Source organism: Hylobates moloch, unplaced genomic scaffold (genome assembly GCF_009828535.3).
Source record: "Hylobates moloch isolate HMO894 unplaced genomic scaffold, HMol_V3 SCAFFOLD_16, whole genome shotgun sequence".
Classification (NCBI taxonomy): Eukaryota; Metazoa; Chordata; class Mammalia; order Primates; family Hylobatidae; genus Hylobates; species Hylobates moloch.
In genome coordinates, this window is record NW_026652291.1 from 44,173,402 (window position 1) to 44,245,490 (window position 72,089).

At 42.0% G+C, this 72,089-nt stretch overlaps 1 protein-coding gene across 2 annotated transcripts; it reads left to right on the plus strand.

Annotated features, from left to right (window-relative positions):
* The first annotated feature begins 7,035 nt into the window (after positions 1–7,035).
* TMEM30B (transmembrane protein 30B) lies at positions 7,036–34,743 on the plus strand. Of its 2 annotated transcripts, XR_009210418.1 has the most exons (3): positions 7,036–7,367; positions 32,917–33,066; positions 33,901–34,743. XR_009210418.1 is itself a non-coding variant. In XM_058429894.1 (2 exons), exon 2 carries the CDS (start codon positions 7,686–7,688, stop codon positions 8,739–8,741), a length of 1,056 nt encoding a protein of 351 aa, XP_058285877.1. In that variant the 5' UTR covers positions 7,036–7,367; positions 7,672–7,685; the 3' UTR covers positions 8,742–8,845. The 2 variants fall into 2 exon arrangements, 1 of the variants encoding a protein (XP_058285877.1); XM_058429894.1 differs by lacking the exons at positions 32,917–33,066; positions 33,901–34,743 and adding an exon at positions 7,672–8,845.
* The last annotated feature ends 37,346 nt before the right edge of the window (positions 34,744–72,089 follow it).

Below are 72,089 nucleotides of genomic sequence, written 5' to 3' on the forward strand. Positions count from 1 at the left end.
TCAATTCTTCCTTCTGTGACATCCCTCATCTCTGAACAATAACAACCTTTTTATTAAAGCTGACTTGAATAAGTTTCTGTTCCTTGCATCCCAGAAATTTCCAACTAAGTCAAAGAGAATTGCTAGATGAAATATCAAGCTGAAGTAGGTGAGCGGCTCTCAGAGCTCCTATTATCATATCAGAGCCTGCTCTGAGTGAACTTCCTGGTATCATCTACAGTCTTGGTTCCATTAAGATTCCCAAACTTTGGCTTAGAAGTTGACACAATGCAGCCATCCTCACAGAACTTTTCCTACAGAAAGAAAACTAAAAATTTAAATACAGCCACTACAAATTCAGAGCTACTATTCAGAGAAAAAGTCAGGGGCCCCTGCAACCCTCCATGGGTATACAATCTCCAGATTGAATATTAACAAGTCAGTATTGATCAGCGCACATGACATAGGTTCCTAGGGTGGTGGGCCAAGGTATTTTTGCATCTGAATCAGTGACCTAGGTAATGGAATTGAAAGTATGTTTATTGAGGCTGGGCACCGCAGCTCATGCCTGTAATCCCAGCACTTTGGGAGGCTGAGGCAGGAGGATCGCTTGAGCTCAGGAGTTCAAGACCAGTCTGGGCAACAGAGCTAGACTCTCTTTCTGCAAAAAAAATAAAATTTAATTTTTATTTAGTTTTTTTTCCTGGTGGTTCTGGGGGAAAAAATGAAAAAAAAAAACAAAACAGAGTATGCATATTTGGCTTATTGATGATATCACACAGGGAAGGACATCTAAGCATGTCTTTGTTGGGCACCTGAGTTTTCCTAGAGGATGTCACCCCTCCCTCCCTAGTTTATGACTGTTAGAATATATGGCTTTGCTCTGATGTAGCAACAGATATTTATTCAATTTTAAAATCTGATAACTTTCTGAAATTTTTGAAATGTTTAATTATTTACCTGATACATAAGAAATTCCTAAAGTTTCAAATAGATATATCACTATGCAGAGGGTAAAGCCAGTCTGAGGTTGCTGAGGTGAAGACTTCCCCCAAACCAGTGAGTTTCACTACACTGGGGACAGAGGATGGCAGAGGAGGTGGCTTCTAGCCTCGAAAGATTGGCTGGCTCCACAGACACTGTCATGGTGTCGCCCTCCCTCTTCCAGTCCTCATCTTGGGTATAAAGCCCCCTCACTGGCCACACTGGGCAGTCTAATTCAGTTTCTTTTTCTTTTTTTCCTTGAGATGGAATCTCACTCTGTCACCCAGGCTGGAGTGCAGTGGCACGATCTCGACTCACTGAAACCTCCACCTCCCAGGTTAAAGCAATTCTCATGCCTCGGCTTCCCAAGAGGCTGGGATTACAGGTGTGCACCACCATGCCTGGGTAATTTTGTATTTTTAGTAGAGATGGAGTCTCGCTATGTTGGCCAGGCTGGTCTCAAACTCCTGGCCTCAAGTGATCTGCCTGCCTTGGCCTCTCAAAGTGCTAGGATTACAGGCGTGAGCTACCGGGCGCAGCCCTAATTCACTTTTGAGTCAACCCCTGCTCTTCTTTCCAGTACAGAGCTCTTCCTTCCCCTCTGTCTCAATTCTGTCACCTAACTTGTCCTTTGCCTATTCTGGTGTTGCTCTCCTGCCAACTCACCAAGCACAACCCCTACAGCCCTACAGCCAAACTCTACCCATACAATTCAAGTCCAACCCTATCCTTGCTGGTTTATCTTTTTTTTTTTTTTTTAGACGGAGTCTCGCACTGTTGCTCAGGCTGAAGTACAGTGGTGTGATCTCAGCTCACTGCAACCTCTGCTTCCCGGGTTCAAGCGATTCTCCTGCCTCAACTTCCAAGTAGCTGGGATCACAGGTGCATGCCACTACACCTGGCTAATTTTTGTATTTTTAGTAGAGACAGGGTTTCGCCATATTGGCCAGGCTGGTCTCTAACTCCTGACCTCAGGTGATCCACCCGCCTTGGCCTCCCAAAGTGCTGGGATTACAGGTGTGACCCACTGAACCCTGCCAACTGTCTTTTAATCTGGCTATCCCATATCTAATGCCTCTGCTGTTTAAGACCTTCTGTTATCCATCTCAGTCCCATTTTTCACTTTATACTGTCCCCTGCAACTCAACCCACCCAACTGTGCTCACAGTTCACCCTCTTTTTTTTTTTTTTTTTTGAGATGGAGTTTCACTCTTGTCGCCCAGGTTGGAGTGCAATGACGTGATCTCGGCTCACCACAACCTCCACCTCCCAGGTTCAAGTGATTCTCCTGCCTCAGCCTCCCGAGTAGCTGGGATTACAGGCAAGCGCCATTATACCCGGCTAATTTTGTATTTTTAGTAGAGACGGAGTTTCTCCATGTTGGTCAGACTGGTCTCGAACTCCCGACCTCAGGTGATCCTCCCGCCTCGGCCTCCCAAAATGCTGGGATTACAGGTGTGAGTTCACCCTCTCTTTGGCCACTGTTTTGCAGTAAGTTAGTGACAAAGAACCAACACACCGTGGCAGGGAGTGGAGAGAATTCACTTCTGTCTTTTGTGCCTCTGGTGCTTAGAGTGCTAGTTAACTAAAGTTTCTCTGCATCTTCCACTAGGGGGTACCACTCCATAATTTTTGAAACAGGAAGTCTGCTGAATGCAGTTCTTAATAAAAAATGAAGTCCAGGCACACAGAATTTTTAAAAAACTTTTCTGAGCACATGCTGTAATTTTATGAAGCAATTTAATTTGATTCTTTTTAAATAAAAGCTGCCCCATGGGCAGAGTAATAGGCAACAATCTTGAGCAGTATAAACCTATATAAGGGAATGCCAATTAAAAACCCAGGTTCTGTTACAGTAAGATAAATAGTCATGAATTAAATGAACTAAATGCAAAAACTGAGAACAGCCAGACAAGTGAAGTTATTTTTATTTTAGTAAGAGAAATGAGCATGCTAAACAAAAGTTGGCTTTAAAACAAAAGCTTTTGTAAAAACAAAAATACAAGCAACTCAGCTGTTCCTGGGACTCTGTGTAAATGGAACAGAATTTGCCTATCTTTGGGGTGTTAAGAGTAGATCTGCAACAATAAACAATGGTTCAAGGTTAACGTTTTTGGAGTTTTTTGAGGAGGAAATATGCCAAGGCCTTACAGTGTAGCATGGTTGAAGATGCAGGACGCTGGAATTAAGCTGACTTTTGAAGCCCTCATCTCCCCATTACAACTATGAGAACTCAGGCAGCCTCCATTGCACTGGCTTGAATCTTAGTTTTGCATCAGTTCTTTGAGTATAATTGGACCGAATGCCCCCCATTTGTGTACAAATTAGATGGGACAATGTATATAATGTGCTTATACAGTGACTGTAAGTACTGGCTCACAGAAGGTACTCAATAAATGTTAGCTATTATTCAATGAGTCATTGTAAGGAAGACCAGGAACAGAAATATTTGCTTAAAAAAGACACACCAACAATCATTTTGGTAAACACGTTCGTACAGATAAGCAATCATGAGAACAGAGAAGTTAAGCAATTTGACCAAGGTCACATAGTTATATCCTGAGGAACTTTCCGGGTAGAATCTGAACTTCCTTAAGGTCAGGCCAGCATTCTTTCCCCTATCCTATACTATTCTCCTAGTATCTGAGAGTTTATTGGCATAGACTAAATATATTCTGTAGTTAGCTCTTGGTTTTGTTGGCAAATTTTTGGTGAAAGTATCAAAATATATACATTGGTGTGGCAGTGTAAATATGACTCTAGCAGTATGTATTTTTAAAGAGCTTCACCTTTAAGTCCCTTTCCTACTTTTAGAATTTTATCCTGAGGAAAAAAATCTGAAAGAAAACGTCAGGGGGAAAGGGAGACACAAAGTTTTTTTAAAAAAGGGTTATATGCAAAAAAGATGGTCACTATCATATTCTTTGGAATACTGAAAAACTGGATATAACCTACATGTCCAACAATAGTTAAATATGATAGACCTATGAATTATGGCACCATTAAGGAACACAGAAAATATTTATTTCAATCTTCATCTCATTCCAAAATGAGGTAATTTGACAACTAGAATAATTGTGTGTATATCTTAATTACAACCTATTAAAAATTAAGTATTTACATGGATAAAGTCTGGGAGATAAAATGAAAAAATGAAGTGATTTTAGCAGTATTTGGACCAGAAATGCCTTTTTTCTTTTCCTTTGAGTTCTTAATAACACTGATAAAAAAATATTTGTTTAGAGTGAACTTGTTTCTTATTTTACTGGTACTGAAGAGTTACATGATCCAAGCATCCTTTAATACATCACAACATGTGTAATAAAATTAGAGAAATGAGATCTGAACCTTCCTTACATAGTGAACTCTGAGGAACACGACAATGTATATCTATATCAGTCTTCCACCTCTCGGAACTTACGAGCTGGTAGGGGAAATGGACCTTGGTACAGCTTCACCTCCAAGATCTTTAACACCCCATCTCATACCAGCACTTTTTCCTCCCAGCTTTCATGGCACCTGCCAATTAACATTATTAGGACTGCCAATCTACCAGTATCTTCTTTTTCTTTTGATCCACAGGGTTGGTTTCATTTTCTTCACCTTTCAGATTAACTACTAAGGCACATCACTTTAGCCACTCCTCCACAAGGACTGCAATACCTTGAATTTTTTATCTTTCAAATTCATCTGCCCTGAAAACCACCATATGCTGGTCACACTCAGTCATTTCTTTCTCCCAGCCTGAGGTGCGGGAGCCCAATGCCCAGTTGCATTCTGCAGAGGGCATTTTTATCACCCTGCCCTCTCGTTTCAGAGGTGAGATAACTCTGCACCTGTTCTCTGAAACCAGTGGCTTTGGCTGGTGGATCAGCGTCTCCAGCCTGCTCCTGCCTTTGCACCATCAGTAAGCTTGCCACTCCTCTTTTCAACCTCATCTGCACTATTATCTTTTTCCCTCAGAATACACGCTTCTCTGACATCTATAAAAGAAGCCTTCCTTTAGGATACATGCTCTTCTAGACAGTTATCACTTGCCATTCTCCTTCCCTTTCCACACATTTCTAAAAACAGGCTTTCTCCTTTAGAACCCCATTCTCTCTCTATTTTATTTTTATTTTTTGAGACAGGGTCTTGTTTTGTTGTCCAGGCTGGAGTACAGTGGTGCAATCATAACTCCCTGGTTAAAGCTATCCTCCCACTTCAGCCTCTTGAGTAGCTGGGACCTCAGGCACATGCCACCACACCCAGATAATTTATTTTTATTTTTTGTAGAAACAAGGTCTCATTACATTGCCCAGGCTAGTCTCAAGCTGCTGGGCTCAAGTGATCCTCCTGCCTTGGCCTCCCGAAGCGCTGGAATTATAGGCATGAGCCACCACGCCCAGCAAGACCTCATCTACAAAAAAAAAAAAAAAAAAAAGTGTCTTCCTATCTTGCTACCTACTTCTCCTTCCCTGCACCTGATGGTAACCTGATTCCTGCCACACAAACCACCCAAAGTGTTCCCACAAAAGTCAAACCCCATAATTCCTTTTCATTTATCTCACTTGAACCCTCAGCCTGTGTTTAACTCTGTTGACCATTCCTTGTCTTGAAATATTCCCTTTTGACTTTGAAAATCTGTCACTTTAATTAGTGGAATGAATAAACTAGTACCTTTAGGCCATCCAGGAATAGGAGAAAAGGAGGAAAGGCTCTCAGCTCAAGAATGGGGCTTGCCCTTTTAGGGGTGTGGTGGTGATCTACTAGATAAAGACTTAAGATTCACCAGATAGGCTTGGTGTGATGGCTCACACCTACAATCCCAACAATTTGGGAGGCTGAGGCAGAAGGATCTCTTGGGCTCAAGAGTTTGAGACCAGCCTGGACAACTGAGGGAGACACCTCTCTCTCAAAAAAAAAAAAAAATCTACTAAAGTTGTGAAAACTGAATTTCTTCCTAGAGACTAGTTTTGTGGACTAGTGATTCAATGAAACGGAGGTGGGTGGAACTCAACCATAATGATACAAAGAACTATTTATTCTTTTATTGAAAAAAAGGGTGACTGGAGACTGGATCACACTATGGGAACTTGTTGAGAATTTTGGAACTTCCTCTCTTGGGGTATGATAAGAAGTGAGGGAATTGAAGTTCAAGTCACTTGAATTTCCCTCAGTCTTCTCTAATACCTGGTTTCCAACTTGCATTCATTTAACAAACTGCAATCAATGTTCTATTATTAAAACAATATTACTTTTTAATTTTAGTATGACTTGTAGAGCACAATTTGATACTTGATTACACCCTATGATTAATAGCTATTATTGGCTATTTTGATTGTTTCTTACTCCTAATATGTCCCCTATCAAACTGCAAATGCCTTGGGGTCAAAGGTCCTTTTTTGTCTAATTAGCATAGGACTGAACACTTGGAAGACGCTAACAAAATTCCTCTGTTAAATTTAATAAGGATTTTAACTTTCCAAGTTCAATGGGTTTTGAATGACTCCTGTGTAGTGTAATAGAAAAAATTTGTTTATTGTTTTACAAGTGAGAGAACAAGAACACAATACCTAGGAATTTATAAAAATCAGATGTCCAATACCCTTGTATATGTTATACCAACCTAGATTAAAAAAAAAAAAAAAAAAAAAAAAGCCAGAATCCCAGGCAACGTAGGGAGCTAATTTGAGTTCCTTTTATAATAAATCCTATAAATCCTTGTATTCACCCTTACCAGACATCCAGCTGTTTTTTGGGATACACTAGTCTCCTGGGACCTTAGATTGGCCTTTTTCTGGCAAAATTTGAAAAAAAATAAACACATGTAGTCCAGACATCCACCAGCTAGAGAGTTATTTAAAGGCTCTGAACCTCTCCAGCCTTTGATTCTTTTTAAGGATCATTTTATTTTTAGAGAACTTTCCACATTTCCTAGTTATACAGCCAGACTGGGTGATCTGGCCAGAAAATCATTTTCCCTTAAAAAAAAAAAAAAAAAACAACTTAGAATTTGAACGCAGGCGTTGAATTCGAAACAGATTTGTCATAACGTAATTTCCTGGACACTCCCAACTTGAGACTGAAAGCTGGGCGAAAGGGGTTTCTGAAGCTAACCTAAAAGACAAAATGGTCTAGAGTCACCTTTTCCCCGCAAATAACAGAGGATTAAGAATCTGAAATCTTGAAGCCTCCAGGACCACGGTGGAAGCCCTCAGCAGAAATTTCTGCTGGAGGCCGGAGCGCCTTTTGATTTCGGGAGACTGGCCCAGGAACTCTAGTCACTTGGAAGGCGGAAGAGAAGGTGGTACCTGAGCCAGGTAGGAGCCACTCAGAGGCAGCCCGGGGCCGCCACTCACCTCGGAGAGGAGGTGGAGTCCGATGACCCGGACTGAGAGGAAACGCGAGACTGAGTCTACCAGGTGAGGTAAAAAACACCCACCTGCTCACCTCGGAAGGGGCGGGCGAGGTGCGGCTCCCGGTGACCCGCGGGGGTGGAGCGCACCTGGGCGGAGGCGGAACTGGGGGGTGTGGGCACTGCTCGTAGGGCCTGGAACTAAACTCACCTGTGAGGGAGGCAGAGGTGGGGCCTGGGCAAAAACCCACCTGAGCCGGCGGGAAACCCGACCCGAGAGCAGTCCCCGGGCTCGCGCGGCGCGGAGGGGGAGGCGTCCCGCGGCGGGGCCCCCCTCGGTGAGCCCGCGCGTCGGTCCCCCCCTCGGTCAGCCCGCGCGGCCGCCATGACCTGGAGCGCCACGGCCCGGGGCGCCCACCAGCCCGACAACACCGCCTTCACGCAGCAGCGCCTCCCCGCCTGGCAGCCGCTGCTGTCGGCCAGCATCGCGCTGCCGCTCTTCTTCTGCGCGGGCCTGGCCTTCATCGGCCTGGGCCTGGGCCTCTACTACTCCTCCAACGGCATCAAGGAGCTGGAGTACGACTACACAGGCGACCCGGGTACCGGCAACTGCTCGGTGTGCGCCGCGGCCGGCCAGGGCCGGGCGCCGCCGCCCCCCTGCTCGTGCGCCTGGTACTTCTCGCTGCCCGAGCTCTTCCAGGGCCCAGTGTACCTCTACTACGAGCTGACAAACTTCTACCAGAACAACCGGCGCTACGGCGTGTCCCGCGACGACGCGCAGCTGAGCGGACTGCCCAGCGCGCTGCGCCACCCGGTCAACGAGTGCGCCCCCTACCAGCGCAGCGCGGCCGGCCTGCCCATCGCGCCCTGCGGCGCCATCGCCAACAGCCTCTTCAACGACTCCTTCTCGCTTTGGCACCAGCGCCAGCCCGGCGGGCCCTACGTCGAGGTGCCGCTCGACCGCTCCGGCATCGCCTGGTGGACCGACTACCACGTCAAGTTCCGCAACCCGCCGCTGGTCAACGGCAGCCTGGCGTTGGCCTTCCAGGGCACGGCGCCCCCGCCCAACTGGCGCCGGCCGGTCTACGAGCTCAGCCCCGACCCCAACAACACCGGCTTCATCAATCAGGACTTTGTGGTGTGGATGCGCACGGCGGCGCTGCCCACGTTCCGCAAGCTGTACGCGCGCATCCGCCAGGGCAACTACTCGGCCGGGCTGCCGCGGGGCGCCTACCGCGTCAACATCACCTACAACTACCCGGTGCGCGCGTTCGGCGGCCACAAGCTCCTCATCTTCAGCAGCATCTCGTGGATGGGTGGCAAGAACCCCTTCCTGGGCATCGCCTACCTGGTCGTCGGCTCCCTCTGCATCCTCACCGGCTTTGTCATGCTGGTCGTCTACATTCGCTACCAGGACCAGGACGACGACGACGAGGAGTGATTCCGGCTTTCCAGGGACCCCTCCTGCTTCTTGCCAAAACTCTTGCGAGGTGCTTTTGGCATCTCCTCCTCGCCCCTCGCCCAGTTCCAACCTCGCCTCGCTTTTCCTCCCTTTGTGAATGAGGGGACCAGAGAAGGGAATTACCCGCCTTGCTCTTGGGGGGCTGCTACTGTCTTGCCCGGGGGGAGGGATGTTGACTGCAGAGTGAAACATCCTTGCAAACTCTTCTCACCTCCTTCACGACACCGAGTTGCCATGTGAGGTTCTTCAAGTCTGAGAGTGGAAGGGATCCCTGTGGAGACTCCTGTTCAACCCCTATAAGAGGAAGAGATTGAGAGACCTAGCAATGTGAAGTAACAAAGATCAGGCAGCTGCAAGTGACTCCTGACTCTTGAGTCCAGAGCTTTTGCCACTACGGTACAGTGGTTTTCTTTTCTTTGGTGGGGGGAGTGGGCTGGGATGGAGAGTGAGGCCCGCAAATTACCTGCAGAGACGTGGAGGCGTGAGGGAGAACATGCTTGTTAAATATGCAGGTAGATTAGGAGACACCAAACGGAGATGCAGACACAGTAAGGCTGGGATGAGATCCTCGAAGCTGTGTTTTAACAAACTCCTCTGGAGAGTCCCATATTCCCTCCAATTTGGGAATCACGACCCTGAACCAGGTTGGGCCTGAAGCAGTCAACTGAGTTCACTTTTTCGGATAGTAATTTGTTCCCAGGGGCAGTGACAACCATGATGTTCCAGGTTTGGTCTGGTGCTCTGCCTTGAACGTAGGAAGCTCTTGATGACTTGTGGAATGAATTTTTTAAAAATCACTATCGGGAAAACTAGTTGGCATACAGAGTTATAGGACAGGGTTTATGTTATTCTTTTGATATTTTAGTATTTTGGTATAAAAGCCAACAGGCAAACTTTGCCAGGTACTGTGTAGAAACTCGAAAATGTGAGGCCAGTTTGTACAGTTCAGAGGAAATGCTTTAAACTAGAATCAGATAGCTGGAAGATATCTTTGAGGGAAAGTAAGTTCCCTAAAGTCACATCTATGCCTCCTAGCTCAGTCTTCTTTGTCATTGTGTGTGTGTGTCTGTGTGTGTGTGTGTGTGTGTGTGTGATTAGAAAGGGCTTCATTCATACCTTTTCCCTTGGACCTGGAAAAAAAATTTTTTTTATCTTTTCAAATGAAATCTGTTGATTTCTAGTAATCATATTTGAATCAATGCTAAGGCATATATAGTCTTATATGTAAACTAGATTAAGATTATTTGAACCTTTGAGATGACGTTAACACTCAACTAAAATCATTCAATTGATTTTATTGATTAACATCAATCAGTATGTTTAAAGTTATTTTAAGAAGCAGTAGTTTTATTTTTAAAAACCTTGTATGGAAAAATAAAACCCTTTGTGATATCATCTTCCCAGTTTATTTGGTAAAAGCAAACAGTTATTTGGTATTTGTCAGAATTCTTTGGTGCCTGCTATTACAGCTATTTTCCAATTACTAATTTGATTATACTCACTCACTTAAGGCAGTGAAAGATCTTGAAGTATTTTTTAGCAGTTAAGTAATATTCAATTGTATTGAATAGTTTACATAGTTTATTCTAGTCTTTGAAAATTACTGAACAATGGACAATGTGCATGTCATTGATATCTGCCTTAGAACTTCTGGGACAATCCTGATTCAAGAGATTCTATCCCATTATTTACATCTACCAAAAATACTTTGTTAATTCAATGTGTTGGCTTCCCAACTCCTGAACACGACACAAATTTTATTATTAGATTTTGTATGGTGATTTTAGGCTATGAAAACATGATCATTATATGTACATAGAGAAATTTTTATTTGTTACAAATGTTTGAGCAGCTCACTAGCCCACCCCTCCTCTATTTTGGGTAAGAGAATTTACTACATTTTTTTACTATGTAGTTGACAGCAACATGTATTTTGTTATTTTTAGAATGATCAGTATATCGCTATAAAATTTTAAATGAGACTATGAAAGTTAAAGTATTCTGATTCTGATTAAATTAACGAATATGGTTCCAGGCCCTGTTCTCTGGGTTTTTGAGAGAGAATAAAGGTTATGTTTGTCTTACCTTTGTTACCGAGTTTGCTTAATTCTTTTGAACTATGATCTTAAAGGCACAAACAGCCCTAGCCGCTTTGCTAATTTCTTAATAGCAGATTTACATTGCAGCAAGAAAATCATCTTTTATAATAACATTCAGTTAAAATGAACTCAATTCGTTGTTAACTTCCTAAAACAGAATTTGAACTTTATCAACCTCAACATGTATATAAACTAGATAGTCCTCAAATACTGTTTGAATTTAATAAATGTCAATTAAAAAATTTTTGTAGTATTAAAAGTTATTAAAGAATGTGATCATAGTAGTCTTCTGCATTTTACTTCAATTATAAATTGCAATTATTTATTGGATATTTTGGATTTCAAAGCAGCAGAAACTTTAAAACTGAAATGGGAAACATTTTCCTGCAATGATCCCTGTGCTGTATGTAGCATTTTGTCTGGTGTCTCAGGCTTCCAGGTTCTTGTTGGCCTGAATTCCCTTGTTGCCCAGTAAATGTTCCCTAGCTAGAGGTATCTTCGGGAAGTGAGATAGAGAAGAGTGAACCTCAACAATTGGACTGGAAATGAGCTTTGACCTAACTTTGTAAAATAAAAGCATAAAAGAGAAAGTAAAGTAGTTGGTGAGAGCTCCTAAAACAATATGTCACTGTATTTCCTCAGATGGTTAAAAAAAATTAAAACAATAATATGACAAGAAAGATTTTCCAGGTATCTCCACAATCAAATCAACTAACCAATTTGCTCACTATAAAATTATTGTTATTATTATTTTTTTGAGACAGAGTCTCACTGTGTTGCCCAGGCCGGAGTGCCGTGATGTGACCTTGGCTCACTGCAACCCCCGCTTCCTGGGTTCAAGAGATTCTCATGTCTCGGCCTCCCAAGTGGCTGAGATTACAGGTGCACACCACCACGCCCAGATAATTTTTTTGTACTTTTAGTAGAGATGGGGTTTCACCAGTTGGTCAGGCTGGTCTTGAACTTCTGACCTCAAATGATCTGCCTGCCTTGGCCTCCCAAAGTGCTGGGATTACAGGTGTGAGCCACCAAACCCAGCCTATGTGTAATTATCAAAATTCAGAGACGGACTAATAGTCTGGAATTTCCTTTAGAGCAAATATTACTTCATAATATATAATCAAAACCCTTTCTACCTTACTTTAAGTCTGTTGCCGTCTTCCTGTCATAGGAGATCTCAACAATCTTGAGTGACTCTCAAAGTTGCTGGTAGAGCTGCAAGGTCATCAACTAGTTCCCTATATGCCCTTGGATCTAAGAAGTCCAAGGGCATACACATAATCAAAAAGCAAATTCCCGGCCAGGCGCGGTGGCTCATGCCTGTAATCCCAGCACTTTGGGAGGCCGAGGTGGATGGATCATTTGAGGTCAGGAGTTCGAGACCAGCCTGGCCAACATGGTGAAACCCCGCCTCTACTAAAAATACAAAAATCAGCCAGGTGTGGTGGTGGGCACCTATAGTGACAGCTACTCAGGAGAGTGAGGCAGGAAAATCGCTTGAACCTGGGAGGTGGAGGTTGCAGTAAGCCGAGATCATGCCACTGCACTTCAGCCTGGGTGACAGAGTGAGACTCTGTCTTAAAAGAAAAAGAAAAAGTAAATTCCCTCTTCTGTTATTTTTATTGGACATTTCTTTGTGTTCCAGATTTTTTCTCTCTACCTAAAACAGAGCTGGCTGATTTTAGATGGCATTTTTTTTTTAAATTAACTTTAATTTTTTTCCCCAAGAAAATGTCCCTTAAGTCTCTTCCAACCAAAACAGAGTAGTTTCAAAAGAGTCGTTAAGAATGTCTTCATGAACCTGAAGTACATTAAGGTCCCAAAGAGATTCTTACATAAGAGCAGCAGTCCGTCAGGAATTTGCCAATTTTTCTAATAGTGTTGATGCTATGTACACAGGCATCCTCCATTATTTACTTGATTGTTAGTAATACAACAAACACTGAATACACTGACAACGCGTATTCAGGAAAAAATGCGTCCCCACTGCTTTGCCACCTTGCATTAAGATTGCCGTCATTAGCGGTACTCATGTCAATTAGGTTACTGGAGCAAACCAGCATTCCTTTATTTAATGTACTTTGCCGTCCAAGTTCACGTAGGACAGAGAAAAATCCTGTGGCAATGAAACCCAAGAAACTTTGGGGGTTGTAAGGAGACAGGAGAGGAGAATAAAGGGAAAGATGAGGTCTGAAGCATGAGGCATTTTTCTGGAGGAGCAGGATACCTAGAAGACAAGGGATTGGCAGCAAAGGAAACCCATGATGAGGGCAGGGCTCACCACCAGGACTCATTGATGACAAGGCCTTTGAGAAATTTAGTAAGCAAATGGTGGCTCACCTCTTTCTGAACCCCTTGGCTTGTCTTTTTGATCAATTTGAGTGTGATTTATCTTTTTCCTTAGGAGCAAAAGGTATTACCGTCAAGAACCTTAGCTAATAGCCTTGCCCTCTACATTGAGCTCTTAACTAAGTTCCCATTATAGTGGCTGAAACCTTACATTACGATGAAAACTGTAAATGATGTGTCATTAATAATGATACTTTGTTCTTCTAAAAGACCTTTGTTCTGAAAGTCCAAGGTGCTTAACTCTATGTGGTTGCATTAATCTTATCCATCAAAATGCATGAAGTGTTAGAAAGTCATCAAGACCAATGAGGTAGAAATATATTCCTTTACATTTTGCTCAGTTTTGTACAGAACTCTATAAAAGCAAGTGATGTTCTGAAAGAAAAGAAAGCATAACTTCTGGATGAGGCAATGACAATCATTGGAATGGACCATGAGTATTTTCAAAGGAAGACTTGATTAATTCTTGTTATGATTTTAATAAGTAAAAGACATTTCCAATTTTTGTTAAAGAATCCAAAATGGGAAAGGAAACATTTCCTATTCATGCTAAGTGACAGCATGTAAAACAGCTTCTATTCTTTTCATTTTTTCCTACAGGTCTTGAAGGATGAAGACTTATCTGTTACTTCAATGTAGTTTGCAAACAACTGAATTGTGGTCTTAAGTTTTACTTAGATGAGCCAATTAGCTCATAGGAAGGGGTGGGTTGCCCCTCCACACCTGTGGGTGTTTCTCGTTAGGTGGAACAAGAGACTTGGAAAAGAAAAAGACACAAAGTATAGGGAAAGAAATAAGGGGGCCCAGGGGACCAGCGTTCAGCATGTGGAGGATTCCGTCAGCCTCTGAGTTCCCTTAGTATTTATTGATCATTCTTGGATGTTTCTCGGAGAGGGGGATGTGTCAGGGTCATAGGATAATAGTGGAGAGAAGGTCAGCAGATAAACACGCGAACAAAGGTCTCTGCATCATAGACAAGGTAGAGAATCAAGTGCTGTGCTTTACATATGCGTACACATAAACATCTCAATGCCTTACAGAGCAGTATTGCTGCCCACATGTCCCACCTCCAGCCCTAAGGCGGTTTTCCCCTATCTCAGTAGATGGAACATACAATCGAGTTTTATACCGATACATTCTATTGCCCAGGGACGGGCAGGAGACAGATGCCTTCCTCTCGTCTCAACTGCAAAGAGGCATTTCTTCCTCTTATACTAATCCTCCTCAGCACAGACCCTTTATGGGTGTTGGGCTAGGGGACGGTCGGTCAGGTCTTTCCTTTCCCACGAGGCCATATTTCAGACTATCACATGGAGAGAAACCTTGGACAATACTTGGCTTTCCTAGGCAGAGGTCCCTGTGGCCTTCCGCAGTGTTTGTGTCCCTGGGTACTTGAGATTAGGGAGTGATGATGACTTTTAATGAGCATGCTGCCTTCAAGCATCTGTTTAACAAAGCACATCTTGCACAGCCCTTAATCCATTTAACCCTGAATTTGACACAGCACATGTTTCAGAGAGCACGGGGTTGGGGGTAAGGTTATAGATTAACAGCATCTCAAGGCAGAAGAATTTTTCTTAGTACAGAAGAAAACGGAGTCTCCTATGTCTACTTCTTTCTACATAGACATAGTAACAATCTGATCTCTCTTTCTTTTCCCCACACTCATATATTCACTTTCATGTATCTTTAAAAACATTATTGAACATCATACGTATAAGTGGCATAATCCGTGTCTCCAACCCTAACTTCTCTCCAAACTCACATTTCCAAAAACCTCTTGAACACATCTAAATACCCTCCCCATAGGTACCATAACTTCTGTGTGGGCCATACTAACTTTATTGGCCACTTCTCCAAACCCATCCTTCCAAGAATAGCATCAGATGCTGAAAATGACTCCTCTATCCCTTCAAGGACCCCTGAATTGCCTCCCTGATTTCTCCCTTTCTGTTTCCTCTTAGAATCAACCTAGTTATCAGATCCTGTTGCTTCTATATCCCAAATGCACTTTCAGTCAATTCTGTCTTTACCAATGCCCTGGCCCAGGGCTTTGCTATTTCTCATCTGAAAGTTGGAGAAGCCTCCTAATTGGGCTCCAGTTTATTCTCCACATCACAGCCACAATGAGCTACATAAAACACAAGTCTCATCATGTTGCCCCTCAATGCAAAATCACTCCTGTCTACCCACAGCCTACAGGAGAAAATAAACTCCTCAGCAGGACATACACACCTTCATGGTTGGCCTCGTTCTAAATCTTCATCCACTTTTCCTCCAACACCCCACCAAATTCCAGCCATATTGAATGATTTAAAGAGGCCCTAACCTCTGTGTCTTTGCTCATGCTGGTCTTGCTCCTCCACCTGACCACCAGAATCTACTCATTCATTCTTCCTTAAGACTTGACTCTGTGTTTTCATCCTCTGTGAAGTTCTTTGCAAGTCTTCTTTGCCTCTCCCATGCCCTGTCCTTATCCTAGTCCTCTCTTAGTACTTATTCCATTTCTTTCTCAGAGCATTTGCCATGTGCCTAGAAGCTGATTATTCATTTATCTATCACCATATTCAGGCTGCTAGTCCTACAAGAGCTGAGAATTTTTTTCTCATTCATCTTTATTGCCAGTGCCAAGTACCATAACCAGCACATGATGGGTCCTCAAACATTTGTTGAATGACAACTGGGAAACCAATGACTCCATTACTTTCTTACCACTGAACATTTTATTTCCTACAATATAGTTGAATGCATAGGAAATAATTCAGGAAATTATTGGATGCAGAGATGTATCTAATAATGTAAGATGCAGAGATGGCACTCTAAACGTTGAAAATCTTAAAGACAGCTGAAAATGCACATATATTCTTAACAGCATGGAAATGCTCAGCGTATCCCATCTGGATAACTTAAACGTACAATCAGGTTTTCCTCCATAAACTAATTTGCAGAAATGAATAGCAGATGGGTTACATTAGTTCATTGATAGGATAGTTACTTTATGCTCAAAAGTAATCAATATATTTCCTATTAAACTCCAGTATGTTAATGAATGTTCACATTTTTGTGGTGCTTCTTTATGAAAGAGAATTTTTTACTTACTGTAATATTCTATAATAAAATGTAAATAAACATTGCTTTCCCCTGCCGGGTAATTACCCCAGAATCCATTTAAACAGAAGTAGTATTTGCAGAGAAATATCCAGAAAGGAAGGAAAAAAATAAATGGAATAGTAGTTGTCCCATTTGCTGGCTGGTGTTTGGTTTATAACATTTGGCACATCTTGATATCTACATAATAGTAGTTTTAAAGCCATAAATAATATTTTACAGAGGTCACACCATAGTTATTTAAGTTCAGGGGTTTATTTCCCTGAGCACCAAGTAGCTATGAATGAATTATGTTTAGTCTGATCTGCCACAGAAGGGCCATAAAACCTCCAACTCATAGCAAACCGTGGAATATTACTTCAATACGTCAGGAAAATGTACATGTAAAAGAATAATGCATGATAAGGGAAAGGTTTTTTTTTTTTTAAGTAATATATGTTACTGGGCAGGAGCTATAAAATTTTGTTATGTTAAACTTTCCTCTGATTCTGGAAATCAAGTTAAGACATGGCTTTGCATTGTCTGCCCTCAGCCAGTAAAGCAGGCTGTGGAACCAGAGGAGGGACCCAGGAAAGAGAGTCTGGCCCTGAGTAATGAGCGCTTTCTCCTCCCTGCACCTCCGATAGTTGAAAGCAAAGAAAAGTTGCAAGATCACAAGAGGTGATTTTATAAACTTTTTGTTACTACCAGCATTCTTTTCCAATGACTCCCAGGCAAGTGTTTTTGTAGATACTCGGAAGCAAGGGTACAGACCATTTTTAGCCTTAAGATGCAATTCACTTTAAAAATTAAATCTATGGGCCAGGCGTGGTGGCTCACACCTGTAATCCCAGCACTTTGGGAGGCCGAGGCGGGTGGATCACCTGAGGTCAGGAGATCAAGACCAGCCTGGCCGACATGGTGAAACCCCGTCTCTACTAAAAATACAAAAACTAGCTGGCCGTGGTGGCGTGTGCCTGTGGTCCCAGCTACTCAGGAGGCTGAAGCAGGAGAATTGCTTGAACCTGGGAGGTGGAGGTGGCAGTGAGCCTAGATCGCGCCACTGCACGCTAGCCTGGTTAACAAACCGAGACTCTGTCTCAAAAAAAAAAAAAAAAAAAAAGAAAAGAAAAGAAAAGAAAAAGAAATCTACTTAAAATCCTGTTGAGCACATACAACTTACCAGACATCACATTAAGTGATTTCCCTTGGTTTTCTCATGTCATCTTTAAACAACCCTAATATTATCCCCATTATGCAAATTCAGAAACAGAGGTTTGGAGAGAGAAAGAAAGTGGTCCAGTGTTATGCAGCTGGCTGGGGACAGCCAGGTTTCCAGCTGAGGGCAGTGTGACTTCAGAAGCTCCCTGGCTATTCAAAGTCAGCAGTGACAAAACAAATAGCTGCCATTTGTTGAGCACTTTCCAGGCAATGTTCTGAGTGCTTTGCCTATCACATTGTATTCCTCACAACAATCCTATGAAGTAGGTGCTAATATTAACTGCATTTCACAGATGAGGAAGCCAGGTTCAGAGAGGTTAAATAATTAGTCTAAGGCAGCACAGGCAGTATAGACAGCCAGAATTCAAACCAGGTTGGCCGACTGAGAGGCTTGCTAAAGGAGTCAACTTCTCATCCTCTAATTTTCTTTTAGTTTGTATGCAAATAATGATTAATCATGAATGTTAAGACTAAATCTGTGAAGGAACAAGAATAGTCAAGACAGCCCTGAAAAAGAACTGGAGTTGAAGGTGTGAGAAGGTGGAGGGGGATTTCACTTGACCTACCAGAAGTGAAGACTTAATTGGAAAGCTTCAGTGACTTGGACAGGGTGATTTTAATGTAGGGTAGGCAAGTAGACCAATGGAACAGAATAGAGAGAAATTCATACTATAATGAAGAACACAGAAAAGATAACAATTTAGGAGCGTGGTTACCCCTGGGAGAGAAGGGGTGAATGGCGGCAGGGAGGGCAAACAGGTGTATCAAAGTACTAGTAATACTGTGGGAGGTGGGTACACTAGTGTCCATCTTGCTATTATTCCTTAAGTTGTGCATACATTGTATACACTCTTCAGCACTGATAAAATAATAACAGCCTGGGGAATTTACTCTGTGCTGATGAAAAGGTTGGCAGGGAGTCTAAGACTTAAACTTTCATGAGCCCTTTACTTGTTTGTGTTTTTGTTTTGTGAGACAGGGTCTTGCTCTGCCACCCAGGCTGCAGTGCGGTGATGCAATCACAGCTCACTGCAGCCTTGACCTCCTGAGCCCAAGTGATCCTCCCACCTCAGCCTCCTGAGTAGCATGAACTACAGGCACGTGCCATCACACCCAGCTAATTTTTAGATTTTTTTGTAGAGACAGGGTCTTGCTATGTGGGCCTCACCATCCTCCAACTCCTGGGTTTGTGCAGTGCTCCCTCCTCAGTCTCCCTAAGTGCTGGGATTACAGGTGTGAGCCATCGCATCATGATACCTTCAGAGTCTACTTTTTTCTGTGTTGCATCCAGTGCTTCTACAGACTCAAGTAATGCACAAGGTTAGAATAATTCATTCCTAAGCATTTGCAACCTCATTAAGAAATTTGAATAATTTTTATATGTGTTTTCTTTAAGTTGAAAAACAAAAATGACATTAGGTGGACTACTGCCCAGTGCACTCCATTTTAATGGAAAGTTCAAAAGAACACAGGCACCCCTGCAGGTAAGTCTCCTTGGAATTTTGGTGAGTATAGGCACTGTATGAAGGAGGCAAAACCCTGGCCACTGCTAGCGTGGAGAGATGGCTTTTGTATTACAGACTCATAGCACCAAAGCCATGACATCTCCTCATTGTCTTTTTTCTTTTTAAAAAATGGTTGTGGAGACAGGGGTCTCATTATGTTGGCCAAGCTGGTCTCGAACCCCTGGCCTCAAGTGATCCTCCTGCCTTGGCCTCCCAAAGTTCTGGGATTACAGGTGTGAGCCACCATGCCCAACCTCATTGTCTTTCATCAGAGCAGAAAGCGGGAGGCCATGCAATCTAAGTAGAAATTAACCCTAAGACAGAAATCTTGGGAAGGGAATAAGTAGCATTTTAGCCACATTTCCTCAAATTTACTACCAAAGGTAAACTCAGCAGTCAAGCAGTGGGCTCAGTGCCAGCCCCTTTGCATGTCATAGAGTCTTGCATTTTTCCTGCGCTGTACACCTGGGGGCTGGGGAAGCTCGTTCTACAGAACTGAGAAAAGGCTTCAGCTCTGCCACCTGGCCCCCTGAAGTCACCTCGCCGTGGCCTCGCTGCCCCTGACAGGGCCTGTGGCCGGAGCCTGACTGCAGCGACACGGAACGCAGTGTACGATTTCTCAGGTTGATGTAGATCCAATCTGTAATGAGAATCCCGTTTCTAAAGATGTGCACTGCTGCCCTCCGCTGGACATGGACAGAATCACCAGCATTTAATTACCTTTGGGTCTAACGCAAATGACAGCAAAAAAAATCTGCCCTGAAGTGATTGTGTATGTGCATGTGAAATAGTAGCTATAAAAATTAAAGCTGCTCAGAAAACCAAATACTGCATGTTCTCACTTATAAGTGAAAGCTAAAGGATGAGAACACATGGACGCATAGAGAGGAACAACCCACACTAGGGCCCATCAGAGGGTGGAGGTTGGGAGGAGGGAGAGGATCAGGAAAAATAACCAATGGATACTAGGCTTAATACCTGGGTGATGAAATAATCTGTACAACAAACCCCCATAACGTGAGTTTACCTATGTAACAAAACTGCGTGTACCCCTGAACTTAAAACTTAAATAAAAACAAATAAATTAATTAAAGTTCCTGAGAGTAAAGTTTGGATGTTTATACATTTTATGATAATTTTGTGACTTTCTATACATTACGATTAAGTGATCAAAAAATGTATCATTAATTTTTATTCAAATAACAATATTTTCTGCAATATAATTCTAGTGGTTACTACAAATTTCCTTTTTTTCTCTAAAAAACTTTTTCACAAATGTGTTAGTTTTACAACTATGTCATAAAGAAAAAGTTCTTGGCCCTAACGCTGGAAAAGTACACGTCATTTACTTTGTCATAAGCATAGGCACAAAAAATGGAAAAGACTGCCACTTTTTTGCTTTTCACCAAATGTCTTTGCCAAATAGGAAGAATATGTCTTTTTATATTTGAAACTATATTTTTTCTTTTTAAGTGAAAGACCAATAAATATTGGCAGATGCCTTTCCCAGGAACTGTATGAAACTGACTCACAGCTTAATGGACTGACTGATACACTTACAATAGTCACTTCTTTCTGGAGCAGAAAACCTCCAGAGTCTTTCTAGAAGCAAAATTAAGTATGCCCAGTTAGCATTCTATGAATTGCTTTGAATTGCTTATACTGGAACAGTCATTCAATCAAAGCAAAAAGCTTTAGGTGGAGATGATTTAAACTTTGCCTACTTTTCTGAAGTTGATATTGAACCTAAGAAATACAATTTTTTTTTTTGGCGGGGGGCAGCTTCTTGCCCTGTCACCCAGGTTGGAGTACAATGGTACGATCTCGGCTCTCTGTAACCTCCGCCTCCCGGGTTCAAGCGATTCTTCTGCCTCAGTCTCCCAAGTAGCTGGGACTACAGGCATGGGCCACCATGCCCGCCTAATTTTTTGTGTTTTTAGTAGAGCCGGGGTTTCACCATGTTGGCCACGCTCTTCTCAAACTCCTGATCTCAGGTGATCCGTCCACCTCGGCCCCCCAAAGTGCTGGGATTACAGGTGTGAGCCATCACACCCGGCCAGAAATATAAATTTTTGTAAACTATTTTAAAATTGTGTGTAAGTGAAGCTGGTACCATTCTTCAATACCAAAACAAATATTTTTTTCCATTCTAAGCTGCACTTTTCCCCCACATTTTAACATTTCTAAAATCAGGATGTATCTCAAAGTCTTGGCTTCTCACAATCCATAGCATTTTACAATCGCTGGCCCCTAGACAGACTCACTGTAGTGGTCAGGATGTAGCTGTCATTGTGCAGTACTGTCATATTTTGGGGCAAAACACTGCATTGTGTACAATAACATAGACATTGAAGATTCTGTCTCTAAGGGATTCCGAAGAGTTGGACTCTGAACATGAAGGAATTTTAGGAAAATCTTAGCCAAAATAAACCTTAATTTATTTTAAGTATATTTTTCTTTTCATATCAGCAGAAGCATGATGCATAAGAAAAATCTATCTAAACAAATGTAAAAGAACCCTTTTAATAAGGATAAAGTACAAAAAATATAAAAAATTGTTAGGTGATATTTTAATTGGCAGCATTTTTTTCTTAGTGGTACATAACGTAATGGTGCATCTTATGATTCTCGACATCTTAAATTCAATAAATTATACAGCATAACAACAGGACAGTGGAAAAAAATGCTTTTGAATTCAAAACCAGATGACATAAGATGGCATTAACTGAAAAGGTGTATTCACCCAATTTCCACTGCCTGCACTATCAATCCATTCTGAGAAGAAAATGGAATTTTTAAAATGCTCTCACTCCTCTGATGTAAATGAATACTAAAAGAATAAAACAGTGTGCCGGATGCCAACATGAATCAGCTCCTTAGCCTTCAGCATCTCCTTATAATTATTGGATTCAGTCCAACCAACCTTCAGGATCACAAGAAGCGTAGCTGAGGGGCTCAGAGATCAAAGCCGACATGTAGTTCATCTGAAGCCCATGTAATATACCTCACTGGAAGGATGCACTTGGGGATAGAGTGTCAGAAGAGAGAATATTAAAGAGTCTTTCTCAGTCCCTGAGGTCTCCTTGGACCGGGAAGCTTTGCTGGATAGGCATACATCACGGCTCCTAGCATTACATCTCGCTGTACTCTCTCAATCTGAATTGTCTGTGAGTATGCGAAGTTGATGACCACGTATAAATCACAGTTATTTCTGTTGACAGGAAATAAAGTTGGACTATCAGACATACTCAGAGCCAATATCTGCTTTCATGTTTTTCAAAGTTATAGGGAAAAGATGTCTTCCATTATTGTGAACGTATTGTCAGAGTGAAGACTGAGCCAGTTCTGTAGCCTCCAGGTCCTTTTCTCCGCCAAGAATGGAAACCATGCTGTGATAAAACGTTGCCAAAGGAGAGTTCCAAATAAAAGCCTCCCAGTCTATTTAGACTTGGCGTGGTTGAAGACTCCCTTCAACCCCACCCTCCACCATCCCGCCCAAGGAATGAAGTTTTTGCTTTTCCTTCAAAAACTGTGTTTCTTGTTCCCCGTCTCCCATCCCCATCTCCTCATCTCCCTCCCTATGCTCCGTTTCAGCAAAGCTTGGGGAATCAATTTTTTTTGGTGTACACAGATTCTTACATCAGTTTTAGGACCTCTATTAGCATAAAATATACACAAATAAGTGCAGTAGCAGGCATATAGATGAACCAGGCATATAAAGCCATTTCTAGTTACACATTCTTATGAGACAATTCCTCTCCTGGTCCTTCGTAAAACAAGTTTCCATCTGTCTTTGCTCAAGATCCATGTTTCAGTGCTGAGTCAAGCCACTGATTCGGAGGCTCATGAATGATTTTCCTATGTTTCCCTGCAATGCACTTTACTTTTTATGCACTTTCAGAAGTTCCTTGCTTTTAAAAATGTTCTTACCTTCTTGCTTTATGCAGCTTCAGGGGCTATTTATCACTGCATACTTTCTGGACCTATAATATTTATTTATTTATTTACTTATTTACTTATTTATTTATTTTTGGAGATGGAGTCTTGCTCTGTCACCCAGGCTGGAGTTCAGCGGCACAATCTCAGCTCACTGCAACCTCTGCCTCCCAGATTCAAGTGATTCTCCTGCCTCAGCCTCCCGAGTAGCTGGGACTACAGGCACGTGGCACCACACCCGGCTAATTTTTGTATTTTTAGTAGAGTCGGGGTTTCACCATGTTGGCCAGGCTAGTCTCGAACCCCTGACCTCAAGTGATCCACCTACTTCAGCCTCCCAAAGTGCTGGGATTACAGGCATGAGCCACCGTGTCCAGCCAAGGACCTCTAATTTTTCTAAAAGCTTCAGTAGTCTTTAAAACTCTTTCTCCCTGTTGAAGAATCCCTTTTCACATTCTTGGGGGTCATCTCAGCTCATTGCAACTTCTGCCTCCCAGGTTCAAGTGATACTCCTGCCTTAGCCTCCCGAGTAGCTAGGATTACAGGTGCATGCCACCATGCTTGGCTAGTTTTTGTATTTTTAGTAGAGATGGGGTTTTGCTATGTTGGCCAGACTGGTCTCGAACTCCTCACCTCGAGTGATCCTCCCACCTCATCCTTCCAGAGTGCTGGGATTACAGGTATGAGCCACTGCACCCAGCTGGGGGATCTTATTTGGAGCTCTCCCTAGGTCTTATTCTCCTAGCCCAGTCTCACCCTAAGCAAACATTAGCACTGTACACTAATGTAGCAATATTTCAATTTTATGTTTTCAAGCCCAGACTAAAATGACTCTAAATTCAAAGACGATTTGGTGTAGGGTTTATTAAAGGTGCTCTTAGTGGCAGAGGGGTGACAGAGAGAAGCACTGGCTTGGGAGGTGGTGATCCTGGGTGATGGTCCATTTTCTGCCAATACCTAAGTATGTGACCTGGAAAAGTTATTTAATGTTCTGTGTCTCCTCTGTAAAGTGAGGGTTTTTGTTTTTGTTTTTTGAGACAAGGTTATGCTCTGTCACGCAGGCTGGAGTGCAATGGCAGGATCTTGGCTCACTTCAGCTTCCGCATCCCAGGCTCAAGCTATCCTCCCACCACAGCCTCCCAAGTAACTGGGACTACAGCTGCTCACCTCTATGCCCGGCTAATTTTTTTATTTTTTGTAGAGACAGGGTTTCAATATGTTGCCCAAGCTGGTCTTGAACTCCTGAGTTCCAGCAATCCACCCACCTTGGCTTCCCAAAGTGCTGGGATTACAGACATGAGCCACTGCACCCGCCTGGGATGGTTTCTTGAGGAGAAATGCAATTGTCAAAATTGCAAGGGTTCATAACAGAGGATAACCCTATTATTTTCCACTGAGAATTTGAAAAAGGTTATGTTGAGGATTGTTTTGGATTTGGTTCCTTCCAATGTCAACTTCTAACCTTTAAAAAAAAATGTAATGACATGCTTATGCTAGTCCTCAACACGTGGTAGGGAAGGAACACTGGGTGGCTCTAGTGATCTTAAACATCTTCCTACTTCAATCCCAGCCCAACTCACCATTCCCCATCCCTCCTTACTCTCCTCACTAACAGCACAGACTCTTCTAAAAAACAAACTCAAACTGCGTCATGGACCACAGTAGCCAAAATCTAAGGAATTCAAGCCTCTCTGTTTCACTGCCAAGCACTATCCCAAAGAGGTCACTGATCTTTGAAATCAGCGAGCTCTGAAGCCCGCTGAAGGGGGTCAAAAGAGTTAAAAGATTCCAGATGGGGCCAGAGTAGCCTCTCCAATTTCTTCTGCCTGTGTTGCTCATTCAGGGTGACCTGTACAGGTCACTAAATCTCTATGTGCTTTCAACTCCCCATTTATAAAATTTGGCTGATACTGATTTCTAAGATATTTAGAGAGAGTTGAATTAGGATTACTACAAAGAGCAAATTCCCTAGCTGATTTTTGTGTTACTACTAGTGAAGGCCCTAGGCACAATTCAACAATCAGAAAGCGGCAATGAATGAGAAATTGCTGAAAGTGGCCAAATCAGGCTTTCTTAGCTCTGGAGCCCTGCTGCCCAATTAAATCTGCACACTCACATTGGACAACATCTAGTTTATAAAGGCAAATATTTAATTAGTGGAACCTTAGGACTGGCAATGCTACTTCCAACCCATGTAACAAGATACCCTAAGCTTGAAAAGCAAACCCTGTAAACTTAAACTACTGTAAAATTATAAAGTTTAACATAAAAATGGAAAATCTTTAAATAGCCGTTTTGTGCAATGTTCTTAACAGACAAGACTGCCACACAATGGAACTGTGTAACTACTAGCAGCAGGCACTGCAGGAAGATAAAATAAACTGGCTTTATGGACCTGAGGAATTGATTTTTAATGAGATTCTGCTTGGCTGTAATGGCATCCTGAGAGGGCGATCCAGTTTCCACGGCCTCTGGTATACAGTTATAAGGTGCAAAGCAAGGACTCAGTTAAACAATGCCCATGTATTTGCCCTTTTAGCATATGAGATTAAATAAAATAAGGATGTTGTTCTTAGACACTTTCCAGAAACTGCACATGCACGTGCGTACACACACACATACACACACACACATACAATACTCTGACTTCAGATGCTTTTCCTTAGACATTACCTGCTTGTATATTCTCAATTTTAGAGGACTTGACCCTTGAAGTTATAGGCTTGTGTTCGTATTTCTCTATCAGGGTATAACAACCCATAAATTATTAGATGAACTTGGCTGATTATTTTGTATTCCACTACCTGGAGACATTTATGCTTATATATAAATATGTACAGCAATGGATATGGATACAAATAGGTATAGATAGAGATATGGCTATAGATAATTGGCAATAGAACTGAGAAGGCAGTGTAGTATATTGGTTAAGAGATTCAGCTTTGAATCTTGCCTCTGCCCCTTCCTAGCTGTGTGTCCTTAGGCATATTAATCAGCTTCTCTGAGCCTCAACTTTATCTTCCATAAATGTGGATAGTAACACCAATTTTACAAGGTTGTAGTAAAGATTAAATGATACAGAAATACACAATAATATAAATGAATCTTAGCAATATAATATTAAAGGAAAAAATAAATCTCTAAAGATTATGTATAGCACATTTTTTCATAAAGGTAAAGCTAAATAACATTGAAGTCTATATGTTTATGAGTCCATACAGCAGCAATAGAATCATATGCAAAAAAGAAAAACAATGATAAACACAAGGTCCAGGGTGATGACTGCTTTGAACGAGAGGGAATAAGGGAGAATGGGAGGGAGAGAGGATCAAATAGGGAGATAACTGGTTATAGTCAAGGTGCTAGTTTGTGATGGAGCGGCAGGCTTGTGAACACATATAATGAATAAAAATAAATAGTCAACTAAATAAAACTAGCAAACTAGCTACAAATGGACCAATGATGAGAATATGTCATGAACCAAGGAACATGATTAATCCAATTCTGTGTACTGGAGGGTCAAAGAAAAAGAAGATTAAATGAGATAATGTATATTAAAGTGATTAGCACAGTATTAGGCCCTTAGTAAGCACTTGAGAAAATCTTAGGTAGATGGCTGGGTATTTCTACACACATTCATATGTATCCTTATCCTTAATTAATTTGGCTTTCCCCAGCATCATCCACTTCCCCCCATTTTCTCTATTTTTTTTAATTTCCTCATTTTTTTTTTTCTGTTGCATCATCTGGGTTTAGAAAAATCCTTCGCTTTTCAATTTTTAAAAACCTTGAGACATGATTTACATACAATGCCATGTAGGGAGATCTTAGGTGTTCAGCTCCATGCATTTTGTCCGGTGTATTCACAAACATAACCATGATTCAAAACAAGATATAGACTATTCCCATCATCCCAAAAAGTTTCTTTGTGCTCCTTCCCACTCAATTATCCCCTTGCCAAAGGCGACTTCTTTCTGACTTCTGACATCTCTCGCTATAGATTAATTTTGCCCATTTGTAGACTTCATATAAATGAATCATACTGCTTGTATTCTTTTATATCCAGCTTCTTCTGATCACCACAATGCTTTTGAGATTCTCTATCATACTGTGTATCTGTAGTTCATTCCTTTTTATTGCTGAGTAGTGTTTTGTTGTATGAATATGCAACTTGATTATCCTACCTTTCTACTGTGAATGGACATCTGGGCTGTTTCCATTTTGGAGCTATTATGAGTAATGCTGCTCTGAATATTCCTTTTTTTTTTTTTTTTTTTTATACAGAGTCTCACTCTGTCACTGGGCTGGAGTGCAGTGGTGCTGATCTTGGCTCACTGCAACCTCCACTTCCCAGGTTCAAGCGATTCTCCTGCCTCGGCCTCCCAAGTAGCTGGGATTAAAGGCACTCGCCACTACGCCCAGCTAATTTTTTGTATTTTTAATAGAGACGGGGTTTCACCGTGTTGGCCAGGCTGGTCATGAACTCCTGACCTCGTGATTCGCCCGCCTCAGCCTCCCAAAGTGCTGGGATTACAAGCATGAGCTACCATGCCCGGTGCTGCTCTAAATATTCTTAAATGATTATTTCTGTGGATATATCTTTTGATTTATCTCGGGTAATACCTAGGACTGGAATTGCTGAGTTGTAGGGTAGATGCCTGTTTATCTTTATGAGAAACTGCCAGTTTTCCAAAGGGGTTGAATCATTCCAAATCCTTAATTCTGTAACATCTAACTCTACACCAGCAAGAATCCTTTTGTGTCAGGTCCATGTCTTTTACCAACTCTAAAAGGATTCCTAGGCCAAGAAAAATAAATTTAAAAAAAAAAACATATGGATGTAAATGGCAACAGATGAATTTAGACTTGTCTGATGGTAGAATGTGCCAAGTCAGAACAGCAAGAGAGCCTTTCCCTGCTGATTCAGACCTCGAAATAAATCATATTTAAGAATATGACTTGGGTAAAGTGTGAGCCCAAATCATATGTTCTCCAGCTGGATGGATGCCCCTTTCTGCTCTTGGCCTCAGCAGCCACACTGAATAATCTTTTTGGGAATGGGTGGGTGACCGGTGGTAGGGACATTAATTGCCTTCCATTGGCTGGTTGATGTGGCTGTAAAGAGAAATGCCTGCCCAGTTCCCAGAGAGCTTACATCTGTTTCTCATACAGCTCAGCCACCCATGCTGCTTCAACTATTCCCTACTGCTGGCCAGGCCACCACTTTATTGATTTTTTCCCTTGCCCTTTTAAAAAGATGAAAGTTCCTAAAAGCTTTTTGCACGGGCATGTGTGTGTTGGTGACGGCAACAGTTTAGTTTAGCAAACCAAGCAGCAGCCAGGTGAGTCATCCCTGAGTTTGTTGGTTTGTTTGGTTTTTTTGGTGGTGGTGGTGGTATTGTTTTTGGAACCGATTACTCTAGGATTGTGCACCCCCAGTGGTGGAGCTGACAGGAGCATAATAATTAGAATGTGCTGACAACAACTTAAAGATAATTAGTTGACAATGAGTTGAGACCTCATGAACCCCTTTAACACCTCAAGGGTTGTGATTAAAATGAAATTCTTGGAAGTCCCTTAAAGTACATCTTGTCTTCCTACCAGAAGTTGTTTGGGTACAGCCAGAGTATTTGATATTTCTTTGATATGTCTTTCGTTTTGTGATTATCCACAAAGGTTAGCATTATTTCTGTGGAAATCAATAGATTAAAGGATTTGTGGTTTTACTCACAAAACTATTATTTTGCTTCTTTCTCCAACAATCATCTCCCACTCTCATCGAGCCTTTTAACTAAGTGATGTTCAAACATTTTTTTAAGAAAAAAAATCATCCTCTTGTTCTTACAGATTACATGGATTAATAAAGTTAACTGTGATTTACTGAAATTATTCCAACTGAAAGTTTAATGGCTACAGAATGCCACCATGACAATTCACAGGTGTGCATACGTTTAGTTGAAACTGGAATATTTCACAAATCTGCTAGCCTCAGCTTCCAATAAATATATGATAGTTTTTATTTTTCTTGATAGGCCCTCAATAAATGTTTAATAGATGGAAGAATTCATGCTGAGATTCCATGATCTTCTAGAATTTATTCAGTTTCACTCTGCCTCCAAAATAGACTCCATTTAAACCCATAGAGGTAAAACCTAGTGATTCTGTCCTTAGTTCCTAAATGTTTCTTAGAAGTTAAGTTTCAGTGCTTCCGGGACAATGCAATTACACTACATATTAAACTTCAAATATCAAACAACATTCTAATATTTCAGAAGGTTGCAATTAGCCTTATTTTTATTATAAAATGTTAATCACCTGTAAAGCTAAAACCTTAATATCAGTTATATTATTTAGACATGTAATCAGTTATACCATTTAGACATTGCAACCATTTATTTGATAGGGAAGTTTCATATTAATGAGGCCAAATTGTTTCATTTCCAGGATACTGGTCTTTAATCTTTTCTGGGTCACAGACCCATTTGGGAATATGGTGAAATCTGTGAACCCTCTGGTCCAGATAAATCTCGGTCACTTATACACCAAATTTATTGGATTTCTGGGGATTGATGGATTCCAGATTAATATTCTCAAATTATCTGTAACGGATGATTTTAACCTTTCAGACATGTTGGTTATTAATCTGTAAAACAAATCAGGGGAAAATGGACCAATTGTGAACAGATCATATTCAAATTGGAACTAGGATATGAGTGAACTACCCTAGTTAGAAATCCAAGCAGGAAAAAAAAAATGCTTTGTTATAAAATAAAGGTCAAGTGTGCAGTGGAGATTTATTGAAAAGATTAATTGACCAGAGCTCTAGGCTAGTGTTTCTCACAGTATGATATGTATGACTGCTTCAACAGATTTAAAAAGCAGAGATGCTTGTTTAAAATGCTTGTTCTTAGGTCCCACCTCAGCAGACTAAACGGGCATCTCCTTTGATGGGAGCTGAGCCCCTGAATTTCAGTTCAACAAGATCTCCAGGTGATTCTTGTGTGCAGCCAGGTTTGAGAATCTGTCTCTTCCACACTTATTCTTAACGTGACCTCTTTTGCAAAGCACTTTATTTATATTGGTATCGTTAGTCAGTCAATGTGAATGAGGATCTTCCATAAATGCCCAGAAAATGCTTTTGATAACTCCAATTCGGGTAGTGAATGTCATCAGAGAGCCCTCTGGAAAGCAGCTGCAAACAATTGTCACTCTGCTCCACTTACCATCAGAGGAAGGCCACTTTAGATTGGCCCATCACATTGTTTCATTTTTTGGTAGTTAGTCATTTGTTACAATAAAAATTAAGTTACAGGAAAGGAACACTCTGACAGGATAATGGACTCCCACTCAGAAGCAACCAGCCTGCCTCCAATTCATCACGGCATTTATAGTGCATTAGAAGACATCACAGTGACAACATCATTCCTTTGGGGCAGGAAGAAAAGCCAGATTGAGTGGGAAAGAGGGAATTTACTTCGTGAACTTGGCAAAAGTGAAATAAAAATAGAATCCAGGGGTAGTTTAAATTGCCATGTTCAGCAAAGGACGAGGAAAGAGCTAACAATCACTGAGACTAACATTCCAGTATGTTAAAAAATTAGCTTATTTCACCTTGCATCACGTGAGTAGTTTGTGGGTTAAAACGAAATGGTTGTCTGAGCAATAACAGAGTGGCATGGAGAAAATGGGCAAAGTTAAGGCAATTTAAAATGATTAAAGCCCACAAAATATTTTGCAAATATAAAGTCCTGGAAGGAACTTTAATAATAATATTTGTCCAATAGACTGGGCCAAAGATATCTATATTGTCTGGGCATTTTAATTGGAGGATTGAAGTATAATTATAAAATCATAAAAAATCTATGTCTGTGTTCTCATAAAAGTAAAAATGGTTATTTGATGTTGGAAAGTAATGTTTTAAAACATAGGAGCTGAAGGAATGCGGCACTGGGTGGGTATGTCTGCCAACTTAGACCTAGGAACTTAATAACTTTATAGTATTTTTACTATTACACCCTATATCATGTTAAGCCTGGGAAAAAAAATAAAAGGGGATACCAGGCTACTTTGTATAATGAAAGTGATGTCTTAATTTTGTGATTTTTAAGGTAACTCTTTTTAAAACTTTACTTTTTATTAAAATAACATTATTTCACTGATCCTGGATACTTTTTTTTGGTCCAGGTTTCCCCTTAATAAAATATTTAATTCACTTAAGAGTCTCTTTGAACAAAAACCTGTGTGGTCTCGTTTTCTTTCCCTGTCAATCTGTGTTATTTCCAGGGTGAAAGGTAATTTTGACCATCAACATGGTTTCCATCACACATTTCTAATTTTAACCTATTTGTCTCAGTTTGATTTACATTGGGGTCTAGAGCAAATTAACTATTGCGAGTTTTTATTGAAAATTAATTAGGTGGCTAAAGTGCCCATGGCAGAATCTCTGCCAGTACGTTTCTCTCTCGGTCGCCAGCCTTCTCCAGTTAAAACACCTAGCAACTTAAAAAAAAAAAAATCCATAAAACGAATGATATAATTAGTTCCAGAGTGGAACTCAATCTCTTTGAAATCAGATGCTTTCTTCTAGTGCTGAAGTGCCATGCTATAGCAAGCATTTTATGGTATCAGGGGATTGTCCTGGGAGTGAAGAGTGCTTGTTCTAGCTGAATCACCTCACATGACTTACAAAAGGTGCCCTTGTGGTACTAAATATAGCTGCATCTCTAATCTGATTCCTAAGTCAAGGCAAGGAGAGAGAGGAAGCTAGGTTTACAATACTATAAGGTGAAAAATAAGCTCCCCAGGTTGGGAAATAGACTCCATGAATGTGTGTGTATGCGTGTGTGTGTATGTGTGTGTGTGTGTGTGTGTATGTGACAGAGAGAGAGAGAGGGAGAGAGATCTTATACTTAGGAAAAGGCAGGATGTAAATGTGATTTATTGTAAATAGTTCTACAACATTAAAATGAGTTTTTATTTTCTATGTATGCTGCTTCAAAGAAGAGCTCTGTGGGCTCATAAAAATGCAGAGAACAAATAGGGGCCTCTAAGTCCAATTTATATGCCATGCCCACTGTGCGCTGAGACACATATACTCTGTAAAATGTCAGCTTCAAAGTTCCACCGAGATCGGTGTTAACCCTGACCTCTGACCTCGCCGCCTCTGGCTGGGCCTGCATGCTTTCTTTACCAGCTGTTTTAGATAAATGTCTTCCATTTTTAAGAGATTGTCTCAGCGTTTTTTTACATGAATAGTGGTAATATTATTAACTCTCACTGGAGAAACCACCTTTTCTAAGAGGGCATTACAGAAGAACCAATCATTTCATGCCCCATGCAGAGAGTAGTGGATTAATAAATATGTCATTGTACTGAAAATATTTAAACAACACTGGGAGAAAGGAGAAAGGCACACAACAAAAGGAAAGCATATTAGTAGTGTTTCCTGTCAAAATACACAGAGGAAGCACTTTATTTGGACCATTTTCTCCATAAAGAGACATGGCGGGCCAAGATAAACACAGTGAAGGAATCTGGTTTATCCCACTTTGGAGATTGGAGACCATCAGCTCAACCAAGCTATGAGACCAAAAGCAGGTTTTCTCTCGAGGCTGCTAAGTGAAGCCATTGACAGAGGCAAGCAGATAGATTTAGCAGATCAATACTGCCTGGTTAAGTGGTATATAAGGTTTCTTCCATGATCAAGTGGACCAATTCACATACTAGGATCAATAAGTAAAAAATTCGGAGCAACAAACACAATTTTAAAATAGAGGATTTAGCCAACCAAGAAAATAAACAATGGTTTCAGCCAGCGTCTGGGGATATTTTTACATCTCAATAAAACAAAGAAAATCCTGAAGTAATGTTGACTGAGGGCAAGGTAATTCTTGATGTGGGGTGAATTTAGGAAAGAAAAAGTATAATTTCTACTAACCCAAAGAATTAATTTTTCAGGATCAAAAAGCCAGTACAATTTCACATAGGCGAGCATTGTCTTCAGGAAAAATAAGCACAGATGGAACCAAAGTTATGACAGAACACAGCCCACATGCGGTGGGCTTCACTGACAGTTCTGTGCTCAGAAATCAACTCTGGGGAATTCAGGTTAGCAACTGGAAAATGGAATACTATTCTATTTGCTAAAGGAGGTCATGACAGGAGACAAAGGAAGAAAAGGATACCAAATAAAAATAGACCACCTTTTTGTATTATTCGTTCGGGAGCCAATTTAATGCATTCCTGGTCAGCTTTTATCTGTCTTGGTATTTTTCATCTCTGGTGATGAGACAGAAATTCTGGCTGGTACGCATTTTGACAAGTCATGGAACTGTGATTTGCGACGTGCTCAAAATTTAAATCAATGAGTAAAAACATAAAACCTTGAAATTGTCACAACCCCTTCAAGTGCAAATGCATTTGAAATAGAATCCCAGACTCGTGCTACTAAACTTTATGCACTAGGAGAGTTTAGAATCCTTTCATGTTTAGACTGACATCGTTTCAAGTGAACAACCCACAATTAGAATTTTTTAACATTAAAAAGTTCCTTCAAATAGATAAGACTGCCTTAAACCACTAGAGACATCACTTTGAAAGGGTATATATGTTCACTCTAGGATATCGTATTATTAGGAAATTTGGCACTCCCAAATGTGTTATCCAAAATTGTTAAGTCTAGACCAGGTGAGAAGACTGTTTTTGAAACTAATCCTGAGGCATTGTCCCTTTTAAGTGGCTGCTTTCATGAACCAGCCAGTATTTATATATTATTATAAAGATAATACCCCTACTCACCTCATAAGGCTGTTCTGAGAATTAATTAATGTTTGCCAAGTACTTTGAGCTCTGCAGATGAAAGGTGGGGTGGAAATGCTAAGTATTATTATTATTTTAATCTGTATTTGAACTTGCCTCTTACAAGACTGTCTTTTTTTTAAGATAATAATCTCTTCTTCGGACAGAAAAAGGAAAAATTGCTTCATCCACAGTTGGACCCTTATAAGGAGGACAGGTGTGATGATTAGGATTTGGCCTAAAGAATAGATTGAAGCAGATGACACACTTCAAAAGAATGTGTTCCCAATCTCAGGACCTCTCTGGGGAGTCTCACAAGTGTCAAGTTCATCCTGTGATCCCTGCTGAGATATGGCCAAATGTAAAGGCCAGGACCAGCTGGGTGTTTACATGACATATAAATAACAACACAAACCTGGTCAATTAACCTCTTTGCTGCTTGGTTTAAGTGAGTCCCATAACCTGCCTAATGAAGAGAAAGAAACTCCCTCAATCCTGCTAAGAGGTTAAAGGACAACATTGAGAAACTGATTTGAGAGGAATTGAATTTGCTATTCTGGGTTCACAACTCCAGCCCTAATCCTGATAGTGCAGCAAGAAGGGCTGCCATAATCTTGAAGGGTCCATTTGAGAGAGTGTGGGACTGCAGTGAGGATGGAACAGCGCAGCCCTCCCAGGCAGGGGATGTTGTCTTGGTTATTCACGGATCCGCATCAGCACCCTTCCTGGAACCTGGCAGGCGGCAGTACAGAGCTGGGGAAGGAGGAATGAAGGAGGAAGCCATGTTGCACTGATGATGGTTTGGGGGGCCTGTCTACACCAGAAAAACCGGATTCTCCCTAGAAAAGACATTTGAAATTCCCTGGAGATTTCTGACCATGTCCTTTGGAAGAAATATTCATACAGCCAGAGAAACCTTAAAATCAACTTGCTTTTATTCTTGCCCAAAATTAAACGTTTGCCTACCAACAACTTTCCTCTCAAAAATTGACATCTATGATTGCCAATCTTTTAGGAGGTTTTTATGTTTGTTTGTTTGTTTTGTTTTGTTTTTTAAACAGGGTCTGTCACTGGGCTGGAGTGCAGTGGTGTAATCACAGCTCACTGCAGCCTCTACCTCCCGAGCTCAAGTGATTCTCCCGTCTCAGCCTCCCGAGTAGCTGGGACTACAGGCTTACACCACCACACCCGGCTAATTAAAACATTTTTTTTGCAGAGATGGAAGTCTCCCTATGTTGCCCAGGCTGGTCTCAAACTCCTAAGTTCAAGCAATCCTCCTACCTTGGCCTCCCAAAGTGCTGAGATTGTAAGCATGAGCCACTGTGCCTGGTCTAGCATGACTTTTATCACGACTTTTTCTGTCTTTTAAGATTTGAAAGGCATAAATTAATATTTCAGGTAAAAGCTTGTTATTTATTTTCCTGAGAATTTGGGGCATTTTCTTCTAAGGCCATTCTGGGATGTTAGCAAACAGCTTTTAGAATCACTGATCTATATCCAAATGATAAAACATGAGAGAGACTGAAAGCTCCCTGAGAATAGAAACATAACTTTTTCAGCTTTTTATACTCCTCAATGTCTCACACAGAGTTTCAACACAGTAGAAACTCTATAAATATTTGTTGAAAGAAGGAAGGAAGGAAGGAAGGAAGGAAGGAAGGAAGGAAGGAAGGAAGAAAGGGAGGAAGGAAGAAATGAAGGAAGGAAGGGAGGAAGGAAGAAAGGGAGGAAGAGAGGGAGGGAGGGAGGGAGGGAGGAAGGAAGGAAGGGAGGAGGGAGGGAGGGAAGAAGGAAGGAAACATGTACACAAATATTTGTGTATGTGTTTACCTCACCTTTAATAATTATACCTGTGTTCATTGAACATTTACTATAGGCCAGCCACCACTATGCTAAGCACTGACCATATATTATCTCGTCAAACTCTCCTAGTAACACTTTGCAGTGGACACTACAACCACTCCAATTTTGCAGAGGAGGAAACCAAGGCTTAGGAAATTTGGAAAACTTGGGCACCGTTACCTAATTAGGCAAAGTCAGATTAGAAACCAGTATAATTAGGCATTACATGAGAGGCAGAGAGTTGAACCACCAAGCTCTGCCTTTGCTGTGCCCCTGAAACACAGTGTGTAAAGAGGATACTGCAAAGTTGAGCATATTTTAATGCATCAGGATATATGCTATGTGCAAGGGAACTTCCTCTTTTCAAAGGCACTCACTCTCTCCGCCCCCCACCCCAATGAAGGACCTAAAGATTCTGAAAATATGTAGCCAAGGGGAAAAGTTTGGCAAGGTGTGTCAAGTTTTCTTTGAATGCTTTTGTCCCCCGCTGACCTATCTCAAACACATCTCCTTTCCCCAGGAGTTCTGAAAACTCAGTCTTGAAGTCCATCCTATGATTTTGGGTCTATGAGAATCATGTCTCACACATCCCTGCCTGTGCACAGAAAACGTGGAATGCTGGCAGGCAATTAGAAAAGAAACAGTTCAGCTATTAGGCAGTTAAGCTGCTCTTAGAACCTGTGTGCACAATATACGGAGCTCTTAAAAAATTGCTTAACATAAGTCTTAAAGTGCTATAGAAATGGCACAGTCCACAAACGGTGTTTCTAGAAACCTAAAAAAAATAGCCTATGGGGTTGGTTTTTAATCTCATAGAGTTTAAAAGGTGATTTTAAAACAAAAACAATTTTTCTCCTCCTCCAAATCACCACTGTAAAAAATGTTTCTTGTTTTTCTGTTAGGGCAGAGCAGCGCTTGTTTGCCATCATTCATCCAGCAGAGGTCTCTCTTGCCCACCATACGCTCATAAGAGTCCCTTGCTTGTGTGTGTGTGAGTATTCAGTACCTGGGGTGTGACCGTCAGGCTGCAGAATGAAGAAATACAGACAAAGACTTTCAGGCCTGAGAGACTAAGGAGAAAAGAATCTGTGGCTTTGGAGGTGGGATTGCAATATTTGAGAAATGTATACTTTAATAATGACTGTGTATGAATAGTAGGCTTCAAGTCTGTACTTTAAACATCTCAAATTTTGAATAAATTGGTCACTTCTTATTGGAAAATTATTAGTTTTACTTGTGCTGTTAAACTTACATATACACTGTGTCTCCTTTCTGTGTGTCACTATCAAGCTGGGCAAATATGGAAAGGGGAAGTCACGTTGCCTCTGTTTCCATTTGTCCAGGCCACTCTCAGCCAGATATCTCATCCCAGAGTTGAGCTTGGCCTCATTGAGTGCTCTGACCTTGGCAGAGCAAGGTGGTCCAACCCTTGGTGCATCTCAAGTGATTGTCCACTAAGGGTGGAAGTTAGTTCTTAACTTTAGCAGCTTCCTCTGTCAGGAACTCAGAGCAAGTTCACGTGGGTTGTTGAGACCAGATCCCAAATCTGTGGGTGCATGGGAAAGGTGTGCTGGAGAAAGTCACGGTCTTCCTTCCTCCCCACAGAGCAGGGCCTTCTCCTGAAGCCACAGGACAGACCAAGGAGGAATCATGCTGCCCCATGGCCAAGTTCTGATATGACACCAAGGGAGGCAGGCATGGGTTTCCATACTGAGGGAAACAATCTGGTGAGGATGGAGCTGGATGGATCAAAAAAGACATGTTAAAAATAAGACCCTTGGCCGGGCACGGTGGCTCACGCCTGTAATCCCAGCACTTTGGGAGACTGAGGCAGGCAAATCACAAGGTCAGGAGTTCGAGACCAGCCTGACCAACATGGTGAAACCCTGTCTCTACTAAAAATACAGAAATTAGCCGGGGGTGGTGGCATGCACCTGTAATCCCAGCTACTCAGGAGGCTGAGGCAGGAGAATTGCTTGAAGTCAGTAGGTGGAGGGTGCAGTGAGCCGAGATTGTGCCACTGTACTCCAGCCTGGGCGACAGAGTGAAACTCCATCTCAAAACAAATAAAAATAAAAATAAAAATAAGACCCTCATACACTTTTGTTGGGAATGTTAATTAGTACAACCACTATACAGAATGACTTAGAAGTTCCTCAAAAAACTAAAAATAGAGCTACCATATGGTCCAGCAATCCCACTGCTGGGTATGTCCCCAAAGGAAAGGAAATCAGTATGTCCAAGAGATATCTGCACTCCCATATTTGTTGCAGCACTGTTCACAATAGCCAAGATTTGGAAGCAACCTGAGTGTCCATCCACAGATGAATAGATAAAGAAAATGTGGCATATATATGCAATGGAATACCATTCAGCCATAAGAAAGAAAGAGATCCTACCATTTGCAACAACTTGAATGGAGCTGGAGGTCATTATGTTAAGTGAAATAAGCCAGGCACAGAAAGACAAACTTCCCGTGGTCTGACTTATTTGTGGGAGCTAAAGATCAAAACCACTGAACTCAAGAAGACAGAAAATAGAAGGATGGTTATCAGAGGGTGGGAAGGGTAGTGGAGGGAAAGTGGTTAATGGGTACAAAAAATAATGAGAAAGAATGAGTAAGACCTAGTACTTGATGGCACAACAGGGTTACTATAGTCAGTAACAATTTAATTGTACATTTAAAAATAACTAAAAGAGTCTAACTGGATTGTTTGTAACACAAAGGATAAACGCTTGAGGGGATGGATACCCATTTTCCATGATGTGATTATTACGTATTGCATGCCTGTATCAAAGTAGCTCATGTACTCCATAAATATATACACCTACTGTGTACCCACAAAATATATACACCTATTATGTACCCACAAAAATTTAAAAAATAAAGCATCCCTTTTTGACTACTCCAAACCTCTCAGTGGCTGAACACTGATATTTAAATCAAATATTTAAAAGATCCACTTTCACTCTGCTTCCTGTATATCTTTTTTAAAAATATGCTAGACATTTTTTTAAAAAATGGCTTTTTTAGAGAAATTTTAGGTTTACAGCAAAATTGAGCAGAAAATATACAGAGTTCCCATCTACTTCTTGCCCCACATGCCTACAACCTCCCCCACTATCAACCCACCAAAGTGGTACATTTGTTACAATCGATGAACCTACATTGGTACCCAAGGTCCGTAGTTTACCTTAGGTTTCCCTCTTCGTGTCGTACATTCTATGAGTTTGGACAAATTGTATAATGACATGTATCTACCATTGCAGTATCATGCAGAATAGTTTTACTACCTTAAAAATCCTGTGTTCTCCGCCTATCTGTCCCCTCCTCCCCCTAACCTTTGGCAACCACTGATGTTTTTATTGTCTCCGTTGTTTTGCCTATGGAGACAGAACGTCATATAGCTGGAATCATACAGCATGTAGCCTGTTCAGATTGGTTTCTTTCACTCAGTAAAATGCATTTAAGTTTCCCATATGTCTTTTCATGGCTTAATAGCTCATTTCTTTTTAATTCCTAGATAATATTCTATTGTCAGAATGTACTGTGGTTTATTTATTCACCTACTGAAGGGCATCTTCATTTTTCCAAGTTCTGGCAATTATGAATAAAGCTGCTATCAACATCCGTGTGCAGATTTATTTATTTATTTATGAGGCTGAGTCTTGCTCTATCGCCCAGGCTGGAGTTCGGCTCACTGCAACCTCTGTTCAAGCAATTCTTGTGCCTCAGCTTCCTGAGTAGCTGGGATTACAGGTGCCCACCACCATGCCTGGCTGATTTTTGTATTTTTAGTAGAGATGGGGTTTCACCATGTTGGCCAGGCTGGCCTCGAACTCCTGACCTCAAGTGATCCGCCCACCTTGGCCTCCCAAAGTGCTGGGATTACAGGCGCGAGCCACTGTGCCCAGCCATGCGGATTTTTTTGTGGATGTAAGTTTTCAACACATTTGGGTAAATTGCCATTGGTGGGCCAGGCATGGTGGCTCATGCCTGTAATCCCAGCACTTTGGGAAGCCGAGGTGGGTGGATCACGAGGTCAGGAGTTCGAGACCAGCCTGACCAACATGGTGAAACCCTGCCTCTACTAAAAATACAAAAATTAGGTGGATGTGGTGGCATGCACCTGTAATCCCAATTACTCAGGAGGCTGAGGCAGGAGAATCGCTTGAATCCAAGAGGCGGAAGTCGCAGTGAGCTGAGATTGCACCACTGTACTCCAGCCTGGAGACAGAGCGAGACTCTGTCTCAAAACAATAAAAAATAATTTTAAAAAATGTGCCATTGGTGGAGCAAATGGTAATCTCTATACCTGTTTATCATGGTCTTCACACTTGTGTCAACACTTCCCTTTTTTTTTTTTTTTTTTTTGGGAAGCTTCGCGTTACAAATTTGCACATCATACTTGTAAAGGACCATGCATACTAATCTTCTCTGTATGGCTCCAATTTTTTTTTTTAAAGTATATGTGCTGCCAAAGTGAATGCGTACAAAACAGACACCTTCTTACATTCAGAACTTGCATTTGGATAGACTGACTCCTCCCCTGCTCCCTGGCTCTAGCACTCATTTCTAGAGAAGGGCACTGTGTCCCAGCCATAACTGTTAGAGGAGAAGCAACTATACAGTTGAAGCTGCAGTCACTGTTAAAGCTTCTTTAACTGGAGACCTAAGTGAGGATAGGGGTTTTATAAGTGGTTTATCCAGAATTAGACCACACCATATACAATAAATATGCTGCTTATAATGCCAGGGTTTCCAGTTGCTTGTTGTCCATATAAATTGAACCATCGGGGCCAGGCACAGTGGCTCATGCCTATAATCTCAGCATTTTAGGAGGCCGAGGCAGGCGAGTCACTTGAGGTCAGGAGTTTCAGACCAGCCAGGTAAACATGGCAAAACCCGGTCGCTACTGAATATACAAAAATTAGCCGGGAATGGTGGTGCATGTCTGTAATCCCAACTACTCGGGAGGCTGAGGCATGAGAATTGCTTGAATCCGGGAGGCAGAAGTTGCAGTGACCCGAGATCAAGCCACTGCACTCCGCCTGGGCAACAGAGTGGGATGCTGTCTCTAAATACATACATACATACATACCTACATACATACATACATAAAACCATTGAATTAGGTGAGTTTTAACTTCACATTCTGAGGGAAAAAAGGAAAAGAAAATATTTGCATTGCAGTGGTGAGGCAGGGGCTTTATTGGATAATTTTGTTACTTTTGATTCCCAGCACTGGACACTCTTCAAGAGGAGTGGGAATTTCTGAAGCATCTCCTTGCCCCTTTGTCCACATGAGCTTTCCTTGTTTAGGCCCCCTCAGATGGTATTGATAGTTATGGCGCTGGTAAGCTGGTATGAAGTCTGAGGGCCAAAAAGCACCCCCTCCATCTGCCCTTCCACAAGTTGAGTGGTTGGCAGCCAGTATCTTAGCTTTGTTTATGCTGCTCTGCTTTTTCTGTCATTAACATCTTTTTCTGACTAATTATTTTTTGACTTGCAGCAAATAGTTTTCCAAAGGATAAATCAACTCCAGATTATTTTGATGGTTGAGGTAACATGCCAAATGTGAAATGCAAGCTTTCCAGTAACTCTAGGTGGGTGAGTTCCAGTTGAATGGATGAGGTTGCATTTTAGATATGGGTCAACCCACCAGGACAGGAGTGCTAGAGAACACCAAGAAGATAAAGACATCTAGAGGATATTGATTTTAGGTGATAAATAATGTTGTCAGAGGATATAGCTCATGAGAACTGAAGTATGTTTGACTCATTTCATTTAGCACTCCCGTTTCTTAGAAACATACTCCCAGACCATACAAGGAAGTCTTACAGCTACACCATTGTGAAATGACACTGGATGATTACATCTCCAAGTTGATGGAGTATCCTGTATTTGAAAGCCATTTTAGAATTATAGAAAATAAGGCCCATGGGGACATGGAGGTCAGCCTGTCAATGCCAGTATTTCCACATAATCTCTACTGCTGTCTTCAGGTAACTGTGTAACTTTACCTCGTCTACTGCAGGGTGTTTTAAAAGCCTCCATAAGTCAGATGCTCTATGGCTTATTTTTTCTGTTCAATTCCTTTCTTTCTTTCTTTTTTTTTTTTTTTGAGATGGAGTCTCACTCTGTCTCCCAAGCTGGAATGCAGTGGTGCAATCTTTGGTCACTGCAACCTCCGCCTCCCGGCTTCAAGCAATTCTCCTGCCTTAGCCTCCCAAGTAGCTGAGATTACAGGCACATGCCACTATACCTGGCTAAATTTTGTATTTTTAGTAGAGATGGGATTTCACCATGTTGGCCAGGCTGGTCTCGAACTCCTGACCTCAGGTGATCTGCCCACCTCAGCCTCCCAACGTGCTGGGATTACAGGCGTGAGCCACCATGCCTGGCCAACTTTCAATTCCTTTCATTCATTCTACCAAACATCATTTAATCAATCAGTTTTCAAAACTTCTTGGATTTTCATTTAAACCAATTCTTAAGGGGCTGAGGTATACATTGAACATATAGAGAAACCTAGTAACAGTAATGAAATGTGTCTGTATAGGTTGTGTTCCTACAGAGTTAAAAAAAAAAAAAAAAAGTCTAATGTCCTAGGGAACTTTGCTTTAAGGGAACACTTTCTTTTAGGGAAGTCATCATTTAGTTTAGTTTATCATATATTTTTGAATGCCAACTCTTACCATATACTATATTGGGGAGGATTATTGATTATTCAATGAATAGGACATAGTTCCTGCCTTTACGGTGTTCCCAGTGAAGGTGAGAGATGAGGCATTTCAATGTGATGCAGGGAATTCTGTGTTGACGAAGAGTCAGGGCTAGAGAGCATCTCAGTATGGCAGCCTGGAGTTGTTACCCTGAGCTGTTTCTCAAAATAACCACTGGGAGACAGGCAGGTCAACAATGGGGGCCGAAGAGGGTCTCATGGGCCTGGAAAGACATGAGAAAAAGTGCTCACATGGCCAGGCACAGTGGCTCACACCTGTAATCCCAGCACATTGGGAGGCTGAGGTGGGAGGATTGCTTGAGCCCAGGAGTTTAGCACCAATCTGTGCAACATAGGGAGACTCTGTCTCTATAAAAATAATAAATAAATAAATAAATACACACACGCATAAATAAAAGTGCCAACATGGTTGTTATTTAAAGGGCAAGAAGGAGAGTAGAGAAGAAATGAGGCTGCAGAGGTACCTGGGAGTCCATTCTTGGGGTCTGGACTTGACACGATAGATAATGGGGAGCTAGGGCAGGGTTTTAAGCAGGGATTTATTTTTCTAGATAGAATAATCTGATGGTTCTGTGGGAGATGTGATTTGAAGGGAGAAAGGCCAGAGGAATAGAAATTTTGGGGAAGGCTCTGTCAAAAAGTTCAAGACTGAAATGAGGGGCGTGGATTCATGATGATTAAACAAACTTAATAAGAAAATTCTTTTTTTTTTTCTTTGAGACAGAGTCTCACTCTGTTGCCCAGGCTGGAGTGCAGTGGGTCGATCTTGGCCCACTGAAACCTCCACCTCCCAGGTTCAAGTGATTCTCCTGCCTCAACCTCCCAAGTAGCAGGGATTACAGGCACATGCCACCACACCTGGCTAATTTTTTTTTTTTTTTTCAGTAGAGATGGGGTTTTGCCATGTTGGTCAGGCTGGTGTTGAACTCCTGACCTCAGGTGATCCACTCGCCTCGGCCTCCCAAAGTGCTAGCATTATAGGTGTGAGCCACCATGCCTGGCCTAGAAAATGCTTTTACATGCAAAATGTTGCAAGTGGACACTGCATTGGACTCAATATTTGTCCAATGAATAGCAGCACTTTGGGAGGGCGAAGGATCCTCCTAAAGAGGGTCTTATATCAGGTCTCACCAGGAAGCTGTCCCTCACATCACTGATCATTCAAAAGACCAGCAACCACTAACTTTTGGGTGCAATTGGGAAACAGGTCGTTCTTTCCACCCTCCCAGATCTGCTCACTGATGGTTGGAAACTTTTTAGTGCAAGGATTAAAAACAAAATACTAGCATGATTCCTAACTTTTCTTTCACACCTACTAGATTTTGGATACTAATGAACCTGAACATAGTAACAGATTGAATAATCTAATGCCAGGCTCTGTGCTGGTTATTTTCTGTTTGCCTCTTCAGATGGGCTTGCTGTCCATCTGCGGCCTACTCTGTGCCTTAGGAGGCTGACCACTGTAAGGCTGCCCCACCAGCTTCCTTTACTAAAATGCCTACTTGATTCTCATAAGCACTCTTTCACCCTTGGCCCCTTTGGTGGGGAGGAACAGCTCCCTGCTGGTAATAGTCCTTGGGCGCTCCTCTGTCTGTCATTGGTTTCCATTACCTTCCCACATCTCACGAAATAACTCCTTCGATTAATTCCCTGCACTTAACTCTTTTGAGAGTTTCCTGCCATTCCTCTGCTGATACAGACCCTTTCCTGCATCTGCATCATGATAAGAGTAGGATACTGAGTTCCCGAGCATGAGGGTGGTGGTGGGGAAAGGAAGAGATCAAGAAAGAGGATTCTGGGGTCACAGAAGACCTCCTTCCCACCTATCTTAGGGCTACCCGACTGCCTATCTGCTCGGGCTCTTCTTTTGCCTCATGCTTATGCTCTCTGTGGAGAAGCTGGCCTCACAGATCTGGTTTGAATTTATTTTTAAAAAATTCCAAATTGATTTGCAAGCTTCAATCTGTAATTCATAACCACTCCATCAACAGGTATTTCTTGTCTAAGCATGTAACTTAGTAAACTCCTCACATGGAGGGAAACAAGAAACATACAGATGTCAGCTGAAGTTGGGTACATAACAGAGTCTTCAAGGGTTAAGAAACAGCCACACGCTGTGCCTCAGGTATAGTAGGTTTACCAAAGTTTTGCTTTTGTGTTTAAACAATAAAGTAGTTGGTGGTCTGCTGGCTACAGTCTGTTACACATTCCTTTGTTTTATTAGGATAACCATAAGCCTCAAAGACCCACCCTGATGTCAGTAGCAGATTTTATAGAACATTCACAAGTTTCTTCTTGTTGTATTCGGGGGTATATAAAGTGTGAGGCATAATAGGTAACAGGTTGGAAGACCAGTTGAGGGCGGACTAAAGCCTCAATTCCTGATGTGAATATTTAATAACTCCTCATTACAGGAAAAGGTTGACTACCAGATGCCTGTTCCTGTGGCTCCAGAGTCCACTAAACCTCTGAGTTACTCCAGGGGCAGGGGTGTGTTTTGGCAGTTACCTCTGCCATTCAAATCACCTGGAGGTCAGAACATGCCCAGTTGATTTAGGAGCACTAGAGAGGGGCATTTGCTGGAAACCTCTCATCTGTTATTTAGCAGCCACATGGCTAATTACTTCTGATACAGTGATTTCCTAAGATGATAGAGCAGGGTAGGTTTAAAACAAAAATGTAAAGCAAACTCAAAAGCAATGTAACACATGTAACTTCATGTTGGCATGTGAGGATTACTCATATACCATTTCAGGTCCCTGAGATCATCACTTAAGCTTGAACTAGTTAATCAGCATGACAGTGACCCAGCTTTGCACTCCTCAGCTGAAAAATCCCTCCCAATTTGTCAGGTTCTAGCTGTTGTCATTTGCCCAGCTCTGTTTTGACCGCAGCTGGTCTGGGAATCGAATTGTTTTGCATTTCCATGGCACATGAAATTTCATGACAGAATGCTCATGTGGCAGTCTCATGCCTCAACTCCCTGCTGTACACAGGAGGGTCTCTGCTGCTCAGCCTTCTACTCTATGCTCCTGTCTTTTCCAGCATGCTCTGTTGCCCCAAACTGATGATGGGAGACCCAGGCTGCAGTGATGTGCAGCTTTCAAAATCCAAGTCTCCCTGTGTAGAGAAAGCTAAAGTGTTATTTGTGTTGCTGTATTTTTTTTTTTTTAATTAAGATGAGGTCTTGCCTTCTTGCCCAAGCTGGTCTCAAGCTCCTGGGCTCAGGCAAACCTCCCACCTTGGCCTCCCAAAGTGCTGGGATTATAGGCGTGAGCCACCATGCCTGACCAGAGGAAGCTAATGTTTTAAGAAAAAAGGCTTTTTATAAAACACTTTTATGCATATATAGGGTGAATCCATTAAATTGGCCTTAAAAATCCAAATCCAAGAACTCCTTACAGATAACAAATGATTTGAAATTAAAAATAAAATATGAAATGGACATAGCTCTCTGTTACTATATTCTTTTTAAAACCTTGGTTTTCAATTCCTCTTAAAATAAAATGCAAAAACCATTAATAAGATCTATAAGACCATGCTTGCTTGGTCTTGCCATATCTGAACACCCTCCGTTCCCCGAGCTGTAGCTACTCTGGCCTGCTCTTGGTTTCTTAAATACACCGTATGCCTCAGGCTCTTTGCACATGTTATTCTCTCCACCTAGAATATCTTCCTCTTTCTCTCCTCCTTTAGATTTCAACTTTTTTATTCTTTTTTTTTTTTTTGAGATGGAGTCTCCCTCTGTCGCCCAGGCTCGATCTCCACTCATTGCAATCTCCACCTCCCGAGTTCAAGCAACTCCCCTACCTCAGCCTCCTGAGTAGCTGGGACTACAGGTGCGCACAATCACACCTGGTGAATTTTTTCTGTATTTGTAGTAGAGATGGGGTTTTGCCATATTGGCCAAGCTGGTCTCGAAATCCAGACCTCAAGTGATTCACCCACCTCGACCTCCCAAAGTGCTGAGATTACAGGCGTGAACTGTGCCCAGCTAGATTTCAGCTTTAAAGTTATTTTTTTTTTTCAGAAGCCTTCCCAGAATTGGGTCTAGGTCAAATCCCTCTTGACTTCATAGTCTTCTAGACTTCTCTGAAGAGAAAGCAATTAATTATTTGTGTATTTATTTATTCACTGTCTTATTCCCTTCTAGACTGTAAACACCAGGAATAATGGATGCTGCATTCTCAATACCTAGCAAAGTGCCTGGCATATAGACTAATGTCTAATTGTTGAATTATTTAGACAATACATGTTTATTACAAAAACAAATTACTGAAAGTGCAGAAAAATACAAAGAATTAAAATTATAAATAAAATTATAAATTACAATTATAAAATTATTAAAATAATCTATAACCTTATCTCCCAGGGATAACAACTATTAACATTTTGTTGTTTCCTACTGGCCTTTAAAAAAACAAACATGGCTTGGCATGGTGCTCATGCCTGTAATCCCAGCACTTTGGGAGGCTGAGGTGGGGGGATCACCTGCGGTCAAGAGTTTGAGACCAGCCTGGCCAACATGGGGAAATCTTGTCTTTCCAAAACATACAAAAACTTAGATGGGCCGGTGGCAGACGCCTGTAATCCCAGCTACTTGGGAGGCTGAGACAGGAGAATCGATTGAACCTGGGAGGTGGAGGTTGTGGCGAGCCGAGACTGTGCCACTGCACTCCAGCCTGAGCGACAGTGAGACTCTGTCTCAAAAAACAAACAAACAAACAAACAAACAAACAAACATATGCAGTGTATAAATAAGCATTGCCTGCTGAAAGTCAGATCCTGTGGCCATTTAGAAGAGTTTTCTTAAAATGTACTAGGATTTGGGTGTTCCAAACTGATGTCATTGGGGGAGAGTTTTGAGTTAAGGTATGACCATTCACTGTCTGTAAGGCTGGTGAGGCATGGGAGGTGAGGATTAAAATCCAGCTCCCCAGAGCAAATTTGGGACTCTTCCTGCTCCATTGTCACTCTAAGAGTATTTATCTAGACTCTTTCAGTAAAGTAACAATTTCTTAAATATTTAGAAATATGTCACCTCACTATTTGTTTAACTTTTGTTGCTGCTGTTGTTATTCTTTCCCCTAATTCATATTATAGGGGACGTTTTTTAGAATTTTGGTATTAGATTCCCAGTTCTAAGTTCTTTTGTAATGGGGAGGTCGCTAGAAATGCACTGGGAACAACATGTTAATCTCCCTCCATTCCCAAATAATGGCATGATTCCCTTGCACCAAGTGCCTAACACGGTTTATCTCATAAAACATGCTTCTATCAAGGGGCTAAGTCCACAGAGTAGATACTGTTCTTATTCCCATTTTATACATGAGGAGATGTGGCTCAAAGAGATCATGGAACTTACCCATGGCCACACAGAGTCAGCCTGAGTCCAAAACTTAGACTCTGAACCACTATTACACACTTGCCAAAGTGGCTCCCTCTAGGTTTCACCAAGTTGATAAGGAATATGAGTAGATTTCAAAGAGCCTTGAAAACCTATTGTGCTAGAGTAAAATACATATTTGGTCTTCATCCTATTTTCTGGCCTAGGACTCCGAAAATCTCCAAAGCAATGTCTTTTTGTATGCTAATGAGTTGACTGATGGTTGGAAGTCTCCAGGTAGCTTCAGGATGGGGCATGATCACAGGAAAGTCCAAGGCATGAGCAGAGAGTTGGGACTTTCAGCCCATCCCACAACCTCTGGGGAGTGGAAAGGGGATGAAGGTTAAGTTGATTACCAATGACCAATGATTTAATCAATCATGCCTATGTAATGAGGCTTCCATAAACCCGCCCAAAAGACTGGGTTCAGGGGACTTCTGGATAGCTGGACATGTGGAGGGTCCTGGAAGGTGGTGCACCCAGAGAGGACATGAAAGCTCTGTGCCCCTTCCTCACATAACCTCACCCTATACACTTCTTTATCTATGTCCTTTGTAGTAACCCTTATAATAAACCAGTAAATGTAAGTAAGTGTTTCCTGAGTTCTGTGAGCCAATTTGGCAAATTAATTGAATTCGAAGAGGGCGTTGTGGGAATCCTGACTTATCCCAGAGACCCAGACTTGCAACTGGCATCTGAAGTGAAGGGCAGTCTTCTAGTACTGAGTTCTCAACCTGTGGGATCTGATGGTACCTCCAGGTACATAGTGTCAGAATTAAATTGAATTAGAGCTGTAGAATTTATGCTTGCTTGGTTTGTGGGGAAAATCCCTCACACATTTAATTACTGAAGTGTTCTGTGTTGTGAGAGTATAGTAGGAGAAACTGAGTTTGTTTTTCCTCAGTAGCCTCAGATTTGGTGTCAGAAGTGGGATTTACTAGCCTGGCCTCTGACTCACAGGAACATGTGATTCTGGGCAAAAAAGGACAAATGGGTGGAAGGTGATAAATTTGATTCTCAGGTGACCATGTGACCACCTATTAATACAGGAGTTATTCAGAAATAATTTTTAGGCAGCTGGAAAGGGTGAAGGTTCTTGGTGGAATTTTCCTTTAATAAAGAGCAACCCCCGAACCATTTCCTTTCTAACTGAAAGCGGCTTGAAAAACCAGACTGGCAAGCATTGATATGCACATGCAGACAGCTAGAAACCAGGTCCACCCAACATGAAATTTCCTGCCCTCTTATCCTTGTCACCATGTGTGGCAGGTGTCATGGCCACCTGCAGATAACACCACATGTGCAGGATTTCATGGCAACCCGCATTTGCATATTAAAAGGCTAGGGTGGGAAGGTCAGTTTTTTTGAGGGCTACATGAATGACACAGCTGGCTAAACGAATCCCCTGAGCCCTGTGCAAATCAGACACCGCCTCCTCCAACCTCCCGATATAACCAACTGCTTTCTGCGGCATGTGGGGTTTCTCTGTTTGGGGGCTCCCTCCCTCCCTCTGTACAGGGGAGCTGTTTTCTTCTTTCTTCTTTCTTGCCTATTAAACTTTTCACTCCTTAAAATCACTCCACGCATGTCCGTGTCAATCTTATCAGTGTGAGACAAAGGACCCATGGTGTTTCTACAGTCATTGGAGCCATATCACCATGATATGAAGCAATAGCTGTGTTGCACTCAGTTACTAACAGCAAAACCTCCAGTGAAATTTAGAGATGCATTCAACTCCTGGAGAGTTGGTTTGCTGGATGCATAAAGAAATGCAAACTTACAATAAACAACGAAAAAGTAACATATACAATTATGTGGTTATTGCTATCTGTAATAGCTAAAATGAAATCAAAAGACAGTGCTGGGTCAGATCTTGATGCTACCCCCAGTGCAGATTTCAGTGAGTTAGAACTTCAGTCATTAGCCTCAGAGCCATCTCCCAGAAAACAATTATGCCAGGACTACAGAAAGTACCTCTAAGACCTGTGTTTACCAAGACGGTAGTCAGTGTGTGATAAGGGCAAAACAAAGAAGCTATTGAAACCAGAGGGTATAGTGTGAAGGAACTGTTTCATTTTGCAGACTGGTATCTGAAAGATTCTCCCCGGAGCCTGAGCTTAAGGGAATGAATAACTCCTCCCTTCTCAGGCCCAATCCCAAGGTGCAAGACCACTTGCGCCAGCAGCCTGCTTCAGCAAGATAGCAGAAGCAGGAAAAGAGCTGGCCAGAAGACATGTACCCCCTGAAGACGGAGAGAGAGGCCAGCCGGGTACCTCGAAGCAGTTACATCAGATTGAGACACTTCCTGTTTACAGGAGACTATAAAACCCCTGCCCTGTCCTCATTTGGTGCTGAAGCCATTTTAGGCCTCAGCCCACCTGCACCCAGGCGCTCATTAAATCAGTGTGTTGCTCCACACCACCTTGTCTTGTTTGTTGGCACACTCTTGGGGTTCGAAGCAATACAAGAGCCTTGCAGTATCATCAGCTTCCTGAAGAACCCTTAGTAAAATGGATTGTGAGAGCTAACTAATTTAGGGGCAGTATCTTTGGTTTTAAATGCTGCAGGGTGGAAGAGTATGTTTGGGTTGATGCAATATCCACAGCACACTATGGAACAGTCATGGACTGGAGGTGATTCCTGAGGGAATAGCGAGCCTGGTGAACTGGATAAAAGCCATTTTAAGGTCTGTTTACTGTGAGGAGGCAGATTGCCTGACTTCACCTAGAAATGCTAAGTGGAACACTCCAGTTACAGCAGCTAATACGCTTCATATGCAAGCCATGTGGGACCAGCTTTGTAATGACTGGGATATTCACCTGCTGAATTATAGTAAATTCTGTTATTCAGGGGGCTCCTTTAATGGAGATCCCCATATAACCGTACTGTGTTGCAAACTCAAAAGAAAGTTCAAGAAGCTTTATCCAGTTTGTTGTCACAGCTTCCCTTTGTGGGTCTTACAGATGCTAATGAAAACATTAGATTAATTAACAAGAGAATGGGAAAAGACAGAGAAGAGAATAAAAGAACTTTCCAGGAAGGTGGACATTTTTAAATGGTTATTAAGAAATAAGGTGAATACAGCCAATATCATACTGAACGGACAAAAATTGGAAGCATTCCCTTTGAAAACTGGCACAAGACAGGGATGCCCTCTCTCACCACTCCTATTCAACGTAGTGCTGAAAGTTCTGGCCAGGGCAATCAGGCAGGAGAAGGAAATAAAGGGCATTCAATTAGGAAAAGAGGAAGTCAAATTGTCCCTGTTTGCAGATGACATGATTGTATATCTAGAAAACCCCATCGTCTCAGCCCAAAATCTCCTTAAGCTGATAAGCAACTTCAGCAAAGTCTCAGGATACAAAATCAACGTGCAAAAATCACAAGCATTCTTATACACCAATCACAGACAAACAGAGAGCCAAATCATGAGTGAACTCCCATTCACAATTGCTTCAAAGAGAATAAAATACCTAGGAATCCAACTTACAAGGGATGTGAAGGACCTCTTCAAGGAGAACTACAAACCACTGCTCAATGAAACAAAAGAGGATACAAACAAATGGAAGAAGATGCTCATGGGTAGGAAGAATCAATATCGTGAAAATGGCCATACTGCCCAAGGTAATTTAGAGATTCAATGCCATCCCCATCAAGCTGCCAATGACTTTCTTCATAGAATTGGAAAAATCTACTTTAAAGTTCATATGGAACCAAAAAAGAGCCTGCATTGCCAAATCAATCCTAAGCCAAAAGAACAAAGCTGGAGGCATCACGCTACCTGACTTCAAACTATACTACAAGGCTACAGTAACCAAAACAACATGGTACTGGTACCAAAACAGAGATACAGACCAATGGAACAGAACAGAGCCCTGAGAAATGATGCCACATATCTACAACTATCTGATCTTTGACAAACCTGACAAAAACAAGAAATGGGGAAAGGATTCCCTATTTAATAAATGGTGCTGGGAAAACTGGCTAGCCATATGGAGAAAGCTGAAACTGGATCCCTTCCTTACACCTTATACAAAAATTAATTCAAGATGGATTAAAGACTTAAATGTTAGCCCTAAAACCATAAAAATCCTAGAAGAAAACCTAGGCAATACCATTCAGGACATAGGCATGGGCAAGGACTTCATGTCTAAAACACCAAAAGCAATGGCAACAAAAGCCAAAATTGACAAATGGGATCTCATTAAACTAAAGAGCTTCTGCACAGCAAAAGAAACTACCATCAGAGTGAATAGGCAACCTACAGAATGGGAGAAAATTTTTGCAACCTACTCATCTGACAAAGGGCTAATATCCAGAATCTACAATGAACTCAAACAAATTTACAAGAAAAAAACAAACAACCCCATCAAAAAGTGAGCAAAGGATATGAACAGACACTTCTCAAAAGAAGACATTTATGCAGCCAAAAAACACATGAAAAAATGCTCATCATCACTGGCCATCAGAGAAATGCAAATCAAAACCACAATGAGATACCATCTCACACCAGTTAAAATGGCAATCATTAAAAAGTCAGTAAACAACAGGTGCTGGAGAGGATGTGGAGAAATAGGAACACTTTTACACTGTTGGTGGGACTGTAAACTAGTTCAACCATTGTGGAAGTCAGTGTGGCGATTCCTCAAGGATCTAGAAGTAGAAATACCATTTGACCCAGCCATCCCATTACTGGGTATATACCCAAAGGACTATAAATCATGCTGTTATAAAGACACATGCACACGTATGTTTATTGTGGCACTATTCACAATAGCAGAATTGGAACCAACCCAAATGTCCAACAACGATAGACTGGATTAAGAAAATGTGGCACATATACACCATGGAATACTATGCAGCCATAAAAAAATGATGAGTTCATGTCCTTTGTAGGGACATGGGTGAAACTGGAAAACATCATTCTCAGTAAACTGTTGCAAGGACAAAAAACCAAACACCACATGTTCTCACTCATAGGTGGGAATTGAACAATGAGAACTCATGGACACAGGAAGGGGAACATCACACTCCGGGGACTGTTGTGGGGTGGGGGGAGGGGGGAGGGACAGCATTAGGAGATATACCTAATGCTAAATGACGAGTTAATGGGTGTAGGAAAACAACATGGCACATGCATACATATGTAAGAAACCTGCACATTGTGCACATGTACCCTACAACCTAAAGTACAATAATAAAAAACAAAACAAACAAACAAAAAAAAACAAAAAACTGTTACGGAAAAAAAAAAAAAAGAATGCCTTAACCATCTGGGAATGCAGTCCAGTAGGTTTCAGCCTCATTTTACTTATCTCCTATTTAAGATGGAGTTGCTCTGGTTCACACGCCTCTGACACCACTACGCCCAGCTAATTTTTGTAGTTTTAGTAGAGACAGAGTTTCACCATGTTGGCCAGGCTGGTCTCAAACTCCTGACCTCACGTCATCTGCCCGCCTCGGCCTTTCAAAGTGCTGGGAGTTACAGGCATGAGCCACCGGAATTTGGTGTCTTATTGCTACAAAAAGTCTTAAGATCTCTGTTTTAATATTAATGCTGGTCAATTACGCCTGAATTCCAAAAAAAGGAGGGTATCACAAGGCAAGTCTGACCCCTGCTTCCCATCACGGCCTGAACTACTTAACTTTGGAATACCCTTAGCCGAGAGGAAGGGTCCATTCAGCTGATTGGGGGTGCTTAGAATTTTATTTTTAGTTTACACTCCTGTTTGCTGTATGTCACTTTCTTTTTTCTGTCCATACATGTTATCTGACCATGTGGCAGCCCCAGAGTCATCTGAACCTAATCTCATTCTGGGGCTGCCCAATTTGTGAATCATTCTTTGCTCAATTAGACTATTAAATTTAATTTGTCTAAAGTTTTTCTTTTAACAAAGATAAAAGTTTATAGGAGGGTTAGTGTATTTAAACATGCTTTATGTAAAGTGGTTGCATCTCTTTTGCCTGATTGTATTTTGGAGATGGACATTGTATCTGACTGGGAAGTGTTTCCCATACCTAGTTCTGTAAAACAGAAGGGAAAATCTGCCCTTCAATCACTATTAATTGGGCAGGTTAATTGGGAACTAGTAAGATTGCCTGAGCCCACACAGTGTAGAATAGAAGCTCAAGTGCCGGTAGGGGCAAATTCTTTGTTTGATAGTCCTAAATGGAACACAGACTAGGGCTTATGGTTTGTGGATGGCAGTTCCACGGTGAATGGATAACATAGCGTTGGGAATGATGCCACTCTGACTGAAGAAGGTAAAAACGAATTAGCATGGGGAGCTGAATTGCATGCTGTTTTCCTAGTGGTGATGGAAAAAATTGAACAGTGCTAAAAGCCTCTAGGTTTGGGTTCCTACTGACTCACGGTCAGTGACCAAACGCCCGATGGTATAGGAGGGCAATGGAAACCTGGCCTATTAAACGGATGCCCATAGGGAGCATGGTCCTTTGGAAATTACTATGGAAATTTAAGGGGTGCCTTAAGGTAGGCATCTCAATGCCCATCAGAAGAACTCCCTCCAGGTTCTAAAGGTGTCTGGGATCAACAAGTAGATATCCCCATGTGTTTGCTTAAGGGGGCCACTTGGGTCCATAACATGAGTGGATATGGGGGTCGTGCAGCAGTGCAGAGATGAGCTCATCTAGACACGTTCCTCCGGCATCTTCTGGGACACAAAATGCCAATAAAAACTGTTCTATTTGTCAGCAAAAGAGACAGAGACTGCCTATGGCTATGTGGCAGATTCCCTGGTGGGATGGCCCTGAACATAGCTGGCAAGTGAGACTGATGCTGATGGCCCTGAGGGGCTACGAATGGGTCTTGACAGAAATAGACACTGACTCTGGATTTGGCTTTGCTTACACAGTGGAAGATGCAAATGCTCAGAGTGCTATAAAAAACCAGAACAGATGATATTGCATGAATTTGGACAGCTGACCTTCATTTCTTTAGACCAAGGAACACACTGTACAGCAATGGGCAGAGAGTTATCCTTCTCAGAGTAATAGTTGAACAGAGCAGTGGAACATGCAATTAAAATACTGGTTGTCTAAGACGGGAGAGAGAAATGCAGGAAGGGCTGGCTTGCACAGCTTCATGAGTGTGTGCTCATGCTCGACGTGAGTGGGACTAAAGGATTGTCCCCCCTAGAGTTTCCCCTGCTTTCTGGTGGAGGTGGGGACGACTGGTAGGAGGGATGCCAGGATGACTATGCAATTCTTACCAAGGGAACAGCACACTAGTATAATGACTATATTTTGTTTTCATCTCTTCCCCACATCAGCTCAATTTCCCCCACCTTACCTAATGCAGTAGTCACAGGACCAGGGCTGTAATAACAAGCACTGGAAACAGGGATGGTTCCTAAGCAAGAAATGGTAACTATGTTTTTAAACCTTCTGTCAGAATTTCTAAGGACCTAATAGGGGTGGATTATGCCTTCATCCCATCTGGCAAAATTGGGGTTGTGAATGCATCTATATCGCCTAGTGGTAAAAATAGCTCGCTAATTCTGCACCTGAATAATATTACCTTATCTAAATAGGAATGGATTGAGGGAGAGGTATTTGCTAGACTAGTGTTACACCTGTGGTGTAGACCAGAACAATGTTCCTTCCAAAGGTGGAAAAGTTCGATTATAAATGCAGAGAAAGAGAAATAGTATCCGAGGGTAAAAGAATAAATAAATGGGTTATGGAATAAGGGAAAACCAATGTATTCATCTATTCTCACACTGCTAAAAAAGACATACCTGAGACTGGGTAATTTATAAAGGAAAGAGGCTTAATTGACTCACAGTTCAGCATGGCTGGAGAGGCCTCAGGAAACTTATAATCATGGTGAAACTTCACATGCCATGGCAGCAGCAAGGAGAAGCGTCAAGCTAAAGGGGAAAAGCCCCTTATAAAACCATCAGATCTCGTGATAACTAACTCACTATTATGAGAACAGCATGAGGGTAACCACCCTCATGATTAAATTACTTCCCAGCAGGTGTCTCCCACCATACCTGAGGGTTATGGGAACTACAATTCAAGATGAGATTTGGGTGGAGACACAGCCAAACCGTATCATTCAATATTGTACTAATACCTTGAGAGAGGCTCAGAGAAAGAGATGACGTTTTCTCTTAGCTCAATTATATCAGATCCTTAAAGCGTAAAACTGTATGTTTGCTGAGGCCACTCTGGCTTTTTTTTCTTTTTCCTTTTTTTTTTTTTTTTTTGAGACAAGGTCTCTATCACCCAGAGTGGAGTGCAGTGGCTTGATTATGGCTCACTGCAGACTCAATCTCCTGGGCTCAAGCAGTCCTCCTGCCTCAGCCTCCTGAGTAGCTGGGGTTACAGGTGTGCACCACTACGCTTAGCTAATTTTAAAATTATTTGTAGAGACAAGGTCTCACTATGTTGCCCACTCTGACACTCTGGCTTTTGGAACCCGATAAGATCAAATGGAAGTCTGCAAACCTGAGTGGCCTCACCTGGGAGACATATTCATACCATATGGCGGACTGGACCAACTGTTAATAATGGAATTGGTTTTTGGTAATATGGCAGTATCTTTTGAGTTTTTATATCCTTTTGATGTAAGGGATCAGTGTTTGAAGAGTAGGGGTGGACAATGATACTATGAAATATATATTTGGTCTCTGTTTCCTGGCACAGATAACTTTTAAAATCCTTGGAATTGCCAATGTCTTTTTCTGTGCTAATGAGTTGACTGACGGTTGGCAACCCCTGCATAGCATCAGGATGGGGTATGGTCACATGAACACTAAGACATGATTAGAGGGTTGGGACTTTCAGCCCCATCCCCTAACCTCAAGAGAAGGGAGAGGGCTTAAATTAAGTTGATCACCAATGGTCAATGATTTAATCAATTAGGACTATGTAATGAAGCTTTCAGAAAAACCCAAAAGGACTGGGTTTGTGGGAGGGGGAGCATCCAAGAAGGGGAACAGAACACTTCTACGCACTGGGGATTCATTCTCCAACTCTAAGCAGACAGAAGCTCTAGCATTAGGGATATTTCCAGACCTTACCATTTGTATCTCTTCATCTGGCTGTTCATTTGTATCATTTAAAATATCCTGGCTGGGCACGGTGGCTCACGCCTGTAATCCCACCACTTTGGGAGGCCAAAGCGGGTGGATGGCTTGAGCCCAGGAGTTTGAGACTAGCCTGGCCAATGTGGTGAAACCCTGTCCCTACTAAAAATAAAAAAATGGGTGTGGTGGCGCAAGCCTGTAATTCCAGCTACTCAGTAGGCTGAGGCACAAGAATTGTTTGAACTCAGGAGGCATAGGTTGCAGTGAGCCGAGATCATTCTACTGCATTCCAGCCTGGGCGACAGGGCAAGACTCGGTCTCAAAAAAATAAAATAAAATATCCTTTATAATAAATTGGTAAACATAAGTGTTTTCCTGTGTTCTGTGAGCCATTCTAACAAATTAATCAAACCGTAGGAGGGGATTGTGCAAACCCCCATTTACAGCAGATGGGTCAGAAGGAAAAGCGAAACAACCTGTGGCTTGATTAGCATCTGAAGTTGGGCAGTTGGGGAGGTGGCTGTCTTGAGGACTGAACCCTCAACTTGTGGGATCTGACGCTGTGTCTAGGTACAGAGTGTCAGGTTGAATTGAATTAGAGGACATCCAGCTGGTGTCTGTTGCTGGAGGATTACTCGCTTGATGTGTGGGGAAACACAGCTGCTGTTAGCAGTGTTGTGTGACTGTGGTGAGAGTATGGCAGGAAGAAGGGGAGTCTGTTTTTTTCAACATCATCACACCCATGAACCCATTTTGTGTGTCTAAACAGATTTGTATTTTGCAGGGGGAGGGGAGAGAAGATCTCTACATTTCATCAGATTAGTTTGGAATTAGAAAGAAATATTTTTCACACACTGCCAAGTTTCGGGAATAAGAAAAATAAAAGATTCAGCCGGCCACGGTGGCTCACATCTGCAATCCCAGCACTACGGGAGGCCGAGGCGGGCGGATCACAAGGTCAGGAGACCGAGACCATCCTGGCTAACACGGTGAAACCCCGTCTCTACTAAAAATATAAAAACAAAATGAAAATTAGCCGGGCATGGTGGCGGGCGCCTGTAGTCCCAGATACTTGAGGCTGAGGCAGGAGAATGGCGTGAACCCGGGAGGCGGAGCTTGCAGTGAGCGGAGATCGCGCCACTGCACTCCAGCCTGGGTGACACAGTGAGACTCCGTCTCAAAAAAAAAAAAAAAAAAAATTAGCTGGGCAAGGTGGCGGGCGCCTGTAGTCCCAGCTACTCGGGAGGCTGAGGTGGGAGAATGGCGTGAACCCAGGAGGTGGAGCTTGCAGTGAGCTTGCAGAGACTGCGCCACTGCACTCCAGCCTCGGCGACAGAGTGAGACTCCATCTCAAAAAAAAAAAAAGATTCATCTGAATTAGCAATTCTTAAATGTATTGATCAGTTACCAAGCACTGTTCTAAGCACTTTGTGTATTGAATTGTTTAGTCCTTGCAATAACCCTGTGTGTATTGAATCATTTAGTCCTTGCAATAACCTTGTAAGAGAAATACTATTATCTTGGCTTTATGGTTGAAGAAATGAGGCACAGAGAAGTTGTCACTTGCCCAAGGTCACACAGCTAGCTGTTCAGTGTTGGAGAGATCTCATCCAGGCAATCTGTTCCAGAGTCTGCGCTTTCTTAACTACAGTAAATAAATGATAATGTCCATTTTCCTGCCCTTGAACTTGGAATGTATCTCCCTGTTAATGAATATAATCAATGTAGTAGTTTTCCCTTCCTCTATGAAAGGCAAAGCTATTACTAAATTAAATTGATGGTAGACCTTATAATAGAGGACATCCTAGAGTAGAAGAAATAAGCACATCTCCTCTCCGGGATCAACCATACTAAGTAATTCACACCTTCGTGACTATTTTAACAAGACTGTAGTTCCTCTGGTATGAAATTTGGACAACAAAATTCTTCCTGAGGGCAGAGTTCTGAATCAGAAGAGGGCCTTCTTAGTGAGGGCAGGGATTGGCAAGTAGCTGAAGTGAGAGGGGATCCCACAGAAAACCATTGTATATGTTGGGAGACAGTGGTCAGAGTTTGCATACAGCTTCTCTGTAATGTGTGTGTTTGTGAATAAACACTTCTGTCATACATATAGATGGAAACACATTTGACTTGTACATATGAAGATGCATGCAATTTAAACGATCTGATACATTATCTACACCTTTTCAGAGAATGAGACACGACCTAAGTTGCTCCCAAATGGCTTTCAGGTATTATTGCATTTGAGGACTAAACGCACATTACAGATTTTCCCTTTACAGATGGAAAATCAAAGGTAAGGAGTTGAGCTACTTGCTGAGGGGCTCCTAGGAGATTTTAATATAAACCTAAGAAGAGAGTCATGACTTTATTCTCCCTCCTGAGGAATTAGCATTTTCCTGATTAAGTGACATCGAGACCAAAAACTGAAATAACAGAGTCTAAAGATGAGAACTGAATCTACCCCAGGGTCCAAATGAGGTGAAAGACAAAACAGGAAGCGTATGCATTGGAAGCAGGAGGTTTTGGCCAGCACCCACACAGCTTCTGAGGTTTAAGCTGAGTGGGTGTGGGAGAAAGGCCTGGAAAATGCACCCTAGGCTTGCTTTGGAGAGAGGAAGATCCTGTACCTTTTTTCACTGAATGTTAAAATCCTAGCAGACTCCTACTTAAGGGCCCATTAAAATTCAGGAAGGAAAAAAGGGGAAAAAAGTTTTTAAATAGGAAAAAAGACTACAAACACACCCACTCTTACAAAAATAAAATCCCACCCCAAAAAACCTTTATGAAAATGTTTTTGAGCTTTAAAAAGCAGAGGGGGTTGGAATGTTGATGGAGCCCATGCCGTCGACATTGCATTCTGACTGGCTTCTGTGCACATGTGTGTTAACCTGGCTTGATCCTTGGAAAGAAACAGACCTGTTCTCCCCCTGGAAGAAGGAATAGAGCCCATTTCTATTGATGGGCTACATTTCACTGTGTGTTAATGTGGTTAGGTGGGGTGTCGGGGACAATTTGTTCCACATCAGTGCCTCAAAATAAGAGCCTCTCACTCTGGAAAAGTTTCCTTTCCAATCCACCCTCCAATGCAATCAACAGTCCCCGCCAAATCTTCCCTTCAGTCTCAGATTTCAGTTATATAAGCTGTTCTAATCAAACAGGCTCCTTCCAATTCAGCAAAGGGTAAAACAGCCATTTACACAAACAGCTAGTGGCTTATGTAACCAGAGCTCAGTACACAAATTATGAGAAATCTGCTCATTCATTCAGGTGCCTCAGGTGAACAATGGCAGGCAGATTCCATAGCTAGCTTTGGTCTCGTTGGCAGAATTTTATTCAAGCAGCTAAAAGACTTCTTGCCTTTTTTACCCCGAGGGGTCAGTCCTTCCTGCAGTCTATCTCCAGGTTCAGGAGCCCATTGTACAGTACACTTAGCGCCTGCCCTCCAACCCTCAATGAATCTTAAACACTGCCTTATATCTCAATGTTATGAAAAACTTCTCTAAAGAAGGTGTTTAGTGGCTGCTTGGTACTCGCACTGTATTATATTTAACACATCCCCTATTTTGGAGTATTTAGGTTATTTCCATTTGGGGAGTTATTATAAATTATACTATGAGAATGTTCTCTTATCTAAATATTTATGCTGCTGTCCCCATAGTATAAGTTCCTACCAGTGGAATTTCTGGGTTGAGGATATGCCTATTTTGATGGCTTGTTGTTACATACTGTCAAATTGCTTTCCAGAAAGGTGAAATGCATTTACATTCCCACCAGCCACTGCCCCAATATTCTAATTAAAGTCATTTTATAATTTGATTTATATATTTTTTAAATTAAAAAAAATTTTTTTAAAAGAGACGGGATCTCACTATGTTGCCCAGGCTGGTCTTGAACTACTGGGCTCAAGCAGTCCTCCTGCCTTGGCCTCCCAAAGTGCTAGGATTAGCAGCATGAGCCACAGTACCTGACACATTTTGTAACTTTAGAAAAATGATTATAAAGGAAAGAAAAACTCTTTCCCAAACTGCTTTCCTTAGAAAAGCAAAGTACATATAGAAAAGTTTGATGATCTCTTATTCATCTATCTTTTCATTTGTTACTAGGAAAAAAAAATCTTGGGAGGCTAAAATACAACTGTGAGCTGCTACCAGACTGATGTGATAGATTCATCTTCTATCCAATATTGCAAGTCCTCAAGATATGCTTCCTTTTTGTTTCCCTTTGTTCTGTAGACACCAAGTACAAACTCTGATCGCCAATCCTCCAAGGATTGAGAAGAGGTGGCTTCTATTGACACAGCAGAAGGGAACTTGCTATGAGGAGAGAGGAGGGCTCAGGTTCTGTGCTGTTAGCAAAAAGCTCCTATAAACAGAGTGCAACACATTAATCCCTTGCTGTTAATACACTGTCTAGACTTTAAAAATTGCTTTTCTCTCTGTCTTCTACACTTCAACTTTTGCCCTTGTTTCTGTCCTTTTATTTGTATAAATGACTGGACTCAAGCATTTCTTCTATCCTGGGGATTCAATGGCCAAGTTACTTGTCACCCAAGCTACTGTAGTGACCCAAGGTGGACATGATGCTAGCCTCTTCTCTACTGTATAATGAATGAAAAACTTGACAGCATTTGACCCATAACTCAGAAAACACAAGAGTCCTCCTTCCTTTGGGACAATGTAAATGGATACTTGCTGCAGAAATTGGAGCAGACAATCCATTTGTTGATTGTTGATGGAAAACTGGAAGGTATTTAGGGAGTGTTAAGAAGAAAAGTTTGTGGGTGCCACACTTAGGGTAGAAACAAATTGCCAGCAAAACGGTTATGAGCCTTTGTTTTCAAATGTATTTTACTCAGCAATGTTTCTCTACCCTCTGCACATGATTAAAATCCCCAGGGCCCTCATGCTAACATCTGGCTGCTCAGGTCTCTCTTCAAGATGTCATATTTATCAAGCACTTACTATTAGGTTGCTGCAAAAATAATCACGGTTTTTGCCATTACTTTAAAAATGGCAAAAACCGTGATTACTTTTGCACCAACCTAATATATGCCAGGCATTCCTATGCATTAACATAAAAATGTTCTCATTTAACCCTCACAACTGCAATCTTTATTTATTTATTTATTTATTTTTTGAGACAGAGTCTCGCTCTTTCACCCAGGCTGGAGTGCAGTGGCACATCTCCGCTCACTACAAGCTCTGCCTCCTGGGTTCAGGCCATTCTCCTGCCTCAGCCTCCCGAGTAGCTGGGACCACAGGCGCTCGCCACCATGCCCGGCTAATTTTTTGTATTTTTAGTAGAGACGGGGTTTCATTGTGTTAGCCAGGATGGTCTCGATCTCCTGACCTTGTGATCCCCCGCCTCGGCCTCCCAAAGGGCTGGGATTACAGGCATGAGCCGCCGTGCCCAGCCACAACAGCAATCTTATGAAGCAGATACTCTTACTATTGTCAATCCTGTTGTACCAATGCAGGAAAAACAGTTAAGAAACTTCTTGGAGATGACAGAGTGAGTAAGCGAGGAAAGCAGTCTGACTTTGAGAACCACATGATTAACTGCTGTTCTATACTGCCAATTTATTTAGATTCTTTTGTTCTAGGTTTTTCTTCTCTGCCACCAAAAATCAATAAATCACTTGTCCTCTTATTCTCTCTGGGCCTTGCAAAGTGGCTAAGTTAATCTGATAAACAAATTTAGGTGGTGAATGGCTGACAATGGACCAAGGCATTACCCATCTCAGTAGATGTATCGTACACTAGGACTTTCACTGTGAAAAGCCCAGGGGTGGCAGCCAAGGAGATCTGAGAGAGATTTGGTAGTGGGACAGAAGGCAAGGAATAAATGGTGGTAATGGGAAGTGGAAGGGGGTGGTGGGTAGAATATTTTTGGGTGGGAGAGCCTATTCTATCATCAGCCAATGCTTCGCTCAGCACATAGGACAAGACAAGCCCTGGATATAATAATATTTAGGCCTTTGTTAGGAATGACTGAATGCTCAAATGTTTGCCTTCATGATTAAGAGAACCCAGAATCTTTAGAGAATGACCATTGTCTCCCAACCACTGCCAAATACAATGCTTTGTGGAAACCACATAATTCCATGGTCTATCCACAACATCCAGTTTTCTGCCACATTTTTGTGATTAAGGAAAGCAAAAGGAGTAGGACACAGTTGCCCCACATAAATCTATCTGTCACCCTCGCCCGGTATAAGCCAATTGAAATATCACAAACCCACATGAAGTTGTCACATTCTTTTAATGTAATCGACCCACAACATCCCACACATACTTTCCTCTCTTGACTTTCTCTGGGGCCAGGGTAGTTTGTGTTAGAGAAATGATGACTTGCTGGAAGGTGTGGCCAAGGAATAATATAATCTTTGGCTTGAAGATGTATATTTTGGTCCTGGATAAATGTATTTAAAAGATTTTAATGAGTCACGAAGGTAGTGCTGACACTTAGAACAATATTTTTCATGCTCTTTAGGATGAATAACTAACACAGTGCCTGGCTCAGAGTGGAGGCCAATAAATGCTTACTGGTTGAAAGAATGAGTGAGTACTGAGAATTTAACATGGTATGATTTGCCTACAGTTAAGACTGTGCTATAACGGAGGTGAGTCTTCAGCAGAGTCTTGAAGGGGCTGCCAGATTTTGGTAAAATGAATTTTCATTTTGTCAGTTCTACAAGGCGTATCAGTTGACCTGATATTTTTACTTCTCATTAAAAACATTCCCACTCCTGAGATTATATTTATGTCTTCCCAGCCTGGGCAACACGACGAAACCCCAGCTACAAAAAAATTAAAAAATTAGCCGAGTGTTGGTGGCGCACACCTGTAGTTCCAGCTATATGGGAGGATGAGGCCGGAGAATCGCTTGATCCTGTGAAGCAGAGGTTACGGTGAGCCAAGATTGTGCGGCTGCACTCTAGCCTGCACAACAGAGCAAGACCCGGTCTGTAAAAAAAAAAAGTATGTCTTCCAAGAATGTTTATACTCTTTCATCAGAATAGATTGTTTTCTCTCTTATTTTTATAAACTGACTGAAAGTGAAAGAAATTTGGTGTTACTGCTGCAATAACAGAGCAGACGACACTTACTCATATGTGGGTGGAGCTATTTCTCCCAGAACCGTGGAGAACTTATGCATATTACCATGCGCTCCATGCTGCGTGGCCTGTGAGCCCTTCACAGAGGACAGAGTTGGTATTCTGTGCTCAGTGTCTTCACGGCACACCGCCTTTACCATCGGGAGCTGCCTGCTTGGGTCCATCCAGTCCAGCACAGAGTGCTTAGGAGGATATGCAGCCCAGGCCTCATGCTGTCATCTCCACTTGGCAGAAAGGAACTCTGAAACTCTGGGAGGCAAAATGAATTTCCCAAGCCTGCAGTGCAGGAGTCCGCGGTAACATAGAAATAGGTTAAAAGATTTTTATTTCCCCACAGAAAGTTCCAGAGCTAGAACTAAAAAACAGACATGTTTAATTTTAAGCCTCTGTGCATGTATCCAAATAACCATCCTGTGAGCCACACACTCTTTTTCAGGGCTCAGATCAAAACAAAATCCAACGCAAAGCCACTGAAACTTAATGGAGAGAGTATTGTCCTAGTGTAGACTAGAGGGTTTGGTGCTCACCCCGGCCAAAGCTGCTTTTAATACAGAGGGCTTAGGTAGGAGACCTAATTAAAATGACAGAGCAAAAGCCCAGTAACTTGGAAAGTGCATGAAATGCTTCTGACAATGTGTGAGTCCTGTTGTGAGGTGAGATCCTGCTAGGAAAGTACCACTTGGAGGAACAGTCTTAGCATAGGTTTGGCACTCCTAAGGGCCCTGCCAATTTACCACACACAGATGAAGAAACACTGTAGACCCTCTTGAGTGCAGCTGCTCTCAGAAACTTGCTTCCAAAGAGTGGAACATGAAAAGAGAGGGTGGGGGAAGTAGCTTCATGATGGAGAAACCTGGCAGACACTACATTGGCCAGGTGATTAAGGTTCACAACAAGGATAATAAGTCATGTGGACACATGGATCTCCGGATATGATATGATGGGAGTAGCAATATACCTCTGTGGTTTCCCCTACCAAATCCATAACCCCAGTCTCATCATGAGAAAAACATCAGATAAACCCCAACTGAGGGACATTCTACAAAACACCCAACACAGCACTTCTCAGGACTGTCAAGGTCATTAAAACCAGGCAAAATGTGAGCAACTGTCACAGCAAAAAGGAGCCAAAGAAGACAAGACAACCAATGCATGATCTCAGATGGGGTCCTAGACCAGAAAAAGGACATCCATGGAAAAACTAGTGAAATATGAATAAAGCGCAGAGTTAATAGTAACATACCAGTCAGTGCTTCCTTCTTAGTTGTGACAAATGCACAATGACCATATAAGATAATAACAATAGAGGAGATGGGATGAGGGCATACAAGAACTTTCTCTGCTGTCTTTGCAATGTTTCTGTGAATCTAAAAACATTCTAAAATAAAAAAATTTTATCAAAAAAACAGGTGGAAAAGTAAAAATAAAAAGATGCATTGCAAGGATAGATAAGAAACTTATAAAAGTGCTTACATACACGGGAGTGGGAATGGGTGCCCAGGGTCAGGGGTGGGAGCGAGACTTCTCAGTGCACGCTGTTAAAATGTCACTTTGAGTTATGAAACATATGACTGTATTACCTGCTTAAAGAAAAATACACCCTGGCTCTGTAGCCTGCTTGGACATGTTGAATGAGAGCAACAATGACAAAGAGGAGGCTTATTAGGCAAAATGTTAATTTTAAAAAAATATAGCTAGCATACTAAATGAGGGCCAGACATGTGGGTGTAAGGTTGCCAGTTGCAAATGCAGTCCCTCACAAGGAGCTGTTTATGGCTGCCTGTCTGGACCGCTGGATCGTGAGGGTGAAGTTTTGAGACAGCCATTTGGCTCTCAGGGGCCTCCTGAGGGTTAGCTCTTTTGCAAGCCTCTGGCCATGACAGTTCCATGGCAAGCAGAGCCTCTTATTCTCTCTGTTACACAGATACAGCATCATACAGGAAGGGTACCATTGTATATTACAGATCTGAGTCCTAATAAATAAATGCAGAGGCAGATATCATGCCATATAATGGAGTGTGGGAAAAGAAAGATCAGGCAACAGAGTCTTCCCAGGGAGGAGGGCCGGGGTTAGAGAGAAGTTGACCTTAGGCCAAATGGTAGGAGCCAAAGATGAGGTTGTGGGCTGCAGGCAGTGGAAATTGTGCTGGGCTCATCTCAGCTATGGTCTCAAAGGAAAGACGCTTTAGTCTACCTAGAAGCTAAAGAAATTGATTATAGGGAAACACTGTCACTTCATTTTAAACCCAAACCGAAAGTCAGACCTTTAGGTCCCACCCGCACATCTTGTCCCTTTGATGTCAGGAGTCGATGGTGAAAGATGTCTGGAGTCTGAAGGTGGAAATGATCTTTTCTTTCTGTGTGAAGTCTCTCCCGGTGTTGTGGGATTCCTTCTCCTTCTACCTGGATCCTTTCCTGGGTTGAAGCCGTTTAAATGGGAAAGACTGAATGTTCTCCAAGTCTCTTCCACTTCTAAAAGCCTATGAAATATCTTTGCTTATGGAGAATTGGATTTCATCATTTAAATCCCTTGCGAGGATCTGAAAAGACTAAGAGATAGGCTGTTTGGTGCAAAAATTAAAGAGTGAGAGTCAATAGCTCCTTTTTAAAAGTCAAAGGAAGAGGGGGAAAAAAAAGGCATCTTGACAGGCTGAAAATATCTCCCAGGTTTTCCAAGTCTCTTAAATGTTATGGGTGTGAAACTGGCCACTGGGAATAAAATGTGGAAACAGAAATAGCTCAATTAGACGAATCTTTGAGGTTCAAATTTCATGAGCTCATGAGAGCTCTTTGGTCTCCCGAGAAGACAGAATATATGCAAGAAACTGAAAGCTTTTTGTCCATGCAGAGTTTATTTTCTCAAAAACCGCTTATCCATTGTAGAACTAACAGTCTTTGTTGAAAGACTACCTCATGATACATTTCAGGTAGAAGTCAAATATTTTATGCAATCATATCTCCCCATGAGGAAACCCATTCAAAGCTCAAATGATTCACACACAAAAAAGTTCGTGGAGTTGTTCATGTCTGAACACACAATTCTCATGAGACACATTAGCTTGTTTGACACGCCAGAAAGTACGGTGTTTTTGTGCAAATATTTTAATACAGGAAATATCAGTCTAGTCTGTATCTTTCTAAGTCCATGGATATGAGGGAGTTTTGAAGTAAAATGCCATTTATTGTCTTAAAAACATAAAGAGATGCAAATGAGGATACTGCCAATAAAAATCCTTCTCTGATCTACACAACACCAAATAAATGAAAAAAACACACACTGTCAAGTAGGGATAACAGAACTAAAGTAAGACACTGAGCAACCAAGAATCATTTTGAAAGATTTCCTTACGAAAATCATTTTTAATGATCCTGGATGCACTAATTTCATGATTAAAACACAATGCACATTGTGCAGCAAAGAGCAATGCCTCTGGGAGGGTCAGAACAAGTCTGACAACTTTTCTGCGATTAGAAAGGGGCAAATATCACTTTACAGACTCTGTTTTTCAGAAGGCAGGCGTCAGTACTCTTTGGAGACAAGGCAAGAGCAGGCAGTGTGTGGGAGGGGGCACTGCAGGCTGCCTTCTACCTCCCCCTATCTCAGACCCGAGAGAACCCTTAGGTGATGAGGGTCACATGGGATGGCAATCTCTGTGGACCATTTGGATTATAAATATTCTCCCAGGCTGCCTTTTAGCAAAAAGCCACTCAGGGAAATATGCACCTGAAACCCTTCCTTCTCCCATTGGGCAAGTGTTTTAGAAAATGATCTGACAAAGCTGCAGCAGGAAGGAAGAGGAAGGGAAGATGCTCCAGAGGCTGATGAGACAGGGGTGAGACTGGGGGGTCTGGAGGCCCTGACTTGGGTGGAGGATGTCACCCTTCCAAAGAATCTTAGAAGCTGCTATGAAGGCCACTATGCATGGGCTAGGGAGATTCTCTAAGTGGGGACCACGATCCTATCCCCGGGGAGCAGAGTGCCAGCTACAGAATCTGTGCAGGAAGAATGTAGGCAGCAGCGGTTCTCAGGCAGGCATCACTTTAATATGCCCCCATCGCTGTCACGACAAAGAGGAGCAAAGGAAAGAAAAGAACGGGGAGGGGGCACATGGAGGGAAGCAGACATGTCAATATTTTCCCAAGCAGAAGATGAGAGCAAACCAAGAACGAAAAAGGGAGATGAAGATGAGAGAGAAGAAAAAGCAGGGCTAATAGATATATCCACCATCCAAACACAATTCCAAAGATTTTGTCTCCACTTGTAACCCATAATGTTAATTTAATGGGAAATCCCTAGAGAAGCAAGCATCCAAAGACAAGTTCCATGAAGCAAACAGCTCTGGCTCATCAGGGATCTGGCAGCTGGGTTCTTCTCATTCTCGGTAACCCATGGGCTCTCCAGCTCCCTCTGAGCCGATCGCTGCCAGCGGGCTCTCCACCTTCTCAACACCTTTGTCCTATTTTTTTTCATTTCTTTTAAACTAATCTGAAACCCCCATCTTTGTCCTAAATTTTCAGCTCCAGATCCATTTTTTAAAAAAATGACCTGCCACCACAGCATGTAATTTTTATAAATGTCTGCCCAACACTAACGGCACCAAGTAATAAGATTCAAATCCCTACAGTGACATTATTCTGCCAACCCCTCCCCTTTCCCGAGACTTACCAGAATGTGGGCTGTCTGCCAGGGAAATACAATAAAATGTGAGAACAGGAATAAATAAAAATTAAACTTTAAATTCTGTATCTTTGCCTGTTTAGTTTTCTTCCTTTTTCTTTTAGTCCTTTCCTTTCCCCCTTTTCTCTTATCATCATGTTAATTTTTAGCTAACTCTGCTTTTGCCTCCCCTGTTGATGATGTGAATATATCTACTCTTTCCTTATGAATTTCTAAGTGAGCAGACTAGACCGTGTTATGCAGCATGCTAACAATGTTCCTCTCGTCGTTTCTTACTATATCCTCCTGTGTGGAGTTGGTCCTTCCTAGCTAAGCTCTTCATTGTCCTTTATGTTCAGTGCCATGATTCTTGGTCTTCTTGTTGGCTCTTGCAAATCTTATCTGGTTTTTCACTGTCCCAGTGTATCCTTCTGGTCCCTGTTTGTGAGGCCTCACCTCCTTTCCTGTTGTGTTTCTTGAGAAATCTCTTTAATCCTCAAATGCCCTGTCTCTCCTAACTAGCATGAGGGATGATTTGGGGCTTCCTTTCCTTCATCCAATCTAATAGGCTTCTACTGTTGTTTTTTCCGCCCATTTTGTCCAATAGCTATAGCTCTGGCCGAGGTGATCAAAAAAGTTCCCCTCTTGGGTGTACACCTGCTAGGAAGACTCTGCTCCCTGACAGAGGAGAGGTCCTTGGATGAAAGCGATCAGGAACCTTCACTTCTCACAACCATTTCAGGAGTGTGGTACATTTGGTAGGAATTGGATTTGTTGTAGGAGCAGTTTGGTTGGGGAGAAAGCACGGATGGTGAGGCCCTGGGACTGTCTACCTTCCCAGGGCTTCTCCAGTACTGTGGCAACGTCTCCCATGAACTGCTGAGCTTGAAGATATTGGGACCCTATACCAATGCATTCCTTAGTCCTTCAGTGAAAAGAATATACCAGAGGCCTCCCAAGGAATGTAGTCAGGTAGCAGGTTCTCTAGCCTTAGATACTAAATTCATTTGAGCATTGCAACCTCCTTGAGCCTTCTGACACCTTTCTCAATATTATACCAAAGCAGCTCTGCCATCTCCACCTCATTTCTCATGAGTCATTTTCCATGCAGGCCTTAAACAATAATAATGCAATAAGATTTATAAAGAAGCTTTGTTATAAAGCTGAAAAACTTGACACAATGCTCTTAATGACTACAGTTAGGGAAAATTATAACAACTCAAATGTTGTATGTTTTGTATGTTTCTGTTTTTTATTTAATGATGGGTAATACAACTAGTAGGTTAACAAAACTCTAAGATAGAAAGGAACCGATCTATATAATGACAACATTTTAAGCATTCAGCCTCTGGCTTATAGGGTGGTACACACTGACAGCCGTCACCCAGCTTCCTCATGAGGCTAACTAACTCCTCACCTGGTCAAAGTGACAGAAAACTGGTATTAAAGAGAAATCATGAACCAATAGAAACAGAGATGACTCAAGGCTTACAGACGGAGACTTACAGGAGCTGATCCCCCTTGCCTCAGTGGGAAGGAGGTAAAACAAAGAACAGAATGGCTCTTTCACTTCTGAAGCATCAATTACAATATGGTTGCCATTCCATATTTGGAACATTTATACTAAAATATTTCTTATTTATATGAAACTCAAATTTAACTGGGCATCTTGTGTTTTATCTGGTAACCCTAATAATGCACAACTACCACATGAATACTTCACTCCTCCAGAGGTCCAAGGACAGCTATCTATCTGCTAATGAGACCCTATAACACACCTATAGAGATCCAAATTCATTCTCAGCTTCAGAGCCAAAGGAGGTTGATGAAGTCCAATGTCGGGTCATTTCCAGCCACAGCTTGGACTGTTTACTTCAGGGACACTGATTAAGTCATATATTACAAGGAAGCCTCCCATTGCCCCTAATTCAAAACAGCTGGGCCAGCTTCTCCTGCCAGCCAAGGCTTGCGGTGGAAGCCTCAGGAGGAGACTGTGTTTGGAAGGAGGGCAGTCGGGGGACAGGTTTAATATTGAGCAAGGACATCTCTTGATGCTCCTGTGGAAAAGCTCTTTATAGAGCATCAGGTTACAAAGCCTCAGTTAGGTGGGGGGTGAAGAGGGACAGAGCGTCGGGGGAGCACTGGAGAAATCCTGAAACATTTGACGATCAAAGAATTCAGCCTGTCAAATGCCGTGATATTTTTTCAATGAGGAAACAAGCTCACATTTTCCCCCTGAGGGCTTAGAGACAAAAGCCAAGGTTCAACTAAAATTTTTAAAGACTTTTTTTTTAAGCTGCCAAACTCTCTGTCTGTATATGCTTTGCTTCCGCTTAAGCTCTTTTTCCCTTGAAATTGGGGGGGGGGTGCAGGAGAACATTTTATTTTGGTGAATCTGGCCAGTGTGGAATGTACAAAAGCATACATTTGTGCCCATAAATCTGGTTCATTTACTTAGCAAAGCTTATTCATTTCCTTACCAAAGCTTCTTATCCCAACAATGAAGGAGGATGTTTTACTAAACCTATAAGGTGAGAAAGGGGGTAGCTCAGTCATGCTTCCGTTTCTTGTTTGCTTTCTTCCCAGAAGTTTACCTGCACGGCACAGTGTTGAAGAGGGTATAGGGTTGAAAGGTAACGAGACAGAGACAGAGAGAGGGAGAGAGGAAGAAAGGCCGACAGCATGGAAAGAAGATTGTGATGAGTGGGGCAGATGTATTTTCCCTCCCTTTAAGAAATATTTCAAGTTTTGCTTTTTTTGGAGAGAACCCAGCTTGTTTTAACTTCATTTTCCATTAGATAATGCTTCTATGAATTTGGTTGAACTAGAGAATAGAAATGAAAGAGAAGTCAAGGTAAGCATGCTGGGGAATGAAACGCACCGGGTCCGAGTAGTTCCACATTCATGTCTATTGACCATGAACATAACATCAGCTCTGCCAGAGAAATAAACAGAAGATAAAATCAAAACTCAATCTTCATATGGTTCCAAGACAGGCCCTGTATTTGTCTTTGCATGAGATTTAGAATATCTGTTCTAGCCTGATAGAAGTTTAAAAGAACAGGAATTCTTTTAAAAAGTAGAAGAGGGGTTTTCAAAGAGCAGCAGTTGCTTGTCAAATATCCCGGCTGACATCTGAGCCAGCCCTGTGGATGCTGAGTGCACATCTGTGTATCACAGGACAATGTTTTCATTATTTCAAATGCCAGAATAACCTTCCTCCCTGGCCTGGCCCCAACTGCTTCTGGTACACATCAGGAAGTTTCTGGTGGCATTCCCATTAGTTAGTGAGGAGGAAAAAGTTGATGATGTTCCTGTTGGGGCTGAGGTGATCCTATGGAGAGGTCGGGAAGATGTGGAAACAGGAAGTAGAGGAGGCCGGACTAAGGAGACACAGAGCTGCTCCTCTAAGTGCGAGTGGAGACTCAGAAGAGGAACTAACACTAATCTGCCCTCTACACTATGAGTTCCTTTTTTTGTTTCTCTTTTATTTTTTATTTTATTTATTTAGTTTTTGAGACAGGGT

Excerpts from the sequence above, each read along its gene's own strand:
- TMEM30B (XM_058429894.1), top strand. The coding sequence starts at position 7,686 with ATGACCTGGAGCGCCACGGCCCGGGGCGCCCACCAGCCCGACAACACC.